Source organism: Lolium rigidum, chromosome 6 (assembly GCF_022539505.1).
Source record: "Lolium rigidum isolate FL_2022 chromosome 6, APGP_CSIRO_Lrig_0.1, whole genome shotgun sequence".
NCBI lineage: Eukaryota > Viridiplantae > Streptophyta > Magnoliopsida > Poales > Poaceae > Lolium > Lolium rigidum.
The window spans coordinates 292,343,963-292,407,487 of NC_061513.1; the positions used below are offsets into that span (position 1 = coordinate 292,343,963).

At 44.1% G+C, this 63,525-nt stretch overlaps 1 long non-coding RNA gene and 2 other non-coding genes across 3 annotated transcripts; all 3 read right to left on the reverse strand.

Moving 5' to 3' along the window:
* Positions 1-841: 841 nt before the first annotated feature.
* Positions 842-1,559, reverse strand: LOC124659213. The gene is made up of 3 exons (XR_006989489.1): positions 1,497-1,559; positions 1,311-1,376; positions 842-1,205 (listed from the first exon to the last, which is right to left on the reverse strand). It is a non-coding gene; the product is annotated as an uncharacterized LOC124659213 (long non-coding RNA).
* A 43,121-nt stretch (positions 1,560-44,680) lies between these two features.
* On the reverse strand, positions 44,681-44,761 carry TRNAL-CAG. Its single transcript has one exon. It is a non-coding gene; the product is annotated as a tRNA-Leu (tRNA).
* A 2,543-nt stretch (positions 44,762-47,304) lies between these two features.
* On the reverse strand, positions 47,305-47,385 carry TRNAL-CAG. Its single transcript has one exon. It is a non-coding gene; the product is annotated as a tRNA-Leu (tRNA).
* Positions 47,386-63,525: the final 16,140 nt, after the last annotated feature.

Here is a 63,525-nt window from a genome sequence, read left to right on the forward strand (position 1 = left end):
CATTTTTTAAGAGATACATGGAGGGGGAGATCGCTCACCAGGCAGTAGCACAGGGTCGGCGATATGGACACCGGCGGCAGCTCCGGTGAAAATCACAACCAGAACAACAACTAGCATAAGGAAAAAGAAATCACAACAAGAACAAATTCTCACACCTATAAGTTTCAACACTATAAAAGAACCCAAATGCAGCAACCAACTCAAGTGTGAGGCAAAGACAGTACCTTTGGATGCCAAATATCGAGGAGCTCAACAGCGGCAGCGAGGGAAATTACTAGTCATATGAAGACCTGCTTCCTAAGCAGAGTTGTACATCTCATCTTAGTGCCTGCTGTATTACTCCATCATCACTTAAGTGAATCAACATTTGCTTTGCAAAAGAAAATAGAAGCATGTCACCAACACATGAATTAGATAGCAGTAACACACACGATAGCACTTGAAACAGGCCTAGGAGACAAGGGTTTATACCTCCCAATTGCAGACATGGTCCACAGATACCGGACCACCTCCGTGGTGCACTTATGTGTGTCGCCAATGATTACCACGACCACCACACCTCCTCCTCCCAGTTCCCCTGTGATGCCGGACCAGAAGCTAGATATCAGCACCGAACCAAAATGAAGCTCACAATTCTGACGGCAAGACACCTGAAATTAACATCAACACTGTTATAGAAAAAGAACAATTGGCAGTATCCATGAAGAACTGCTAGAAAGCAAATGTTAATATAGCTACTGGCTGATGAAGCCACGATTGCTAAACAGAGGTGTGTATCCTAATTATCAGAGGACTGTAACGGAGGCCTATGCTGAGAAACAGAGAAAAAATCGACCTTTTGGATCCTGCAGGACGTGGACACCTCCTGCACCCAGTCTCTCCAGTTCCTGCACGTCAACGGTCTCCTGCAAAGATGCCAGCCATCAGGGACATCAGGGCGCGGAGGAGTCCGTCGAGCAGCTGCTGCTGGAATTGGCGGCCCAGGCAGAGACCACCGAATACCACCGATCCCCTCCACCGAGGAGAGCCCTCCTTGCATCTCGTCGCGGATGACAGACCTCCGTGGCTCGTGTCGCCGCCGGAGCGTCCTGGTGGCCAGTGCTACCTCGCCAGCGTGCAGCACCTCCCAAATCACCCGGCCAAGCTGCGCGATCGAAGCCGTCCGCTGCAGGTTAGCTTGGCAGACCAACCTCCTCCAGTTTTAACTAGAATTCAGGAAAAAAACGGGCAGACAAAAAATTATAGTTTGTGATATGGAAAAGTTGCACTGCATGCTTATGATGACTGAGTGATGCAAATTTGGCAAGTACCTTCAGTTTAGTGTCTTCTGCGGCCAATACTACTGCACATGTTCTGAGAGTCATCATCCTGGTGCTCTACATTTAAAGAAAATGCAACGATATTAGTAGGTAGTAGCAACATAAATACCGCGAGTAAAACTTAAACTACTTTAACAAAAGCGTTAACAAAGACCCCTGAATCAAACATGGTCTCACCGGCCAATGATCTGCATGGTGAGTTTGATGAAGCCAGTATGGTTGTAACCAAAAAAGAACACTCCAGTGACCACTTGAGGCGGACACTATTGTATATAGCACCGCCATAACGCCAGAACATACACGGTTGCTGAGTTCGGATTCAGCCTTGGCCAACAGCTTCTTCAAGTTATCTTGACGAAAAAAGAAAAAGAGACGATTGGAGTAAATTCCACACAACAATGTCAATGTTGTTGAGTAAAAGGAAAAGTTTATCGGAAAGACAAATATCAAACAGAATATATCATTAGTAAAACTAAACAACCCCATTAATCTATTCTGACCAAACACTTAATAAGAATCAGCTTGAAGAAATAATTTACTGCAATGCATAGACAAGAGGGCGATGTTCAGAAAATAATACTGACTATTCACTGGGTGCATCAGAAATTACACAGTAGCATTTTTTGCACCAAGTTGGCTCCTCGATTTACTGAACCTCAAAGCTTGTTCTGATCTAATATGTGGATTAACTAGTCCTGCTAGACGTACTGACAAGGTATTATTGACTAGTCCTTCGAGTTAATTAAACATGCAAGATTAATATTCCAGTTTGCTTTTCAAAAATAAATCCAGTTTGACAAAGTACTCACATAGTCACATTTAGCTAGAGTGTACTACTGCAATTTGAATCAGCACACATGAACCATTAAATTCGGAAATCAAACCAACTGAATTATTGATGTGTCCTTGGTTTGCTTCTCCCAGTTAACTAACCTCAAAGCTTGAACTGATCTAATCTATTGAGTATACTACTGAAAACACAAACAAGTGTTCCTGGATAAACTACTGACAACAAAAATGCTTGCACATGTATCATCATTTCACGTTCAGGAAAACCGCGCCGCCAAGGTTACCCAGCCACTCGAGCACTCAAACTTGAGGCCCTACTAGGTCAGTATGTAGAACACGCGCCTCGTCTTACCATCCTCCAGCACAAAGGCCGGGAGCCGCCCTACCTCCACCACGCCACATAGCAGTGTCGATTCTTGTGGGCTCAGGTCTGAAAGAAAATGCACCGAACTTCACTGTCAACCTCAAACTCAAGTTCAGAGTGACAATAAATATGATGGCAATAAAATGTGATATTAAGAGGCGAATTGAACAGAAACAATTATAGTGCTTGCATAGCACAACGCCCAGGTTGCATCACGTTTTAACAAGGTACTCCAAAAAAGAAGATACTACTAGCATTTTTTTTGCAGCAAGGTTGGTTCCTCGAGTTAATTAACGGCAAGAGCTTGTGCTGGTCTAATCTATGGAGAAACTAGTCCTCCTGGATAAGGTACTGACAGGAAACAAGTGTGCTGTTATCAAAACTGTGTATGTATTTTCGTTGAACTGAACCAGCAGGCATAAATCTAGGTAATTTGCACATCACGTACAGATATTGAGTTCCTGGCGCACACACGGACTGCTATTCCCAAATCCGAACCCAGGTCCAATCAAATCGAGATCAGCAAAATTATTTACTGGTTCGTTTCAGGGATTAGAGAGAGGGAGAAGAGGAGGGGCGCCTCACCGGCCACACGGGGGCGAGGTCGTCGGAGGAGACCGCCAGACGCAGCACGTCGGAGTACTGCCGCGGCGGAACGGCCTGGTGGAGGACGCCGGGAAGGAGGGCTCCCCGTGGCGCGAGCTGCGCGTGGAGGACGCGGCAGCCAAAGCCCTCCATGGACTGCGTCGTCGCCAGCTCGTCCTGGTGGCCGGCTCGCCGGCGTGCAGCGGCTGCCGCCCTCGCCCACGCAAGTGACGCAGGCTGCCGAGATCGAAGGATCCGCGCGCGACGTGCCTCAGGCGTGCGCCGGCGGCCGGGCCTACCGCGCCGCCGTGGTTCGTGGGCGACCGGCGGGGAGATGCAAGGAACTTCTAAAAATTTGACGCAAGTTATTCTCCTGCTATTAAAAGTATCCCAAATTACTTCCCCCGGATTGGTCAAATCCCGTGAATAGGAAAGAAAATTAATTTTCACCAGAAAATTTGGTAAAGAATCAGTATAGAATTAAAACGTTCCTAAAATGCAGATTTTTTTTACTAAGTGATCGAAAAAACAATCGGAGAATTAATTTCGGGCGGAATTATAGGGAATTCACACGGCGGTTATTTTCCTGCTTGTAGGAAAGTAATCAAGGGAAATTAATTACGGGCGCGAGTATTTGGGAAAATTAAACCTATTTCTAATTTCCACCTTTCCAATTTAATTGACTCAAATAGGCACCATGGTTTGCTCATTGTCTTCTCTCCCCCACATTAATTAAATAAGAATAGACGGAATGCCTTATATAAACCTGACAAATAAGAAAATGCTTGGAAGCCCCACTTGATTCCTTGTCTCTCTTTTTTCCTTTCTAGTGAAATCCCTTTCACCTGACAAACGAGAAGGGTTAGCTTGCATAAGAATAACTCAGACAAGATAAACTCTTGGCGGTTTTAGAAAAGACATAGTCGTAGTATACACTACCCACACTACATGAACAGTTGGTGAAGACGACACGGCAGAGACCTGGCCGGCGAAAAATCTTCGTTGGGTGCTTTTTTGCGGGTACACGGCAAAGAGCTTTTGTCGGGTATCAAATGCAGACACAAGGCGAAGAAAAGCACATCTCCGTTTTCATTCCATCTAACGGCGTGTTTTCTTCACCGTGTCTCTTTTTCTTGGTACAGGGCAAAGAGTAGAAACCGGCCACGTCATCTCCCTCTCTTCGCCGAGTACCTCGAAGAGTGACACACGACAAAGACCAAGAAAAGCCACGGCCTCACTATTACTTCGTCGGGTGTTTTTTGGTAGGGTACACGACAAAGACTTGTTTAAGAATTTAAAAAAGTACAAACGCCGTGTGTTTTCTGGTGAGGACACACGTTGAAGAGATATTTTAGTATTAAAAAAAAGATAATGCCGGCGGGACGGTCGGAGCAGCAACCACATTGATATGCCATATCTCCACCACCCGTCGTCGACCATGCTCGTCGAAAAAGGGGCGCCGCTGCTCGAGGTCGCATTCGGCTACGTAGTTCGATGACATCATGGGAGGGCTCCAGCGCTCAACGCTGCAGGCTGCAGGTACGTCAGACAGAGCTCTCCGTCGCGGGATGCAGGGACAACGGCGATGACGGGGCGGAGCAGTACCTCGCGGGCTGCAGGGGACGGCGACCTTCGCGATGCGTCATTTTTATGTGACGCATTTGCGAGAAAAAAATTCAAACTTGGAATACAACAGTTATTCCTGAAAAACATTCACAAAATGAGCTATCACCTATGAAGTTCTATGGCTTTTAGGTCAAACGGGCTAGGTTACAGCCAACGGGAATGCATAGTTTACCGGAACGAGGCCGTGTTTCGCACATGCATATGCCCTGGGATGGAAATCAATGATGTGTGCCCTGGGGGGAGGGGGTTGTCGTAGGCCACGAAAAACCCTTTTCCATTTTCCATGTGCCCAAACGTTTTTTTTTTGTGTGAAGCAGGTGGCACGAACTAGGATTGAGGGAAACCCGTACACAACGACAGAAGAACACATACGCTACGCGTTCCACACACCCGCTCCACGCGCTAGCTCTCTGGGAAGCCGTAGGATCCTCCACCTTCTCCCGCCGATGTCGGTGGAATAGGGTCAGATTTGAACTATGCATCCACTTTTCTCTGCCCCTGATTTCCTAGAAAAAAATATTTTTTAGCTTCACAATGTGTCATTTTATGTGCCCATCGTTTTCGGTTTCACGCGTCTCCCACTAGGAGCACCGCGGCGCTAGACATAGCGAAACGGGAAGTCTGGTGCATCCCATACCGAGCACAACTAATTCAAAAAAAATTCAGAAAAATGTGAGACCTTCCCAAGGCGTCATTTTATGTGATGCAGTTGCGAGGAAAAAATTCAAATTTTGAATACGGCAGTTATTTAAGAAAAACATTCACGAAATGAGCTATCACCTACAGAGTTCTATGGCCTTTAGGTCAAAGAGGCTATGTTATGGCCAAGGGGAATGCATAGTTTACCGGAACTAGGCCATGTCGCGCACATATGTCTGCCCTAGGATGGAATCGACACCGTGTGTGGGGTTTCTCCATCGTGGCCACGGAAAAACCATTCTCCATTTTCTGAGTGCCGAAACTGTTTTTTTGTGAAGCAGGTACAAGGGCGTGAACTAGGGTTGAGGGGAACCCATACACAAAGATAGAAGAACACATACGCAATGCGTTCCACACACCCGTCCCACGTGCTAGCTCTCCGGGAAGCCGTAGGATCCTCCACCATCTCCCGTCGATGTCGTTGGAATCGGGCCATATTTTAACTACACGTCTACTTTTCCCTGCCCCAGATTTTGTAGAAGATTCATCTTTAGCTCTGGAACATGACATTTTATGTGCCCACATTTTTCGGTTTCGTGTGCCTCCCAACAGACGCGCTCAACCCCGCGAAACGGGGCGTCTAGTGCGTCCCATTCCGAGCACAACTAATTGAAAAAAATCAAAAAAAACGTGAGACTTTGGGGGTATCATTTTATGTGAACTAGTTGCGAGGAAAAAATTCAAACTTAGAATACGACAGTTAGTCCAGAAAAACATTCAAGGAATGCGCAATCAGCTACGGAGTTCTTTGACTTGGAAGTCAAATCGGCTAGGTTATGGCCAACGGGCATGCATAGTTTGCCAGAACGAAGCCATATCACGCACATGTGTGTGCCTTGGGAGGGAATCGATGCCGTGTGTGGGGGTTTTGCATAGTGGCCACGGAAAAAGTGTTTTCCATTTTTCGAGTGCCGAAACGGGTTTTTTTGTGAAGAAGGTACAACGGGCGCGATGTACGGTTGAGGGAAACTCGAGCACACCGATAGAAGAACACATACAAAACATGTTCCACACACACCCGCCCCACGCGCTAGCTCTCCTGGAAGTCGTAGGATCCCCCGCCGTCTCCCACCGATGTCGCAGGAATCGTGGCGGATTTGAACTACGCGTACTCTTTTCCCTACTCCAGATTTTCTGGAAAAATCATTTTTAGCTCCGAAACGTGTCATTTTATGTGCCCATGTTTTTCTGTTTTGCACGCCTCCTAACAGGAACACCGCCGTGCTCAATGCGGCGAAATGGGACGTCCGATGCGTCCCATTGCGAGCACAACATTCAAAAAATCATTTAAAATGTGAGACCTTCGCGAGGCATCATTTTATGTGACGCAGTTGCATGTAAAAAAATCAAGCTTGGAATATGGCAGTTATTCCGGAAAACATTCACGAAATGGGCTATCACCTATGGAGTTTTATGGCTTTTAGGTCAAACGGGTTAGGTTATGGCCAACATGCATGTATAGTTTGCCGGAACGAGGCCATGTCGAGCACATGCGTGTGCCCTGGGATGGGAATCGACGCTATGTGTGGGTTTTTTCTATCGTGGCCACGAAAAACCTGTTTTTCCATTTTTCGAGTGCTATGGGATGGGAATCAACATTTTTTTGTGTGTGAAGCATTACAAGAGCGCGAACTAGGGTTGAGGGAAACCCGTGCACAACGATAGGAGAACACATACGCAACGCTCTCCACACACACGTCCGCACTCTAGCTCTTCACGAAGCCCTAGGATCCCCCACCGTCTCTCGCTGATGCCACTGGAATCAGGCTAGATTTGAACTACGTGTCCACTTTTCCATGCCCCTAATTTTCTGGAAAAAATCATTTTTAGCTCTAGAACATGTCATCAATTTCCATTTCGTGCGCCTCCCAATAGGAACACCGCCACGCTCGACGCGGGCGAATATGATGTCTTTGCGTACCACCTTAATGTAATAGAAGGCAAAGAGGGTCTTTGATGTGTACCATTCAGAATACACACGATAAAGAGGTTTTTTGCCGTGTACCTTCCAGAATATACACGACACAGAAAAAACATAGTTGGGCGGAAAATAGCGCGCCTTCCATGAAATTTGTCTTTGCCGTGTACCTCCAAAAAACACCCGGCGAAGACGCTTTTTGCCGGGTATCTAACTGGAGACACCCCGCGAATAAAGGCGTCGTTCTGCTCCTGGCAGCTGTACGCAAGACTTACCCCGTGGCAGTCTTCTTCGTCGACTGTCTAGTTGTGGCACTCGGCAAAGATCCTCTTCGCCTTGTGTTTTTCTTTACCGAGTGTATTTCCCATATTGTGTCGTGTTCTTATTCTTCGCCGGGTGCTAACACTTAATTGGAAAAGTATTCTTCGCCGTGGTTTTGGCACGAGGCGAAGAGCATCTTTGTCGTGTACCCGAGAAAAAAACACTCATCATAGAATAAAGTACATGACAAAGATATGTTTTCCTATAGTGACGTAGATGTGTGGGTGTACATGTACAATAGGTGCAATTGGAGCACCCATGTGTGCTCCATTTAGTTAAGGCATCTCCAACGGGCCGACACATTTCAGACGCCCAAATTATCCGCACGCGTCCGTTTGCGTCAGTTCGTGGACACCGAAATGGTCGCTAGGCTCGAATTGTCCATTTGCGCTTGGGGGCAACCCCAGCGGCCTGACACATTTTGTCCGACGAGGCCGGCATGTGAAGAGGAAGAGGAAGAGATTTATATTCCTCTAGAATGCCGCTTGAGAGTGATATCATAGATTTCTATGGAAGACACGATTGAGATATTCACATTTATAGGTACCATCGATATTTTGAAATTAGTGCAACATGTTCAAACAAATTAAACATACAAACTTCAAAAATAAAACATACAAATTAAACATACATGTAGCTAGGTTTAAACTAGCTACTTCTTCTTTGAAGGCCCCACCTCGTCATCCTCACGGAAGCGCTTCCTGCTCGTCACCTCCTGGGAAGAGGTACTGGTGGTCGACGCGTCCGACGAGCTTGAGTCCCCCTCCGACGAGTGGTCATTGGGGTCTTCGTCGTCGTCCGTGAATGGATGTTGCGGCTGCGCCCTCGCCCGGGCCCTTGCCTCCTTCTTTGCCGCCACCACCTCCTCGGCCGCCTCCTCCGTCTCCAGACGTGTCCACCTTGCATCTTCATCCTCTTCCTTTTCCTCCTCCTTGTCCTGGCCGTCGTGGCCAACGACATCCCCCTTCTCATCATTTCCATCGTTGGCGACGACCTCCCCTCCTCCTTGCCGTTCTCGGCGATGGCCTGCCCCTCCTTCTCCCCTCGCCGCCATCTCGGCAGCTTTCCCTTGCTATCGGTGTCCGATGGCAAAGATAGTTTGCCCATGGCTTCAGATGAATGGCAGGCCGGTTGGAGATCCTTAGCGCAGATGCAGGGGTGTAATTGTGCGGGGACTAATGGCGGAGCATATATATATATACCGAAGATGGCTGTTGTTTCTCTTCCGCGGCGGTTCGGCGCTCCATTCTGGTGGTTCGCGCGTCGATCGACGCGGTTTCCACTCCGGCGGTTGCCCTTCCCGCCAATTGTTGTGCTTAAATTCGCACCGGCTCAAGCCGGGGTCGTTGCCAGGCGGGCCTGTGGGACAAGCGAGCGGACGCTCGGCACGACCGCACAACATCCACGGAGACGCAAACGTGCCGCATATTTGGGCCGCGTTTGCGTCGCCGCGGACGGCCGGGTCACTATGCGTCGCACCACGACGCATTTTTGAACCCGTGGACGCAAACGATCACGCAGCGTCGCCCCGTTGGAGATGCCCTATCCAATTCAGATTAAAGGGGTGGCTAGACAATAATATGGATCAAAGTAGCATTGTGCTCAAACGGATTCATTATTTCTTGCATACATTTACGTATGGAACATCAGATCAAGTGAATACGAGAATCTGCATACTTAGCTAATTAATCATATGGTACAAAAAAAAAGTCACTAAGCTATATGGGAAAATAGGAACGTGCCCGGCCACCTGGTAGCGTGAAACATTTGATCCATCTAGCTGCCGGATAGCAAGAGAGGCCATGGAAATCTCTGCGATGATCTCCCCACGATTAAAGCAACCAGCGAATTAAAGGAAATCAGAACCAATACAAGTCAACAACTACGAGGCGGGAGGAACAGCGGGGATTGCGGAGAGACGACGAGCGCGAGGTGAAGCGGCAGCCGTCGGATCGCTGGATTTGTTGTCGCTGGGTTCCCGGGAGGAGGGAATCGAAGATATTAATTGGCTCTGATTTGGCTTGCCCGCGATGCCTCTCTATAAATCCCCGCATTATTCCTCCAATGTTGCGTCATTCCTTCTCCATAGATCACGGCCTCCACCACAAATACCTTCATCTTCAGCTCATGAATTTGATGTAGAGTTGAGCATAAACGTTTTCCGGCGAGACTGTCCGGCACAGGCCGTAACACAGCCGTGCACGGCATATGGTGAGGGCGGACAAGATCCAGGCAGGCTGCCTAAGACTATGTTTTCTTACTCTAATTCTTCAGTGTAATTCCGCTGGTGCACTTACATTTGTTTTGTTCTAGGTACTTGACTAACGTCTTGTGGAATCATTGTGAAGAGATTGGAGAGCTGGTGGTACGTAGCCGCCGGAAGCAGAGAGGCCTATACATGCCTTTCCTCGATCGATGCCGTAACGTCGGCCACTTGCTAAGCAGCGCGTGTACGTACGACTGTTTCTGTTTCTGTTCTCCGATCTTCTGAATTTTCTCTCTCTTTCTACGTCGTTTCTCTTGTTTTTTTCTTAGTTGGTTTTGTTGGATCTTGAGGTTCAGCTAGAGGTACGTAGGAGATGACAGAGATACTCTAAATGGAGCTTCATGGGAGGCTTGCATCAGTACGAGTGGGAAATAAATTGTATTGTATATAGGAGATGAAAGAGATAACTAACTAGGAACGAGTGGAAAATATATTGTATTGTATTTGTTCCAGATTAAGAAACTGTATATACTAGTAGTAGTATAAATTTTGATCACTATAAAATTGTAAGAACGTATTATTCACTTCCCAATCCCAGTTCATGTGTCTAATGGTGGTAGCTAGCTCTGGCACAAATGTTTCAGCGAAACCATTTTATTGGGCACGCACATCTGGTTTATGCATGATTCAGTCTCCTAAACATACGCATGCTATCTTCACCAATTTTAATGGAGCTAACTGAGGGGCGAGATGAATAGCTAACTGAACTTTTGTATCTGTATATGTTCCAGATTAAACTGTATACTAGTAGTACAAATTTTGATCACCGTAAAATTGTAAGAACTCGTATTCACTTCCCAATCCCAATTCGTGTGTCTAATGGTGCTAGCGCTGGTGTATGATTCAGTTCCCTAAACTGAAGTTTTAGGGGTATGGTACCGGCCACGAGGACGCGCCGGCGGCCGTGACGTGAGCCTGAGCCATGGAGGTCCTTCCTCCTCCGTGGCACGTTGTGAGGTTGGAATTTACTAGTGTAGTGTACTCGGCCATGGAGAACGATGATGTTCTCATGTAGATGCAGTTGACAGCCAGCAGAAGACTACTCTAAACCTGAGCTAGGTGCACGTGAGTTGATCTTAGAGCTAGGCAGGATCACACGCACGGTTGATGTTTTTCATTGGTGGATAATGACAGATTGTGTCGATTTTTTTTCCTTTCTCTGTGAACACTGCTATGTCGTACCTAATTGGCTCTCACATATGCGTATCTCAGTCCAAATTGTTTTTCCACTTAATCATATGCCCTTCAGGCCTACTTGTATAGCTGTAATGAGCATGTTTATGTGATAGCCTATTAAGTGACGATGTGTATGGACTATGGCATAGCCCTGTACTGCCATTGGCTTGCTTCGTACTACTTGTTACTCAAATGTCCTAATAATTAACTGCAAAAAGGTTATACGGTTTTTTCCTGTGTTTTCATAACCTGGTAAGTAAACATGAATATGTGAGCTTAATATGCTGTAACCTTTATTATATTTTAGTGCTGGTATATAGTTCACATCGTCTCCTTGTTCTGAACATGTGGTTTTGTTACCAACTATTGTTTGTCTTGATGGTATTACAGGCAAGTTAGCGACTATGTTGAAGCGGGTGCCTACGTTGAAGCAAGTCATGTGGTGAGCTACAAATTTTATATGTGACTTGCATTCATTGTTTATTGTACTAGCAACTATCAGCTCTTATTCTATGTAGACTAATTGACTGCTATCCTTAAGTTTTTTCCCACACCAATACATATTGTCAGAGTATAACACTAACTTGCAATCTTGCATCACGGTTTCAGCTTTTTTAGAGTGACTTTTGCCGCTGCAACTAAGATTTTTGTTACTAGAGCATGAACATTTTGTCTCTTTCATGGCCATGTAATTTTCATCTTCCTGCAACTACCACTGTTCTTAGAGCTAGTCGATAATCATGATATATAATTTGTTTTTCATTAGCCAAAATTTCCTATTTGTATTATGGTGTAATTTTATAGTCTATATATTTGCATGTACACCAAGGTGGTTTTGGACCGCACCAAGCGGTGGTTCCAGAACATTCTGAAGGAGGCCTTCGCCGGCGACATCGCTATGCAGGTTCTCATGGGACAGATGCGTACAACGTGTGGATATGGCGTACATGAGTGGATATGGCGCCAATAAGAATGAACACAAGGTGAGCCAAGACTTTTGTGGAATATGGGGTGAAAAGGGATGTCTTTTACAATTCCAGAAAACATTGAGGTCAAAGAAACTCAATCCGGATATTAGCTTCTTCAGACAGTTAGTTAGTGAATACTCCCTCCGTCCCAAAATGTAATGCGTCTAAAGACTGGTCAAAAGTAACTTTACTAACTTTGACCAATTATTTAGAAAAATATATTTACATCTACAATATCGAATGGACATATTAAAAAAAAAATTATGGTGAATCTATTCATGTTGATTTAGTACTGGAAAGGTTTATATTTTTGTGTATAGACTTGGTCAAACTTAAAAAACCGTTGACTTTTGACTAATCCTTAGACACCTTACATTTTGGGACGGAGGGAGTACTACATTTTTTGATGTGTTTGATTGTGTTTTTTCTATCGCATCGAAAATTTGAGGATTTTGTGTGAAAAACTAAATGAGAAACTAAATTCCGTTGTTTCTCCCATGTATATGCATGCAGAAGCCTTTGTCTATAATGCATTGTATTATGTACACCGGAGAATTATCCCTGGGTAAAAAGTAACAATGTGTTACAGGAGAACTTAATTGTTTGGTCCTCTTCGATTTATCGTTTGTATTGTCAGTTCACTTGTGTTTCCTCTTGCAACTAGGACTAGCATCATGTCTAAGAAATTTAGTTCAGTTCTCTAGCGTGGACACATTCCACATTTTGTACCTTCTGATGCTTTTGGTCTTGTATAGTTTTTCGAGCAATACAAGGGAGGAAAACACAGAGGCGGGCGGCTGGAGCTCGTCTTTCTTCATTTCAACCTCCGGTTGCCGGTTGAAGAGGTTCACCTCGTCCTGGTACTCGCCATCTCACTGTGCGACCATCACCCCGGTTGCGATCTCCTCCCTGTGGTGGTAGCTTCAGGTCGCTTGTTGCTCTAGGTGAGATTCCTCCATCCATTCTCTTCCTTTATTTTCCTTCTGCATGTCTGCTGCTTGGTGATTGAAAATATCTCATTTATACTCTACACGATATTGATTTGTCTCTGGATTGGCAGTTGGAGGATGCTCCATTCGTCGATTTTATCTGTAGTCTGCACGGCAGGCTGCCCCTAGCTATATATAGTTCTGTCGAAAGAAATGTACTTTACTGGTTAAGCCTTTAATATATTGGAGGGTGCGGACATGCACATACACAATTATCATCCACGATGTTGTTGTACTAACTTTGCTGATAATCTCCCTATCAAGTGCTTAGGGCAGCTTTTCTTTGGGAAGATGAGTTGTGTAATATTGAGCAAGTTAAGATAAATAATATGTGTCCATGTATATCGATGAAGCGCACATTCTTTTTTTTAGTCGGATTACTTAACATGTGCTATTTATACATACGCAAATGATTTAGTCTGATTCATGCCATTTAGAATGATTCACTGCTATAATCAAGTATAAGTTTAAGATATTTTTGAGCTTTGATTTCACATATGAGTTATATCCACGGCACCATTTTGCAAATGCCAGTACATTAATTAGGTACAACGGTTATTCATGGAAATCATTGTTACATTCCTCCTTTGTGCTAGAGCCGGTGCATTGATGTGCGTGCCCTTTTGCCGCCCACCTGAAATGTTCACTGATTTGTAACTTTTATTCTCGGTTCACTGACCTCCTAGGAGGAATGTAACAAAAACCAAACTCTCCTTCTTTTTAATAAATGAAACCCAACGGCTTTTTGCGATTTCTTCAAAAAAAAGAAAAAATCATTGTTGCTATCTTGTGCATATCTGCTTTAATTTTCTAATAATGTTCCAAATTTTCTTGCGCTTCCGCTCCCCCACGATCCCCTTCGGCCTTGGCTGCCGGCCACTCCACCGCCGCCACCCGGCCGCGGATCGCCACCGCCAAAACGCAGGAGGCCGAGGCGTCGCTGCGGGGAGTCCACACGAAGCGGCCGCAGTTGGCTGTACGACATCATAGGCGACGAGCAGCCAAGTCGAAAGGATGCAAATTAGGAGCTCGTCGGCTGCCGTCGCCTTTGGGCTGATGGTCGCCGTCGCCTCGCTGCGTGCCTCTTGGAGATGAGGCCGCGTCGGGCTGGTGTGAATGGCCGGTTGAAGTTCCACGAAGTTCCGGTCATGCCTGCCGTCGCTGCGTTCTGCTTCGACAGTCTGAGATGTCGTTCTTCAATTCTAATTAGAATATAGGATGAGCATGCAGCGATGAGTTCACCGATCTCAGTAAAAAAAAGGTTATTTAATCAATCGATGCACTAAAGATTGAATAGGTCGCATGCAGATGTATATCTGTGTATATCTGGGTAAATATACACATGCATAGGTATGTACAATCTGTTATGGTGCCTGATGTTCTTCTTTTAGGCAGTAGTACTTTGCATGAGTGCCTCATTTTTTACCCCTTTTTTGTACTGAGTTGAAGGGTATTGAAGCTTCCATTTGGGTATTGAGTACAAAAGAGAGATAATCTAATGCATGATAAGTTGGTACAAAAGAGACATACATGCTATCTTTCAGAGTTTCCATTTTGCTATTTTTGTTTGTTGTAGATGTGTAGACTTAGTAGTTATGCTTCTTTTTTTGTTTGACTGTTTGCTGTTTGCTATGCAAAGACAGTACTAAAAACTTGTTCATTTTCTCAAAGCTCATCGGAGGAGGTGGAACACCATTGCAACCTAACGATCATGACGACGGCGACAAGGAGAATGTGTTGTATGGTGATCAGCTGAAAAAGCGAGACTCAAATCGGGAAGATGAAAACATGAAGCAGTTGGAGAACAATGAGAACACTCCTCAAAAGGTACGGAAGCTGATGTTAGTAATGTGGTACCCCAGTGTCTTAAGTAGGATATGTGGAATCTGAAATGCAACCCTGACTAAATGCAGGTCGTTAAAAGGCAGGACAAGGTGAATACACAAGAAGGGGAAAGCTCTAGAGAACAATTCATAGGCATGTCGTAGCCTGGCGGCGGTCTTTATGGGCCCAATATTGGCATGGGCGGACTCTCTTGGGGTTGGTTTGGCCCCACTGAGGTGCTTTAGGGGATTGTTTGGCATGGGCGGACTCTCTTGGGGTTGGTTTGCCCCCACGAGGTGCTTTACGGGTCTCCTGGGCACTGTGGGACCTAACTAGGAATGTTGTGATGGCGGTTGCGTCCGGTAGACTAACGCCTTGGCGGTGGAGGGAGTTCCTTCCCGCGCGACCGTGCTGCCGCTGGCTCCGATTCGAGCTTCTTTTTTGCATGTATTAGCTTACAGTCCTCGTGACGTTATCCGTGGTGAGACGATGATGGAGGCTTTGTGACCGTATTGGCGTATGTTTTGTGGGCGGCGAGTTTGGTGGTGGTGAGGCGTGGTACTTGAAAAATAAGGTGCTTTGAGGCAACCTGCCAGGCATGTTTGGTCAAAGGTAAAACTCTGCGACAAATAAAAAAAAGATTGGCACACGCTCAACTAGCGAAAACGCACGATTTGGCTGGAGCGGTGCACTAATGAATTTGGCTGGAGCGGGCCTGGCACCAAGAAATAAAAAGAAAAGCAAACAAACTCGATCGTTTCCGTGCCATGCTATTGCTAGCTAGCAGCGTGATTTGCTAATCCATCGATGAGGACGTGCGTGAGAGAAAAGATACCCTTTTTTTCTTGGATGGCGTTGGTCGTGTGAGATCCGCGCATGCATGCTTTTAATTAGCGCTAGTTTGGTTTGGATCCGTATGAATTGTTCGCGCGCGCGATCCGATCCACGGAACCGGCGGCCAGCTGGCTCCATCGCGTGCCCATGGAGAGGGGCGTGCTGAAGCGATCGAGGTCCAGAATGCCGAGGCGTGAAAGCGATCGCTCCATCTCCAGCTGGATCCACGGAATGAGGGGCGTGAAAGCGATCGCTCGCTGCTGGGCTCCTCTCCCACTTGCGTGTGGGCCCAATATATATCGTTGACCAGCGTTGGAGGTTCAGCCTCCGCACGGGCCTCCCGGGGTGATGTGCGCTTCCGCTACCTGGCCAGCAGGAGGCCGGTGCGGCTGGAAGGACTTGGTGAGGAACGAGGAGCTGTCGATCAGGTTATGCCCGCGGACGAGGTCGCAGCCTAGCTTTGACGCGCGCGGGCTTTTCGCTGAGGCCATCCAAAGCAAGAATCTAAACAATGTGGTCGTCCACGCCGGCGGAGAGTCATTCACCGTGCGCCGGTGGGTGCTGGAGGCGCTGTCCCCCGTCTTCAAGGCGGAACTCCAGGACGCCACCTCCGGCGAGCTCCACATCGACGACGTGGACGCGGAGGTGTTCCAGGCCATGCGCCAGTTCATGTACAGGGAAGCGCTGCGATCTGATTGCTACGAGCAGGTCGCGGTGGAGGCGACGGTGGCGGAGCGGCTGCTCGTGGCGGCGGACACGTACGGGCTGGACAAGCTCAAGCTCGCGTGCGGGGAGACGCTGTGCGCGCGCGTCGACTTGGGCTCCGTCGGCGCCATGCTCGCGCTCGCTGAGCGGCATGCGTGCCCCGTGCTGAAGGAGGCGTGCATGGCGTTTTTGTCTTCTGCTGGTACTCTCAGATCGTTCGTCGCCACTCATGGTTTTCAGCGGCTGAAGAGAGAATGTCCCTCTGCTGCAGCGGAGATCGTTGAGATCGCCGTCATGCAAATGCCGTAGCTGCATGGATTTTTGGAAGCTAAATTAAGGCACCATATTTGGTAGTATCATAATGGTATTATCATAATCGTATTATTATTAGGTCGTTTTTGAGAACATGCATTTTGGTCATACAATCTTCATAATACAGCTTTGCAAGTCTGGTTCGCTAAGATTTTCTTGCTGTAGATCTTTTTCATTTAGAACAGAGTCAATTAAACTCTTTATCGATTGAGATACAGACGGGTCCTCATAAATAATTCCTCCTTCTAAAATAGGTTGCGTATTAGTTTTGATCAAAACTAAAATTTGTAAACAAAACAAATAACAACATCTATAATATGAAATGCATATAATATACTCCAGCTAAACCCTCTAAAAATCTGCATGTAATATACAAACGGGTCCTCTAAATGCATATAGTAATATACTCCCTATACTAGATATATTTAAATTAGACAAATCTAAGACATCTTTTATTAGACTGAGGGAGTAGTTTATATTTCATGATCGTTGTTATAATAATGATTTGATATTTTAGATGTTATTTTAATATACTTTCTCAAATCTTGTGAGCTTAACCTCAACAAAAAATTATAGGCAATATGTTTTAGAAAGGAGTGAGTATTTTGTAGATTATAATCGAGTGTGGAATTTTGTAGGTAGCTCGTTTCTTTGAAAATTTTAAAAATGGCATTCGAAAGTGTCAACAAATGTGAAGTTGTTTTTCGATGTAGGCAATGCTGAGTTTATCAATGCGTAAAATTTAAACTCGAGCCCATTTATTCGAGGCTGCAAAAAAATGACAAAATCTGTCAGATTTTGAGACTGTGAGAGTTTGCACTTTTCATTATTATAGATATCAGAATTTGTCATTTTTGTACAACCTCAAATATATGGTATTTGGAGTTACAATTTTGTACGTTGGTAGAACACAAGATTGTCTACATCTAGATTCTTTTTCAGATTTTTTTTAAACTTCAAAATATCATCTTTTGATTTTTTTTACAAAATGAGCTAAATGTTGCTCGAGCTACGTTTGTGGTTCCGATTATATTCATATGTTTAAGATTTGGAGCTTCCAAATGGGGCGAGGCGAGGGGGACTTGGGAGGAAGGGATTGTAGTGTCGACCATCCTCTCGGACATATCTGTAGTGGTAGCAGCAACGCTAAGTGAGGTTGTCCATGATGGATGTTTCAAGAAGAAAAGTTGAGGGTTTGTTTGTCAACAATGGGGACAGTTTTGTTTAGAGTATTATGCCAAAAGAACTTGTGTATTATCCAATACACATGTCACTTTCCGAATCACATTACCGTTGCTCTTATTGCCGTCTCCCACCTCGTTGTGTACCAGGCCGCTAGCATTGACCCCGACCAGCGCAATCCTACTTCACGCTTTGGTGTATGACTTAAGCTTTGGTATCAAGGAGGTCAAGGTCTCCAACATCGCCATGCTACACCTGGTGAGATACGCAAACATCCACATCAATAAATGGAAGCCAACTTGGGACTCGTGGGATGTTATGATTCAACCAAAATATAAGGGTAGTTTGCGATTCATAGGTATGGAGCACTTTAACCTTGCAATACTAACTCGACTAGCATAACATATAGTGCAAGATCTAGAGTACTTAAGTGCCAGATCGCTTAAAGAAATTTACTTCCGAGATGCTATTTTTTGGATGCTCAATTGGGGAAATCACCATCTCCAGTACGAAAAGCAATAGATGAAGGTGCTGGTGTCCTCAAAGACGAAGGCCTCATTAGAAGGATTTGGGAAGAAATATTCATGAGATTACACTAGTAGGAAACTGCTTATATAGGGAACACCATATCATATCAGTGACGCGGTAGCTCAGCCACATGCCACTGGTAGTACCAACGGCGTGCCATATTCTGGCATGCCACTAGTATATTATTACTATTGCAAGTGGGACTAGGTTTGCCCGGACCCAAAATACTAGTAGTGTGATTTAACAAGAACATGCCAATGATATTTTTTTTACTAGTAGTGTGCAGTAATTGTCACGCAACTAATAACAAAATACTTGTGCGTGCATAGCACACTTCCAGTATTTTGAAAATACTAGTAACTTGTGGCATATTTGCATTTATTATTCATACGCTCGAAAGTACTATCAAGATATTTGTTGAATAATAGGCTTTACAAATACGAAGCGTAATATTTAATAATATTACAAAACACACAAAATCACACATTATACCTAATACTTTAATTTATCTCGATATCATAAATTAATCCGTGGGGGCACAAATTTTTTTTCCGAGGTTTAAGAGAATCTTGCTTAATCTGAAATAGCATTCCAAATAATGTTAGATTTAAACTTGGCATTGCATGCATGTCTTTATCAATTATTGATATGTGTTAGAAATATATAGAAAATAATGCTACATTTCATACTTAGCCATATTGTAATCATGGATAAATATAAAAACAAATTGCTTAAGTCTATCTTTTGATAAAGTAATTAGAAATAAATATAAAAGTCTAGTATACATTACTCGCCTTGGACCATGGCTGCGAGAGATGAAGTTAAAATCATATCACACCTTTTAAACATAAGACTTGAGGCACTTGAAGAAAATGGCCTCTACCAGGTCGTGCAGTTCTTTCCTCGAGAGCGAGAACGGGATAAGGGTCTGCTCCCATCTTGTTAGGTACATAGTTGTTTACAAAGCTTTAGAGTATACATACGAGAAATGCCGGTTTGTTTCTTGGGTATGCGCACAGACCAGTTCGCAGCCAAGGTGGCGCCGCCGCTTCCGCCTCAGTTTGACGCGCACGGGCTTTTCGCGGAGGCCATCCGGAGCAAAAATTTAAGCAACGTGGTCGTCCACGCCGTCGGGGAGTCGTTCTCCGCGCGCCGCTGGGTGCTCGAGGCGTTGTGCCCCGTCTTCAAGGTGGAACTCCAGAAGGCCACATCCGCAAACTCCACGTCGATGTGGACGCGGAGGTGTTCGAGGCCGGCCATGCGCTAGTTCATGTACAAGGAAGCGCTGCGATCCGATTTCTACGAGCAGGTCGAGGTGGAGGCGACGAGGGCGGAGCAGCTGCTCGTGGCGGTGGACAGTACAGGCTGGAGAAGCTGAAGCTCGCGTGCAGGGAGACAATGCGCGCGTGCGTGGACTTGGGCTCGGTCGGCGCCATGCTCGCGCTGGCGGAGCGGCATGGGTGCGCCATACTGAAGGGGGCATGCATGTAGTTTTTGTTTTGTGCTGGTAATCTGAGATCGTTCGTGACCACTCATGGTTTTCAGTTACTGAAGAGAGAATGCCCATCTGGTGCAGCGGAGATCGTTGAGATCATCGTCAAGCAGATGCCGTAGTTGGATGTACTGGAAGCTAAACTAAGCCACCATATGTGCTCCTTCCATAACGGTTTAGAGGGGGCGATTACACATTTCGAGAAAAAAGTTTAACTGCAAATTTGATCAACAAAATATAAGATCTATACCACAAAAATTATACCATTGGATTCATATTTAAAAAATATCAATGGTATAATTTTTGTGCCATATATCTTATATCTTATTGATCAAATTAGTAGTCAAAGTTTTTTCTCGATATACGTAATTGTTCATAAACCGGTATGGAAAGAGTATCACAATGGTATTATTGGGTCTTTTTGATGTTCCATATTTTGGAAATTTTGGTCGTCATTTTTACCATCATACTAAGTTTTTCATTTTATTTTAAGAGCACAAGCCTTATCTTCGTAGAAGAAGGAAAACATATTACAAGAATAAGCAAGCCGATGCTAACATCACTGATTGGAACTCAATTCCTCCCATACACACACTCACTCCAACGTACTAAAGCCTACTCTCACGCTAAATCCTGACTCCCTCCTCTCTTAGCGATCTCCCATAGATGGAACTCTTCTCTGATTGACCCAATGATCTAAATTGGGTTCATATGTGTCCGAACATCGCCAAACACCCTGGCATTCCTCTGCTTCCAGAGCAACCATGCCGTCAGGATAATCAGAGAATCAAAGCGCATCCTATACAACTTCCTCGCTCTCTTCTGGGCTTCAGTCACACCAACTCTTCAGATTAGAGTTATGTTGCAGCTTAGGTATGTTCATGCTAGGACTACTTAGGACTCTGAACCAAACCTGCCTAGCATAAGTACACTGCCTCGCTCTCCGATCCGATGTCCACGGCCTGTATTTCATCGATAACCAAGAGAAAATCTTGCATTTCAAACGTGCAACACCTTCCATGTACGTAGATATGCTCATGATCCATCTCATGTTGCCATGGCAAAGCATGGCATAGGTACTTTTAGCTGAATAAACGCCAGACTCATAACCCTTCCTATAACCCTTCCTGGAGATGCAGTCCCACAGAGTCGCATCTCTTCCTAGTTCCTACCCTATCAACCTCCTCCCACATCCGGATGCAGTGAACATAGTTGCCGACAGTTAGAGCATCTCCACTCGTCCCCCCGACGAGGCCCCCGAGCGACGTTTTTTCCATCCGGACGGCGAAATTCGGCCCAGTCGCGCCCCCGGTTCCTCGTTTTCGTCCGGATTCGGCCCTTCATCCATCCGGCGAGCCCACGCCATCCCCGGCCCCCCGGGGCGCGCTCGGGGACTCCGGACGAAAGATTTTGGCGCGAAACGTCGTGTGGACCCGTGTAGTCAGCGACTGGAAAACCAAATCATGTCGATTTTCCCTCCAATTTGCTTGCATATCCCCATTCCCTCCAATTTTGCTTGCATATCCCCATTCTCTCCCGCCGAAATCCCCCAATCTCCTCGTCTTCCAGCTCCAGTTCCTGGCGGCGCCTTCTCGTCCACCACCAATCTCCTCCTCGTGTTCTCGTCCACCACAATGCCGCCGAAGGCGCCGGCGAGGAAGATGCGGGCGAAGAAGACGAAGCCGGCGGGCATGTCGAACGCCGAGTGGGCGGCGGACGAGAAACGGCGCGAGGTGGAAACAAGTGCCAGGGCGGAGAGGGTGAAAAGAGCCGCCGCCAAGAGGACGGCGGCGGCCCAGGACGAACAAGCGAGGCTGATCAGCATGGCCTTTAGCGGCGGCAGCGGCAGCATGTTCCCCGGCCAATGGCCGACGCAAGGTACAACCAGTTCCCCGTCGTCCTTCTCCCCTTCGCTGTACTCGCCGTCGCCGACTGCCGTGTTCCAAGAGGGCGCCCACGTCCAACCGCCCAGGTCCACGACGTCGCCGCCCGAGCTTGACGTCGGCGGCGGCGGCCTGTTCGAGGACACCTCGCCGGCCCCTGCGACGAGGGCCGCTACCGTTCGGCGCGATGGCGGCGCCGAACGAAGAGGAGATCCACGAGATGATCACCTCCGGCTCCATGGCCGCCGCTGCGAGCCCGGGGTTCTTCATGACCGCCGCCGCTGCGTGCCCGGGGTTCTTCACGCAAGAGGAGACGAGGGCGACGGCAGCTGTGGCGGCGCGCAACGGGCATCGGGAGGATGTCGCCGAAGGAAGCCAAGCCGTCGAAGAAGAAGACGAGGAGGAAGAAGAAGAGCCAACTCAAGCATCCGCCAACTCCGTCGAAGGGGAAGAAGAAGAGGAAGAAGGACTCGCCGCCTGCCGAACCGCGTATCAAATGGACGCCGAAGGAAGAGGAGTGCCTCACCGAAGCTTGGATGACCGTGTCCACGAACGGCATAATCGGGGCCAACCAGTCGTTCGACACATACTGGCTTCGAGTGAAGCAGGCGTACGAGGAACGCAAACTCGTCGATCCCTACTTCAAGAAGATGAACATGAACGTGTACCGGGGAGAGAAGGCAATGGCCACCCATTGGGGGATCATGCAGACGGCGTGCGAGCAAATGGCACGGCATACAGAGAGGAGGTCATCAAACGGCCGATCAGCCGGCCAGGACTTGGAGCAAAAGGTATGCTCCGCCGACCTCGCATCACCGAGGTACATCGTCGTTACCTGACCCGTATCGCCGTGCTCTTTTTTCCCCAGCTGCGCCGAGCTTTGGACATGTACACGGACGACACCGGCCTGCAGTTCAAGTTCCTCAACGTCTACGCCCGCCTCGAGAATTGCGAGAAGTGGAAGGAAATTCGCACGACCCTCTCGAAGAGCAAGACCGAGCAGTACAACCCCCGACGCTCGGGCGGCTTGTGCGGCGGAAGGGCGCCCGAACTCGGCCGGAAGAAGGCGAAAGAGCTCAAACGGACGGACAATCCCGCCGACAGGATGCGAGCGTCGATCGACAAGTGCTGGTCCGACTTGAGGTCGCACGCCGACGGGAGGAACGACAAGTTCGACGGCAGGTGGCGGGAAATGCTCGCCAACCAAGGCGTCCGGATCGCCTCGCCGAAGACGACGGCGGCGGCGAAGAAGAGGAACACGGACTTGGCGTTCCTCATGGGCGGCGGCGACATGGAACCGATGGACGAGGAGACGAGGAATTGGTACCAGGGGCCACCGCAGCCGACATCCTCCGAGCCACTCCGGCCAGTCCTTCGTCGTCTCCGCCGGCTCCTACCTCGTCTACCTCACCATCTACCTCGTCGACCGCGGCTGCTTCGACGTCCACCGCCGCTGCTTCCTCGTCGCCCGCCGCAGCCGCTCCGGCCGCGTGTGAGGGAACCGGTCCGTCGGACACCGCCGTGCCGGCCGGGACTGCCGACGAGCCTGTGTCCGTGTAATTTCCGATCGCCGATCTGTGGCTGATCCTTTTGCTCCATTTGCCGATCAACTGGCCGTACTTGTAGCGCGGGACGGCGATTTATTTGAATTTAAACTCTATCCGCCGAACTCCGGGTGGACGACTGGAAATACGGTACTCCCCAGGCCAAAAACTTCATCCATCCGGCGCTAAATAACGCCGGATTTCGGCCTGGGGAGCCCCAACGGCTGGGGATGCTCTTAGCTCCATTGAGATGTCACTGATGTCACTGATCCACGCATTGAGATGTCACTGATCCACGCATTATCTGTCAGTGCATCCGCATCCAAACGGGAATTCTTGCGCCATGTCGGATCAAGGGAAGTCACTGCCGGTGCAACCTCCTCTACCCGTTCGGCCGTTGATCCAATGATTGCTCCAGAAGAAAATCCTCCTACCATCTCCAATAGTGAAAAGAGCCAAGCTCTGAAACAGCTCGGATGCCTCAATGTCATGCAGACCTGGCAAACCCTGCCACGGTCTGGAGGAGTCAATACGCCGCAGCCAACACAACCGGTCAGGAAGGGACAAGCCCTGCAGCCGTAGATCCACAATCCAACTAAGGGCATCGTCCGTTTGCATCTCGACCGACAAAAAACGCGCTCCAGCAGCTAGACGCAAAACGTCCCCAGCGTCCGTCCTGACGCAAACGTGGACCAAATATGCGCCAGGAATACGTGCGTCTGTATGCGTCTGTTTGAGCTGCATGGCATGCTCTCTCTCCTCCTTTAATGCAGGGAGGACCCATATGCTGGCCATTTCTATCCACACAAATGGAATCTTTCCCTCTCTCCTCTCTAATCATGTATGGAAGATCCTTGCGATTAAATAAATGTGTCTCTGACGGGGCAGACGCATGCAGATATGTGGACATTTTTTTGTCCGTGCCCAGCGCAAATGGACATAAAAATGCGTCGCGCCGCTGGAGATGCCCTAAGTTCATAAGTTATACAATTTAGATAAAGATGGCTCCTTATAAATAATTCCTCCTTCCCAAAGTAGATTGCATATTATTTATTTTTGATAAGAATCAAAATTTGTAAAGTATGTTAAAGTATCTACTCCCTCAGATCCATAAGAAGTGTAGAGGATTTAGTACTAAATTAGTAAAACTTTTGTACTAAGTTCTCTAGAGGGAGTAAAGAAACAACATCTATAATATGAAAGGCATATAATATAGTTTATATTTCATGATAGTTCTAATGATACTGATTTTATATTTTAGATGTTACTATTTTTTATATACCTGGTTCAAATCGCATTAGCGTTACTGCCCTACATCTTTCTCTCTCCCTCACATCTATCCAATGTCGGTGTTGTCTTACTGTTGTCTCCCACCTTGTTGTCGTTGCCGCCTTCAGTCTCGGAGACCATGACAACCATGCATGGAGAGGCCTTAAGTACCAGGAAGCTAGGGTCAACGCCGACGTGCACAATCCTCTTTCACGAAGTGTGACTGAAGCTTCGGGTTCAAGGAGCTCAAGCTCTCCACCATCGACGTGATCCACCTCGTGAGATACGCAAACATCCACATCAATAAATTGAAGCCAACTTGGGTTGCGTGGGATGTTATGATTCAACCAAAGTACAAGGTTAGTTTGGGATTCATAGGTTTGAAGCATTTTAATATTGCAATACTAGCTCGGAAATACTACTCGACTAGCATAGCAGATAGTGCAAGATATAATAATTAAGTATCGGAGTGCTTAAGGAATTTACTTTCGAGATGCTATTTTTTCTATTCTCAATTGGGGAGCTCACCATCTCAGATATGGAGAGGAATAGATGAATGCGTTGTGTCCTTAAAGAATGCATCATTACAAGGATTGGAGATGGAGATCAACGAAGATTTGAGACCATAGCTGGATCCCACGTGATGAGATCATGGAACCTACCACTAGTCGATTTCTCTTCGGCTCAAGCATCCTGGCGAGGAGCCTTACTTTGCCCCGTGAGAAGATGGTCTTTATATGAATAATATGGATCACGGCTTAACATTTTGGATGCTCAGTTGTGGAGTTCACCATCTTAGATATGGAGAGCAACACACGAAGGCGCTAGTGTCATACACCGAGGTGTCATTAGAATGATTGGGGACGGACGATCCGGGAGAATACACTAGTAGGAAACTGCTTAAGGTAATACCATATCAGTGACGTGTCAGCTCAGCCAGACGCCACTAGTAACGCGAATGGCATGCCATATTCTCGAAGCCCACTAGTAAATGGTTAGTAGTATAAGTGCGACTAGGGTTGCCCGTACCAAAAGACTAATGGCGTGCTTTACGATAACATGCCACCGGTACTTTGTTACTAGTATCATGCAATATTTTTTCATGACATTAATAACAAAATACCGTTAGCGTGCTTTCCAAAAACTAGTAACTTGTGTCATATTTGCATGCGTGTAATCACACCCTAGAAAATACAATCAAGATATTTGTTGAATAATTGGCTTTACAAATACGTGGCCTAATATTTAAGAATATTATAAAACACACAAACTGACATATATACATAATACTATAATTTATGTTGATGTCATAAGTTAATCCAATGGGGCAAGGGATTTGTTCTTTTAATATTCCAGGGTTTAAGAGACTCTTGCTTAATTTCAAATGACATTTCCAAAAAAAAAGTTACATTTAACATTTAAGCATGGCACCGTGTGCATGTATTTATCAATTATAGATATGTACTAGAAATGTATACAAAATAGTGATACATTTCATATTTAGCTATACTGTAACGTGGATAAATATAAAACTAAATTTCTTAGAATATCTTTCGATAAAGTAAATTAGACATAAATATAAAAGTCTAGTATAAATAACTTGCCTCAGACCATCGTTTAAGAAGGCCAGGTTACAATCATATCACTTGAAGCACCTTAAGAAAACACCCTCCACCAAGTCCGGGACGTCTCATTTTCCTCAACAAGGAGAACTAGACCGGGGCAGCTCCCATCCTATTAGGTACATAGTGGATAAGGATGCTTCAGATTATATATACGTGAATTTTTTTTTTCTTGGATTTTGGTTTCGAACATATGGTATGCTGCCCAAAAGGTTGGTTGGGCACCACTATCTACTTTCTCACATAGTTCATGTCAAAAATCAAAGTCAGCGTAAACTAGAAAAGATATAGAAAAAACAGTGATTAAAAACACGGATACCTGAGGTTGTTATCTCTACCTAGCCTTCTCTCTTACGAACCCTAGCGTCTACAACTTCGCCTCATCCATTTATTAGACGCCCCTCATTCAGTCGGCCTTGCCAGCATCGGGAGGGGCGGGAATCTCATCTATGAGTGGATTTTTTCAATAAAAGAAGCTTTTTAATAATAGATTATTTAAGAGTGTGGTTGGTGTCTTCCTTTGGTAATCATGTTGATGGAGATGGCATCATCTTCAGTAAGTGATATTTGCCACTTTGTTCGACGGTGAGATTTTCTTCCCCCAACGTCAATGTTGGTATTGAAAGATTAAATTTCCACAAGTATGGTCCTTTAGATCTTCCATCAACTAGGTTAATTTTAAAAAATTATAATGATTGTCACAGAAGGATGGCCTCTAATATTTGTCTTGGCTAGTTATTACGTCCTTAACAATGGTGATTTTTACTCTCGCCTTCCGAGCAATGGATTGGGCTATTCGATATCTCTTCCCTAAATACTGATTTTGGTACTCTTACTAATGTTGTTGAACTTTTTTAAGGCTGCACAATAGGTTTCCCTAAATGGATTTTTTATACCGAACAAAAGTTTATACATAAAGCAAAGTTGCTTGAGAGAAGCAACTAGCTAAGGCAATAAGCCCAAAGGAAAAGAAGAATCCTATCTAAAATTCTCTACCCAGTCAGATATGCCATGATATGATTTTATTTTGGTTTGAAACTAGAACGGCAGTTTCACCATAGACTCGGAGTTCTCCGAATGGTGGTCTGCAATGACAGTAGCGTTGTCATCAATTTCGGCGACAAGTTGAGCGACTTTTCCTCGCCGCCCTGGGCCGGCGACACCGACGATGTCTGAGAAGATTGAGCCGACGACTTGGAAAATGACACACTAGACTTTATCCCCTTCGACGAAGAGCGTTCCTTGTTCTTCTTCCGCTCCTTCAATGCAGATAACAGAGCTTGCCACTTCATAATGCATTCGTACTAGTTTTCTTTTTCTTTTGGGAGCATGCACCACATGTTCCTTATCTTATAGAAGAAGAAACAAAATATACAAGAACAAGCAATCCGATGCTAACTTCAGCACCTGGAACTCAACTCCACTCACACACACTCACTCCAACTAAAGCCTACTCTCATGCTAAAACCCGACTCCCTCCTCTCTTGGCGATCTCTTCTTTGATTGACCCAACGACCCGAATTGGGTTCATCTGGCCCTGAACATTGCCAAACACCTGGGCATTACTCTGCTTTGTGTCCATGCCGTGAGGATAATCAGAGACATCAGAATTTTTCATTTTTGTACTCTCTCAAATATATGGTATTTGGAGTTGCAATTTTGCACGTTGGTATTAGACAAGATTGTCTCTATCGATTTTGTTACAGGTTATTTTGAAACATCAAAATATCATCTTTGATACTTTTTTTAAAAAATGACCAACATGTAGCTCGAGCTACCTTTGTGGTTCCGATTGTAATCACATGATTAAGATGGGACTTCAAACGGGGAGAGGTGAGGGGGACATGGGAGGAAGGGATGGTAGTGTCAACCATCCTGTCGGACACATCTGTAGTGTGGTAGCCGCAACGCTAGGTTAGGCCGTCCGCGATGGATGTTTCGAGAAGAAAAGTTGAGGGTTTGTTTCTCAACAATGGGGACAGTTTTGTTTAGAGTATTATGCCAAAAAAACTTGTATTTTACAACACATGTCATTTCCCAAATCGCATCAGCGTTGCCACCCTACATATTTCTCTACTACTGCCGTCTCTCACCTCGTTGCAGTCACTACCTCCAGTCTAGGAGACCGCGAGAACCATGCATAGAGGCCTTACATACCGGCCGCTAGCATTGACCCCGACACGCAATCCTCTTTCATGATTTGGAGGATGACTGAAGCTTTGGTCTCAAGGAGTTCAAGGTCTCCAACATCGCCGTGCTACACCTGGTGAGATACGCAAACATCCACATCAATAAATAGAAGGCGACTTGGGACTTGTGGAAAGTTATGATTCAACCAAAGTATAAGGGTAGTTTGGGCTTAATAGGTATGGAACACTTTAACCTTGCAATACTAACTCGACAAGCATAACATATAGTGCAAGATCTAGAGTAATTAAGTGCCAGAGCGCTTAAGGAAATTTACTTCCAAGATGCTATTTTTTCGATGCTCAATTGGAGAGATCACCATCTCCAGTATGTAGAGCAATACATGAAGGTTCCGGTGTCCTCAAAGACGAAGGCCTCAAAGAATTGTTGATGAATATCAGCGAGGATTTAGGCCCAGAACTAGATCCCACGAGACAAGTTCATGAAGCCTACCACTAGTCGGTTTCGCTTCGGCCCAAGTGTCCCGGTGACGGGCCTCACTTTGCTACATCAGAAGTTAGCCTTTATATGAATTTGAATCACAACTTAACATTTTAAACCGAATCCTCATTAGTACATAGGAGAGCAGCTGCGCAAATGTGTTGGCTCTGTTCAAGATGGGGAAAGTATAGATAGAAGATGAGCATGATTACTTTCACACCTGACCACATGCGATTCCCTCAGGTTAAAGCTTCATTCGATTATACTAGTGGCACTAGTAGAAAAATGGCCTTTAGCCCCATTCTGAACATGCTTTAGTTCCGGTTGTGCAATCGGGACTAAAGGGTCGAGACTAAGGACATCTCCAGCGGCACGGCGCATTTCGGACGCCCAAATTGTCCGCGGGCATCCGTTTGCGTCGCCTGGCGGACGTCAAAATGACCGCGAGGGGTGAAATGTCCGTTTGCGTCGGGGGCTACCTCCAGCGGTCCGACGCATTTTGGACATGCAAGTGTTTTTTGGTGCTAATTCTTTTCATTTTTGTTGAATGAGCAAATTTAAACGCGAAAAAGTAGTACTCAATGATGTCATTTTGCTCCAATCGAATAGATTATAGCCTAAACAATTCATCGGATACTTCAATCGAATAGATTCAAACATATTTAACATACAAAGAAGAACAAATTTAAAAACATATAAACTAAAACTAATTTTTGGCCTTCTTGTTAGAAGGCCCTGCCTCGTCGTCCAAACTCCTGCGCCTCTTGCTGGTCACCTCCTCGTCGGAAGAGGAACTGGAGGACGACGCGCCCGTCGAGGAGTTGAAACTAGAAGAAATGGCGTCTTCGTCGTCGTCGTCGTCGTCGGTGAACGGACGACGACGACGACGCGCCGCCCGCGCCCTTGCCCGGGACCTGGACTTCTTTCTTGTTGCCGCCTTGTCGTCCGCCGCCTCCTGCGCCTTCAACCGGGCGAACTTGTTGTCGGATTCCTCCTCCTCCTCCTGCCCCTCCTCCTCCTCCTGCCCCTCCTCGTCCTCGGCATCGCTGCCAGCGCCGCCTCCATCCTCCTCTTGGCCTTCGCTGGCATTTCCGCCTCCGTCCTCCTCCTCCTCACTCGGCGTGTAGGCAGGGTCGCTGGGCGTGGAGCCCGGATCGCTTGACGTCGCAGGGGATTCCCACCAATGCAGAAATCCGGGAAACTTGCCCTCTCTCTCCGAGTCGGACGACAGCGTGTAGTCGCTTATGGCGTGCCGGTGTTGGAGAAGAAGAAGAAGAAGAAGAGGAAGAAGAAGGAGGCGGTTGAACTTGAATTACCGTAGACGCAGGGGTTATAATCTGCGGGGATTAACGGCGGCGCGTATAACGAAAAGGCCGGCGGTTGCTCTTCCGCGGCGGTTCGGCGCTCCATTGCGGCGGTTGATCAGCGCGGTTGCCACACCGGCGGTTGACATTCACGCGTTGTGAATTCGAGGCCGATCGAACCTGGGTCGCTGCCATGAGAGCCCGTGGGGAAACGAGCGGACGCTAGGCGCGACCACGGAGCGTCCGCGGAGACGCAAAGCTGGCGCATATTTGGGCCAGGTTTGCGTCTCCGTGGATGGCCCGGTCACTTTGCGTCACCCCACTGGAGGTGGTGCCAGACGCATTTCCGATCCGCGCGGACGCAAACGGACGCCGTTGGAGATGCCCTAAAGGCCCCCCCTTTAGTCCCGGTTGCTTACGAATCGGGACTAAAGGTCCATCCGCGTGGGTTCCGTGAGTCAGGGCGAAAATGTCTCCCAAGTAAATTTTTCTAATTTTATTTTTTTCGAATTTTTTCCACTCTATTTTTTTCTATTTTTTCAGAATTTCTATTATTTCAGTTATTTGCATAGTTTAGTCTATATCTCTAACTGCACTTATTTCTAGTCAAATTACTTACTCATGGTCAAACTTCCCTCTCGGTCACCCATCCTCCCACTGGTGCCAGACGCATTTCCGGTCCGCGCGGACGCAAACGGTCGCTCAGCGTCCGTTTGCGTCGCTCCGTTGGAGATGCCCTAAAGGCCCCCCTTTAGTCCCGGTTGCTTACGAATCGGGACTAAAGGTCCATCCGCGTTGGTTCTGTGAGTCAGGGCGAAAATGTCTCACAAGTAAATTTTTCTAATTTTTTTTTTCGAATTTTTCCCACTCATTTTTTTTCTATTTTTTCAGAATTACTATTATTTCAGTTATTTGCATAGTTTAGTCTCTATCTCTAACTGCACTTATCTCTAGTCAAATTACTTACTCATGGTCAAACTTCCCTCTCAGTCACCCATCATCCCACTACTCTAGCACTAGCACGCTTAACTTTCGAGTTCCATCCCGTCCCGCATCCAAGTGCTTCGCGCGCATGTATGTGATACTAGTATCATATCAATCATATTAATATGTTGGTCGATGTCACATTTCTTTATTGTTTAAATTTCAAATAATTCTTTTAATAAACAAAAGTAATGATGTAATAATAATATTGAATAAATAAATAAACATTAACTTTTTAATTTGTATTATTTTTAATTTTTTCAATTTTTAAATATTTTTTTGCCAAACCTAAAACCTAAAAAATTTAAAATCTAAAATTTGGGTAAAAGTAATAGTAATCTTTATGCAGGATGCAATTATTAATTTTATTTTGTAAAAAAGTAAAAAATATAAATCCGTACTTTATAGCAAAAACTAAAATCTTCCTGTTTTCGTATTTTCATTTGGAATTTTGAGAATCTAAAATTTGGCTAACCGGGTAAACCCAGGTGAATTCGGATGTAACTTTTTCCCACGATGATTTCGATATATTATACGTTTTTTCCGACATCGTATGCAAAAGTTAATGCGGTTTTACCATTTTTCAATTTTTTTTTGCAAAAAAAGTAAAAATTCGAATTTTTTAATTTTTCCGAATAGTAGGTTGCATAACATACATGAATCTGAAAAAAAATTATTTTTTGAATTTTCTATTTTTTTTTTAATTTTACAAAGCAAAAAAGGCGATCCAGGAGGGGTTGAAGGGTGCGTGGGGAGTAAAAACCACGAAAAACCTTTAGTCCCGGTTGGTAACACCAACCGGGACTAAAGAGGCCTGCGTCGGCCGCAGCCCGCCATAGCCATTTAGTCCCGGTTGGTGGAGCATTAGTCTCGGTTCACCTGCAGAACCGCGACTAAAGACCTCATTAGTCGCGGTTCGAATATTTTGGGGACTAAAGGGGTCGTATGGAAGACTTTTTTTCTACTAGTGTGGTGTGATTTAACTAGAACATGCCAATGATAGGTTGTTACTAGTAGTGTGCAGTATTTGTAACGCAACTAATAACAAGATACCGGTGAGTGTTGTTCAAATATCACGCTCCAAGTATTTTGAAAATACTAGTACCTCTTGGCATATTTGCTTGTATATATTGATACGCTAGAAAGTACTATCAAGATATTTGTTGAATTATAGGATTTACAAATACGAGGCACAATATTTAATAATATTACAAAACACAGAAACTCACACAATATACCTAATATTTTAATTCATATCAATGTCATAAATTAATCTTTGGGGACACAATATTTTATTTTCTGAGGTTTAAGGGAATCTTGCTTAATCTGAAATGACATTCCAAATAATGTTACATTTAAACTTGGCATTGGATGCTTGTCTTTATCAATTATCGATATGTGTTAGAAATGTATACCAACTAATGCTACATTTCACACTTAGCCATATTGTAATCATGGATAAATATAAAAATAAATTGCTTAAGTCTATCTTTTGATAAAGTAATTAGAAATAAATATAAAATTCTTGTATAAATTACTGGCCTCGGACCATGGCTTCCAGAGGTAAAATTAAAATCATATCATACCTTTCAAATATAAGACTTGAGGCACTTGAGGAAAACAACCTCTACCAGGTTGTCCAGTTTTTCCTCGACAACGAGAACATGATAAGTGACCGCTCCCACCTTCTTAAGTATATAGTGTTTTACGAAGCTTTCAGAGTATATATACGAGAAATGCCGGTCTGTTTCTTGGGTTTTGTTTCAAACATATGTTATGTCGCCGTTCTAGAAGGTTGGTTGGTCACAACTATCTACTTACTTGGACAGTAAATATGTAGAAAAACTGTGATTAAAACATTTTGACTAGAAAAAGGTGAGAGAGCGGCCTACGTCCCGTGGCAGAATTTCATGTATTTTCTCATTTCCTGGGTGTTTTCCTTGCGCGACACATGGCAGCACACTCATGAGTCTTTTCCCTTTTTATTTCTACATTTATTTATGAAAAAAATAACTTTGAACCGAGTGTCCAAATTACGATCCTTTTTTACCACTGGTCTAATCATACCGAGACCTTCAAAACTAAATCTCATGCTGATAGGTTTCGAGAAACTTTTTTTTTCTAGTGTGTTGAGCCTTATTATTAAGTAACAGTAAAATGGGTTTAGCTAGGAGCCACCACAGTGTTTTTGAATCCTTGGCTGTCGGATCGCGAGAATGAACGTCCCAGATCGGTTGGTCGGTCCGTTAGCTTCATGTGGTTATTTTTTTACCCGCCATCTGGGCCTCACGACCGGCCAACATCTCTGGGCAGCTACTCCCGACACAGACTTGGGGTTCCTGTCGTTAATCGGACCCAATTGGGCTGAGAAGCTATGTTGAAAAGGCCCATGAGAGGTAGTCCGTTTCTCTTTTATTTTCCCCATCGAGATAAAGTGAGCGTTGCCTCTACGGTTCACCTCCTTGCGGTGGCGGCGGCTCACGATCTGGCCACGACGATCTTCCTTGGTGCACTGGTGGTGTACTGGGGTGTTGTCGTCGATGTGAGAGCCGGCTTTGTAGGCTAGGGTTACGGTTCTGCCTGATCCTCCTTCACCAATGAAGTACCATCTTCCTCCTATCTGCTTGTATCTGATGGAAGGGAAGTAGGAGTGCACGACCCAAAACAGCACCATATCTACCACGGCGACTACGTCGGGTGCTCAACTGTAAGTGCATCTCTACTTGAATCTCTCCATCTCTCCCCCATCTGCATGTTTTTACACGGCTTCTGGTTAGGGCTCTAGCAGTCATGTCTTACCAATTAGGAGACCACGGAGAGCAGTATCTTTGCACGGATGACTGTATATGCCCTATTTTGGGTTGTTTTGGGGATACAAGAAGAAAAAGTCTTCTCACAGCTATTCTATTTTGGGAATAGTAATTGGTCCTTCTTTCTTACGGGTTCAATTATTTGGGTGGTAGTTTGTATGGTTCCAGTTGTTTGTGGAAGACAAATTTTGTTATGGAACAAAATGAACATCGTGTATGCTAGATACCAGGGAATTAAATAGGATCTGCATTGTGATTTTTTCCATTATTTCGATGGTCTAAAAAGAAGAGTCAGGGTATGTAACCGTTAATGTATATGTACTATCAAGCATAACCTATATAGTACAAGAGCAAACAAATGTTGCTACTGGCACGTAAGAAAAGTGTTACACTTTTCTCCTCAACTATGTACCTTCAGAAAATGGAAACAGAAAAATATGACACTGCATGGTGGACGTTGATAATTTATTTGTAGCGTCTAATTAGTGAGGATTTAAATCATACTCTCTGACATTTTTGCAGATATATATTTGACACATATCTTCCTGCAATGTATCATGTTTTAGGTACGTACACGCTTATCATTTTTCTGAATAGTTACAGGATCTGCAAAAGCGCAAGGCAGAGAGCAAAGAGCGGGCACAACATGAACATATATGTGCAAATTTTGCTTCACTTGATGGTGAATCTAACATCAATCTTATTTTTGCGGCTGAATCTGACATTAGATATTAGTTATCTCAGAAAACATTAATTGGTTTTTTTATGAATATTGTAACTGATTAGCTTGTTGTTTCTGTTCGTAGATTTGATACATCCCGTGGTTCAGATGTTTATTCGCTAGAGCTGCTTAACTGGCTGCGTTATCAATTATGGTTTGTTATCTCTCTCAATCTTATCTAAGTAGAATGCTACTTAGTTGCCTGATTAATATATATTCTCTTCAGTTGTATTTGCAGTACTACTTTGGATACTGCAATATTTGATAACACTTCAGACACATGTATAGCCATAATGGAGAGATAACAAATAAGCACACATCTCAACAAAGGATTTTTGGCTTTACTACATGTTCTAACCATGCTATTGTTGATAGAGCTATGGAGGAAACATGTGTCATCAATGCAAAGCAAGTAAGGTTTTTCTCAATAATTAGTCCCCAGTAGGAGTGCAGATCTTATCTTAATTCCACACTCTATGCATTGATATTCATATTATGGATGGCCTGTTTGAGTATGCATGTCTGTGACTTGGTTATGAAATATTGATCTCCAATAGAACATCCCATGTTGTATCTAACTGTGTGTCATCCATATGTCGATAAACTTATTATGAAACATGCTGGGATGCATAATTTTTTGTGTTACCTTGTTACACAACTATTTTAGCTACCATTAGTAGTCAAATGTATAGTAATATATTGATTCCTTGATTGCTTCAATAGTTCAATGATTCAAGCAATTGATACCATGTTATTTTTCACAGCTTAATTTATAAACAGTAGATGGTATTTTTGGTTTTATTAGGTATAGATATCACATTAGTCGGTGTGTTAGTTCTCTCGTAATTCTTGAATTATTGTGTTTTATGGTACTATTTAATGCCACACTTGTCCATATTTAGGTTGCTTGTGTTTTTATGAAGTTGGTGCAAATATGTATTTCCATTCCCAATATCTTTTTGCAGTTATGTTTTCCCATTTTTAGATTTGTGTTATGTTTTTATCTCCATTTTATTCTACTTATATTACCAGTTGAGTGATTTACCTTTTGATATTTTTTCCTACCCATTTTATAACCTACCAATTCCAATATGTTCGTAACTGTCTGTTGTTTCAGGTTGAGATTAAGAGAAGCACTCCAAAAGAATCTACACAGCCCAATGCTAAGGATTTTAGTAGTAAAAAGGTCTTCCCCAACACCATCAGAAAGTATTGTTGTACATTACGGAACCTACTCTATCCTACTTTTTTGCAAGGTAGCTTTCTTATACATTAGTTTTGCTATGACGATGGCCCCTCTATATGACTTGTTACTGATGATTTGAATGGCCTATTTGAGAAATATATGAGCACCAGATTAGGTTCATCATCAAACATAGATCTCCTATGGCTTTGGATTTGTAATTTTTGGGTTTGACATAGTTGTAGATGATTTTTTTATCAGATGAGAATATGTCTGAAAGGTCTGCATTTCACAAAAAAAATGGAACAGATTGCTAGCCCCTTAGATTCTGTTACTCCCCCCTTTTTGTAGTTTGACAACATTTTGTCATTTTTTTATTTCTCTTTTGCTTATCTCGATTCAGCAAAAAGATTTTTTTGTGCATCTATATGTGTTTCATGACAATGAAATCTGTAAAGGTACCATTTTCATTGGTTGAACTTTTGTCTTCATGCAGAAAGGAGCACCAGTTGATATAGAATAGAACCATCTTTGCTTCACATTGTTGGTATTTTCAAAAGGTTAGATCATTTATATTAATTTTTGTGTGTGCCTGTATCGCCACGTACTATATTCAAGTGTTGCAGTTTGAACTCTTATAATTTATTATATATTTCTACCATTCTATTTATTTGAAATAATTCTATTGTTCTTAATCCTGATAGAGAAGTACACATTTTTATTTGTCTTGCATCTTCCCTCAACGAAGTGCAGACATTACTGCTGGCAGGTTGGCCATTTCCCTTAGATGTACTTTTGTTGATCCCTTATAATTTGCTTACACTGTATGTTCTTCACTTGTGTGTTTTTATATGTTAATTTAACATCATTTGGTGCCTATATATGGTTTGGACAATACTATCAATGAGTTCTGTTGCCTCTATGGTTTGCCCACTTTGTTTTGTTTATCTCATGCATTGTCCTTTTCTGTTTTCCATGACTTGTTGCAGGTTGTTGATAATACAGACTCGAGTCCTGACACTCCGGGTTAAACATGCTGGTGATCTGTGGGATGTACAAAGAGTTGATCAGATAAGCACTCTCTTGAAAATCAATCATATTAGAAATTTTGTTGGTGTACTTCTCCTTGCATTTTGTTTCTGGTTTGTTGTGAAACAGTTTCACATGCTGAAGTTTTTTGTGACTTACAGAATATTTGCACACCATGTGTCTGATCTTTCGCCTTGATTAAAATGCATGACACATTATTTTATCACAACACTTTCTTACCAATTTTCACTCAGCTACCCCGTGTAGCCATACATCATTCCTTAACCAATGAATATATTCCATCAATTAAGAAGTATGATGGTACTTGCAAGATCAACAACAACAATCATATTCTCTAAAACTTCAAGGGGCCTTCAGTTTAAATATTCCAAGTACCTATCTGCTTACATAAGCAAATCTCCTGAACATAGTCTATATGGTCATCTTTCTTTTTCATACCAACCAACCCATAGATAATATTTTAAATATGAGTAAGGATTTTTTTTGTAGTAGCTTTTGTGTGATGCTTGTTTATACTATTTACCATTTTTGATATAGTTTTATTTAGAAAACCCAAGAGCCATCATTTTTTGTTCGATCTAGCAGTAGAACCGTGTCATTTATCCCGTTAGTCATTCTGGTGAAGATTTGAATTGTACAAGTTCTCTTTGATTTGCGTGGGAACTTTGATTTCTCTGTGGAAATGATGTACAAGTGAACTACTTGAAGTAGTGCTGCGGAGCTGGAGGAGCAGCAGATAGAAGACATAGTTTACTATGAGCTTGTTGCACCCTTTTGTTTATCTCTTATACTCCAATGCTTTGGAGTAAATGATCGCATGCTTTCAATTTTTAATAAGAGTGTAAAGTGTAATTTAGCTACTTCTGTTGTATGTTCACCGTAATTCTCAAAGGCGACAAAATGTACAATGTAGTGAACTGCGCTTAATATGAGTGCACAAGTAATAATCAAGTTCGTTTAAAAAAGGTAATAATCAAGTTGATGTGTAAAGTAAAATGTGTAATGCTCAAGGTCGGAAAATGAAGTTGTCTATCATATGCTAATTTATAGGTAGATGATACAACTAACAAAATATTGTTAAAATAGACGGGCGCAGCAACGCGCGCTATCATGGTCTAGTATTATGTATAGTGCACATACATGGTCCATTGCCAGTTCACGGCTGGTGCAGTGTCATCTATTATGTGTTCCACAATCTTCTCTTACATGGGACATGTCAATTGTAGTACATCGTTGTGCACTGCCTTCTCTTCCACGTTGCACTTTAGCGTTTCAAGGACTTTGTGTTGTACAATATTATAAAGTGCTGGATATTGATGAGATAAGGGCACATCCCCCATCCAAACATCTTCCTAGAACCTGACAGTTGTGCCATCGCCAATTTTGAAATAACCTCTCTTAAAGAAATCATCCTTAACATGCATAAGACCCTTCCAAAAAGGGAAATCATTAGGTTTGGCTTCTACTTGTGCTAGTGTTTTATATTTTAAGTATTTGTTACACAACAATTGCTGCCAAATCCCCTCCTCCGATAAAAGTTTAAACAACCATTTACTGAGTAAGCATCTATTTTTCAGTTGCAACACCTCAATCCCTAACCCACCTTGATCCTTTGGTCGACACACAATATTCCACTTCGATAATCTATCACATTGCCAGATTTTTTTTTTGATCTATAATAGTCTAACCTCTTGCGCGCTCCAATTGGGATTTCCAAAAAAGAAAGCATGAACATAGGAAGACTCGTTAGAACCGAATTAATCAAAGTGAGCCTATCTCCATAAGACAATATTTTACTCCGTCAACACCCTAATTTAGATGCAAAACGATTCTCAATGGGATTCCACTCCGCATTTCGGAGTGTCCTATGATGTATAGGAATACCCAGATACTTTAAAGGTAAGGATCCAGACTCGCACCCAAAAATGTGTCTATATTGGTCCTCCATGTCCTTGGTCTTACCAAAGGAAAAAAATTCACTCTTATGAAAGTTGATTTTCAAGCCTTACTGTTGCTCAAAAATACTCAGAATGAGTTTCATATTCACTGCCTTTGCAATATCATGTTCCAAAAATAATATCGTGTCATCCGCATATTGAAGTATCGATAATCCCCCATCTATCAAGTGAGGTAACAAGTTACCCACTCTACCCTCCTCTTTAGCCCGAGCAATAAGAATTGCTAGCATATCGGCCAATATTAAAAAGAATCGGAGATAGAGGATCCCCTGGCGGAAAACTTTCTTTGTTTGAAAATTATGACCGGTAACATCATTAACTCTTATACCCACTCTACCTCCTTGCACAAACTGCTTAATTCTATCACTCCAAATGGGATCAAAACCCTTCATACGGAGAACTTGTTGTAGAAAGGACCATTTGACCTTATCATATGCCTTTTCAAAATCTATCTTAAAAATTACCTCATCAAGTTTTCTCCTATGCATCTCATGTATGGTCTCATGAAGGACCACCACGCCTTCTAAAATATGTCTACCCGGGATAAACGCCGTCTGAGTAGGCCTAATTACTTTCTGGGCTACCTCTGAAATACGATTTGTTGTCACTTTTGTGAAAATTTTGAAACTCACGTTGAGTAAACATATCGGCCTATATTGCTGTATTTGCATAACATTCTCCTTTTTAGGTAATAACGTTATCACTCCGAAATTTAATTTGTACAATCGTAGATCACCCTTCTGGAAGCACTCAAACAGTGCAACCAAATCAGATTTGATGACCCCCCAAAAGTATTGATAAAATTCTGCAGGAAATCCATCTGGACCCGATGATTTGTCATGTTCCATTTGAAAAATAGCATCATGAATCTCCTCCATCGAGAAATTCGCTATTAACAAGTCGTTTTCATCCGCGGACAATTGCGGAATATCATTCGTTCTATCTTCATCCAAGGAGACAGAACTAGGTCCTAGGCTACCAAACAACTTTTTGTAATACTCTGAAATGTATACTCTGAGGTTATCATCCCCAAAAATTATACCTTTCTTCTTGCTCTAGTTGAATTTTTTTCTTTTTCCTATGTTTACCATTTGCTATGAGGTGAAAATATTTAGTATTGTTGCCTCCCTCCTGAATATACTTTACTTTGGCTTGTTGCGCCCACTTAATCTCCTCCTCCCTTCGAAGTTTGTTTAATCTTTCATTAGCCATTTTTAATTCGTTACGCTCCTCCGACGATAAAGGAATAGTTTCAGCCTTAATATCCAAAGAATCAATAATATTCAATCATCGCTCCTTTTCTTTTTTATATTTCCCACTCAGATTTTTGGCTCAACTGCGTAGAAAGTGACGCAAATGTCTAATCCTATTCTGCCAGGTTTGAATTGGTGTTTTCCCAACAGGGCCGGCTGCCCATTCAGCTACCACCAACTCATAGAACCCCTCCCGTTCAAGCCAGGATAATTCAAAAGAGAAGCGTGCCTTATTACCAACGTGTGCCCGAATCCCCACATCAATCAAAAGAGGGGCGTGGTCTGATCCAGAACGAGTCAAAGCCCAGACCCATACCATAGGGAATTTTTTTTCCCATTCGACACTTGCCAAAACTCGATATAGTTTTTCATAGGTTGGGATTGCCCTTCTACTAGCCCATGTATATTGCCGTCCAGGCATACCAATCTAGGTCATATTCCCTAATCTATTCCTTAACAAACAAATGCTTCCCTGGATCTTTAAACCCCGCACTATTCCACGTTAATCCCTTTAGATTAATCATTGTAATTTTGTAGATTTAATTCTAATACGGTTGCTCCTCCTAATATTCTTCTTGTCATATGACTTTTTCTTACGTGTTTTGCTATCTTTATTAATAACCGGAGGCAAAGCTACATCATCATCATCACCCATAAAATCATCATCTCCTTCCAAGTCGTTAGACAAATCCGATGCCCGAGAAACTACCAAACAAGAGGTATTCTCATTTTTATCCACCAACTGATCACTACCCTTTAACATACTTAGAGTTCGCTGTAACTCGACATCTTTTATTACCCTAGCCGCTTTAATGCATTCAGAATGAGATTGACCCAACGAAACTGCCAAAGACAATGCACTATCAATAGTTTAATTTTTGGAAAAAGCAATAATGGAGTATGGTTTGGATGCGGACGTACCAATCACCGGCATCTCCGCCGCTTCTCGCCGAGCGTCATCGCTCGTTGCAGTTGCGTCACGTCAGAGTTAGGCTGGGCGCGAAAGTCTTCCACTCGACCTCACGCCTCGCATCTTCTCCTCCTGAATCCCCCAAAATCAATGATTTGCACTTGAGTGTACCTTGAAGGCCTGGGCACCTCTTTATTCATACCAACAGGTGTACCTCCAGCCTTAAAACCTCCCTGTACACCATTGTTTTTTATCTATAAAAAGCGTGTCAAAATTTGCGTAGCAGCGATCGACGTCGCCATTCTGGACGTACGCTGCATGGAACCTGGGCTGCTGTCTGGCCTCGCCGGCGTGCTTGCTGGGCTGAGGGGAAGCACAGCCATGTCCAGCGCGACAGCCGCTGGTGCGTCCCGGGCCATCCCTGCATGCCTAGGGGCTACAGCGCCATGCATGATCGATGTGCACCCCGGAAAATTTCTGCTGCTCAACCCGTCCACCTTCTTTGCCAAAGGTATCTGAACGCATGGCGATAGGACTGTAGCAGATACCGGCATACACTCGCCAACCTTGTCCGCAAGCTCACTGAAAGCATTGAATAGAAGTTTAGGACTCAAGCAAAATTTATTCCTGTTAACACAAACACTAGCATACCTTGCTACTTGTGGAGAAATGCTATTCATTGCATTCATCCCCGCAGCATTAGCACTCGAATTTGGTGGCGAATTGGCTCCACCCTTTTCTCCCTCCTTTTCCTCTACATTTTTAGTCCTCTTTGCATTGCGATCGGACTCGGCCCTCTTATCTTGCCCATTTGCTTGGGGGTCATCATCTCCACTCTCACCAGGAGCCTCTGACATAGTCACATCCGAAGGTACACGAGGTGGTGCTCCCTTCACTTCAAATCTCAGCCTAAAGAATTCATTCTTAATCTTGATATCACATGTATCTGGAATGATGGATATATCCAAGCAAGTGATAAACATACGAAGAACATTATTCGCCCGAGTAAAGACAATATTTAGTTTTTCCAAACACATCACCCAAAGCCCAAAGAGCAAGATAGTCATCTAGAGCCACTGGCGGCAAGCCATGATCCCTCACCCAAACATCTGCAGGTGCCCATACTGGTTGCACCTCCTTCTTCCAGAAGTCAAAAGACAACACTATGCTCGAGTTAGGGACAAAGAAACGCCCAAAATGTTGCACTCGCACTAATTCAACTTTACTTGGAAAATTGACTTTAAACACATGTTCCTCCACTTGTTGCACTTCCCATTGGTAGGTATTATATGGTACAATCCACTGCAAATGAGTGATAAGCTGCGCTAGAGATAGGGCACCACCAGACACCTCCACTCTACCCAAGCGAGTATCCTCCACCCTAGGCCGCACCGAGGTAGACAAAGGAAGCTCCCAAAAAGCCAAATTAGGATGGCCCATACCATACATCGCAAGCCTCGGTCGTGGTGCCTTGTGCAAAGGGCAATCCTTCGTGGCATGATCTGGCCTCTGACAACAATCACAAAGAATTACCTCACAATCATTAACATATCCATTCTTCCTGCACCGAAAACAGCTCGGCCCCTTGTTTTTATTAGCATCAACAAACTCTGCCTCAGTCATCCCCTCAACAGCAGTAACCTGGTCCTTAGACCCCATTCCTGCAATAGCCAACAACACATCCTCCGCCCTCTGAGTCTGCGGCACACCCTGCACCGGATTCGCCTGCATAGGCTGCACCCACGCAAAACCAGTCTGACGAACAACTGGTACAGCCTGCTGCAAAACAACACCTCTATTTGTGCTCTGGCTATCTGTCCCATGTATCTCAGGTCGACTAGCAATCTCTCTAGCAAAGGCCTCCGCAGCTTCTGACACTAACTTCTGTTGGAATTCAGACAACCCGAGAATAGTAGCAGCATACCTACTATTTGCATTCCGTGAATTGAAACTGTTATTAGGACCAAATCTGCGGGGATTGTAATTACCGTTGTATCCAAAACCGCGACGGCCATCATTGTAGTTATTGTAGCCTTGGTGCCGATGATCACCACCATAGTTCTGGCGTCCCGGACCAGCCCGGAAAATCCCATCCCCAAACACATTGCCATGATTGGTTGCACCGTCACCAGCATCACCTCCGTTCCCCGCAGTTTCACTCGGACCTCCTTCGTGATAATTTGCACCCCGGCCTCCTCCAGGTCCCTCATGCCATCCAGACCCTCCACGGCCTCCCGACGGTCGTCCACGATTGGGGTTCCCTCCTCCTCGATTCGACATCGCGGCACCAGAGGAAGCAACGAGACAGCTAGGCGAGACATGCGTGTGGTGGAGGACTGGTGGCGGCAGAACGAGCGATCGATGAGATGAATTGAACCCTAAACGGAATCGCACCCGTCCGAGCAAATTGAGGGATACGACCCGTTTGCAGTTTCCTTGTTATCACGTCCTGGCCCATACGACCATAAGGACAAGACCTCGAATCAATCCGTTGATTAGAAAAGCCCAATTGGCCCACGTTCAATTTTTTTTAATCACATGCAAGCATACGTTGTGTCAAAATTCGATCGGATCTCACCGATGGCAATACACATCGCCGGCGTCCGTGCTTCTGCTTCCTTCGCCTCCTCTGCACCACCACCCACTTGGCCAAATCAAAGGAATCTAGCAGAAACGTGGTCGGCGAGATTACCGGCGAATCAATTCGAACTTTTCTAGATTGATCTTCGACGGGCACAGAAGAGATCTTCAACCCAGACGCAGGAGAACTTCGTGGACTAGAATGCGTACCTGACCAGAATCGGAGCACCGCCTCTCGCTGGCGACTCTTCTTCCTCTCTCGTCGGAGCACCGCAGACGAAGTCGTATCCGCGAGGGTACAAGCCTCCTCCTCCGGCGTCTTGCAATACGCCAGCAGAGACTTGATTGCGCACGCCTCCGGTGATCTATCCTCCCCTCCATCGTCGGAATCCTGGCCGGAATCCTCATCGGAGTCGGCGTCGGGGGCGAGCCACCAGAAACGCCCTCTGGTCGCCCCCAACGGTCCTCCGTAATTTTCGGTCATCCTCCTCGATCATGGTGGCCCATGTGGACTCTGAAGATACCGAATGCGCGCCCTCGGGCACTTTGATGCATTATTTTTATCTGATGGAAAGCTTCAGGCAGTGTGGAACAGAAGGGAGACCATGTGGATCGATGTGTCCGTCGATCTCCACCGAACATTTGGTCAGCCGAGAAAATAAAAGATACGCAGAGCATTTGCACTTTAGATGCGGTAGATGGTATGGTAATTCCTGCTATTTCTTTGTTCTTCTTCCGCTTCGTTAATTCAGATAACACAGCTTGCCCATTCATAATGCATTCGTCCAAGTTCCGCATGATCGTCTTAAGAAATGGCATGTCAGTTTGACAGTTTCGCATCATCCATCGTCATCCAGCACTTCCTGAAACAAGCTTGGAAAGAAACAAAACGAATTAAGCTCGTCCTTCTATCCAAAAAAATAAACAAGACCAAAACCCTCCGCCCCGTTTTCAGAAGAAGGAAAAGAAAGATGAGAAAGACGACCATGCAGGTGGTACAACTTGCAGTTGTGCCTCGGTCCAGTCTATTAAGATCGTGATTAAAATTAAAATTAAAGGGTCAATAAAAACAAAAAAAATTGTATGTCAAGATTGGGATTTGAACCCACGCCCTTTCGGACCAGTACCTGAAACTGGCGCCTTAGACCAACTCGGCCATCTTGACATTGATGCAATTAATCAATTGCCTCTATATATTACCCAAATTCTCATTCCGTAGTAAACAACTCATCCATGTGCTTCGCGGTGTGGGAATGGGAGGTGTACCACGCTCTTTATGATTTAAAACATGGTTTCCTCTTCCCCTGAGACCTCTTCATGGAGGTCACCTATCTCAAATTGTTTCTCCCATGTACTAATCAACTGAGTGGTCATAAGGAAACGAGTTTCTAGAAAGAAGGATTTTTTTTCTAGTACCATCGATTAATTGTCTCAGAACTTCGGTAGGATGTCACAGGAGGTCGTTCTTGTACCATCGAATTAAAACCATACATGCTTTATATCAGCACGCTTAATTGACATTAGTCAATGTCATTTGGACTTGTGCTGCGGAACGCATCTGTAATGGACCATACAATGCCACATCTAAATTTCCGGTATTTCTTTCCAATGTTGATACATGGAATTAATTGAGAACTTCTAATTCTTGTTATGGACCGAGATATGGAGTCACAGTGATCAGTTTAATGAACATTTTTGACTGTATTGACCATTTGATTCCACTTCCGCAAAGTCACACCTGTCAAATTCCTTCTGAAGTAGTTGACGAGCCAAGGACGTCTCCCTCTCCCGCACAGTAACAGAGGGCGATTTCTGAAATCTCCCCGCCGATCCACCTCGCCACCGTAGATTCGTCAGATCCCTCGCCATCCGGCGGCCGCTCCGGCGGCGGGAGAGCGGGGATCCCCGTTTCGCGGTTGTATATAGTGTAGGATCCGTAGGGTTTGCGGCCGGCGGTGCCATGGAGGTGGTGGTGGCGCCGGTGAAGTGTTTGGTGCAGGTTCGCGACTCCTTCGTCTACGGTGCTCGGCGGAGCTCCGTGGTCAAGCGCCTGCTTCCTCGCCGTTCGCGGATCGACGCATCTGCGCGGTGCGGTTCTCCCCGACCGGATCCGTGCGGCGGATGCGGATCTCGAAGATGTTGAAGAAGATGGCATGGTGCTTTGCGGCGGAGCCGTTGGTCCGAGGCGTTACCCTCGGGGGCGGTGAGCGGGGACTTCCCAGTTGCCTTGGGGATGATTTCGTCGATCCTTGGCGTGTGGACGAGCAGAGGTAGCGGCGCGTCTCTCTCTCGTTCTGGTCGCCGGCGAAGCTGGAGCTCAGGAGGACTTCGTTGTAATTTCCTTTGTTTCCTGGGTTTTTCCGTAAGAACAAAGTATCAATGAATCTGTCTTCTTCTCGCAAAAAAAAAAAATTCCTTCTGAAGTCGAGATTAGAGTCTCTCTCGACAGCACTTTTCAGGGTACACTCCTGCTCATGCAGATATTGTTAAAATATTGGGCCCACTTTCGGTGGTCCAAATTAGATTTCAATTTTTCCTATAAATCTCAAAGCTCACATAGTGGCAGCCTTGTGAGTTTGAGTCCAAATGGGTGGGAAGTTTAGTCTCACATGGAAAGTTGGGAGGAAGTTAGACCATCTTATAAGGTAGGTTGTTCCACCACTACTAAGTGAGTGAGAATAGGAGTGCTACACGCGCGCTCCTCCTCCTCCTCGCTCGTCTCGACTCGACACGACACGACGCGCGCCGCATTCGTGGTGAGTGGATTGAGCGTCAAGCCGAGACTTTCCTTACTTTTTGCAGCTCAGGAAAACGAATAGAGTCCTAGACGAACGCGTCACAGTTAGTCGGTTCGGGTGGTCCTCGTAATATTTTATAATGGTAGTCACAAGAAGGGTGGTCCTCGTAATATTTGTCCGGACTAGTTGTTACGTCTTTGACAATGACGATTTGTAATCTCAACTCTTGAGGGACGTTGGTCGGGGTATTCGGTTGCTCTTTCCTGAATACTGGTGTTCGGTTGCTCTCCCATCTTCATATGTGTCGATAGACAGATGAGTACAATTGGCCAACTGTTAATAAACAATACCATATAACGTGATAGACACGATCTGATCTGTTTTTTGTCCACAAGTCTGAGTTGGCAATATAGTCTCGATCGATGGACAATCTGTTTGTCAGGTCATGGTTCCTTCGGTATCAACCTTTGTTGGCCCATGTGGACTCTGAAGATACCGAATGCACGCCCTCGGGCACTTTGCTGCATCATTTTTATCTGATGGAAAGCTTCAGGCAGTGGCAGTGTGGAATAGCAGGGAGACCATTCTTATCTGCGTCCATGTGGATCGATGTGTCCGTCGATCTCCACCGAACATTTGGTGAGCCGAGAAAATAAAAGATACGCAGAGCATTTGCACTTTAGTTGCGGTAGATGGTACGGTAATTCCTGCTATTTCTTTGTTTTTCTTCCGCTTCGTTAATTCAGATAACAGAGCTTCCCCATCTTCTTCATAATACATTCGTCCAAGTTCCGCATCATTGTCATAAGAAATGGCATGTCAGTTTCGCATCATCGATTGTTCAGAAGAAGGAAAAGAAAAATGAGAAAGACCACCACGCAGGTGGTACAACGTGCAGTTGTGCCTCGGTCCAGTTTATCTACTGCAAGATCGTGATTAAAATTAAAGGGTCAAGAAAAACAAAAAAAATTGTCAAGAGTGGGATTTGAACCCACGCCCTTTCGGACCAGTACCTGAAACTGGCGCCTTAGACCAACTCGGCCATCTTGACATCTGTGCATTGACTCATTTTTCACAAATATGTAGCTTAAATCTTCAAGGGAAAACTAGCCACTCATACTAATGGAGTTAAATTTAACCAAGGAAATGAAACATGAGTTATGTATCAACCTATTTGATAAAATTAGTGGCCAAAGATAAATCACTTAAACTAGGAACGTCGTGTAAGTAGATACATGGGGACTAGCTAGGCAGGATCAACCTTTTTTCTATAAGATGCAATACTCTCATTGCCAGGCCTCTCTCCCACTCATTCCCTAGTTGCCACGTAATGGTTTTGACATTATTTAGACATAATTAATATATGATATTAAATATAGAAGCGTCCCATAATTATGGGATTTATCTGGAGACATACAATTAATTTAACTAGAAGTACTATATCTTTTGTTGTTCTTTCCTACATGAATCCGGCGACGTTAACTTTGAGGCTCTTGATGACAATGTGGTGAGATTTAATAAGTTAAACCGTGCAACTAGCTACGCAATTATCGAATCTAAATCTTCCCCTACCATTTTAATCCTAATAAGATAAAAGAAAATCTCGACAGCGACGATAGGAATGTACAATTGTTGCCATTTTTTTCTTAGACCTTGTGTATCGTCTTGGGAAGACAAAGGTGTGTTATATAATTAGCCTTTAGCGATGTCTCTGTTTATGTGCTGGTAAAAGTTCAGCGTTTAAAAGTAAACCAGAAAACATGTAAATAAGATAAATGCTTCGCGGGCAACGGAGAAATTTGCCTTTCATTTCTTATTGAGAAGTCATCTCTTTCTTTTATTCGTTTCTCTCTTCTAGCTCAACAATCGTTTTATGTGGCATTGCTATAATAGTACGATTACTCATGTCCTAATTAACTACACATAGTCTACATCAATTGTTCAGAAGAAACGGGATCAAGAGGAGTGAGGCACCTACGAGATTCTCCACCCACTCCTCATGCTCTAGCAACCTAAAGTCGTACACCTTCTCAATCCTCCTTAGCCCTATCGAGATAATTATGTGGACAACGGCCACAAAATGACATGTGACGACGGTGGCTCTTGTTGACGTCCTTTCATAGTGATTATCCAACAAGGATGATGACCAGACGATGTCTGGTGGTTATCGTCCTTAAGGTGGACGATGGCACGAGGTCTGTTGTGGTTGTCCCGCTCCGGTGGCTCACTAACAACAATAATAACGCGGAAGCCAAGGCATCAACCCTAGGTGATGGTGTAGTGTCATCTTGTACTTTGGCAAAGCAATGTTCATGTATATATTTGTTCTTCTTAGTCATGAGGATGAACAGAGTTGAAGGAGGAAGATGGAGGGGAAAATAGGGTATACGGGTTTCCGGGTTGTACCTATTTTAGCCTCCAGGCTTCTGCAACTAGGGAGGCTATGCGACTAGTCAAGGTGGAACTTGTGGGCTTCATAGTTCTCCATGTAGGCACATAGAGGTGTTCTTCCTCCAGGCGGGGTGAACGCCATGGGCCCAACTCGAATTGTGTGTTTCGTAGTAGTGGTTTTTTTTAGAGATATTGGCTTTGGGGACTAGGGCTCACTAGTTTTGTCGCGTGATTGGAGGCAACGTCAAAAGCGGCTTGCCAGGTTGAAAAATCTTGACACAATCTTTTTGGGCAAGTATAGGTATTGAGGTTACAAATCTCCCTGTCTCTGCGTGTGTGTTTTATCTAATTTTCCACTGTCGAAAATATGTACGTCGTTGATGGCGTGTATTTCACACGTTCGTTGGGCAACCCCAAGAGGAAGGTATGATGCGCACAGCAGCAAGTTTTCCCTCAGAAAGAAACCAAGGTTTATCGAACCAGGAGGAGCCAAGAAGCACGTTGAAGGTTGATGGTGGCGGGATGTAGTGCGGCGCAACACCGGAGATTCGGCGCCAACGTGGAACCTGCACAACACAACCAAAGTACTTTGCCCCAACGAAACGGTGAGGTTGTCAATCTCACCGGCTTGCTTGTAACAAAGGATTAACCGTATTGTGTGGAAGATGATTGTTTGCGAGAGAAAATAGTAAAAACAAGTATTGCAGCAGATTTGTATTTCGGTATTAAAGAATGGACCGGGGTCCACGAGTTCACTAGAGGTGTCTCTCCCATAAGATAAAAGCATGTTGGGTGAACAAATTACGGTCGGGCAATTGACAAATAGAGAGGGCATAACAATGCACATACATGACATGATAAGTATAGTGAGATTTAATTGGGCATTACGACAAAGTACATAGACCGCCATCCAAGCTGCATCTATGCCTAAAAAGTCCACCTTCGGGTTATCATCCGAACCCCCTCCGAGTATTAAGTTGCTAACAACGAGACAATTGCATTAAGTATGGTGCGTAATGTAATCAACAACTACATCCTCGGACATAGCGCCAATGTTTTATCCCTAGTGGCAACAGCACAACACAACCTTAGAACTTTACATCCTTGTCCCGGAGTGTCAATGCGGGCATGAACCCACTATCGAGCATAAGTACTCCCTCTTGGAGTTAAAAGTAAAAACTTGGCCGAGCCTCTACTAGAAACGGAGAGCATGCAAGATCATAAACAACACATGTGTAATAACTTGATAATTAACATGACATGGTATTCTCTATCCATCGGATCCCGACAAACACAACATAGAGTATTACGGATAGATGATCTTGATCATGTTAGGCAGCTCACAAGATCCAACAATGAAGCACAATGAGGAGAAGACAACCATCTAGCTACTGCTATGGACCCGTAGTCCGGGGGTGAACTACTGACTCATCACTCCGGAGGCGACCAGGGCGGTGTAGAGTCCTCCGGGAGATGAATCCCCTCTCCGGCAGGGTGCCGGAGGAGATCTCCAGGATCCCCCGAGATGGGATCGGCGGCGGCGGCGTCTCAGTAAGGTGATACGTCTCCGACGTATCGATAATTTCTTATGTTCCATGCCACATTATTGATGTTATCTACATGTTTTATGCACACTTTATGTCATATTCGTGCATTTTCTGGAACTAACCTATTAACAAGATGCCGAAGTGCCGATTCTTTGTTTTCTAGCTGTTTTTGGTTTCGAAATCCTAGTAACGAAATATTCTCGGAATTGGACGAAACGAAGACCCGGGGGCCTATTTTTCCACGGAGCTTCCGGAAGACCGAAGAACACACGAAGTAGGGCCACGAGGTGGCGACACCACGTGGCGGCGCGGCCCAAGGGGGCCCGCGCCGCCTATGGTGTGGCCCCCTCGTCCGGCCCCCGACTCGCCCTTCCGCCTACTTAAAGCCTCCGTGACGAAACCCCCGGTACCGAGAACCACGATACGGAAAACCTTCCCGAGACGCCGCCGCCGCCGATCCCATCTCGGGGGATCCAGGAGATCGCCTCCGGCACCCTGCCGGAGAGGGGAATCATCTCCCGGAGGACTCTACGCCGCCATGGTCGCCTCCGGTGTGATGTGTGAGTAGTCTACCCATGGACTATGGGTCCATAGCAGTAGCTAGATGGTTGTCTTCTCCCCATTGTGCTATCATTGTCGGATCTTGTGAGCTGCCTATCATGATCAAGATCATCTATCTGTAATTCTATATGTTGCGTTTGTTGGGATCCGATGAATAGAGAATACTTGTTATGTTGATTATCAAAGTTATGCTTATGTGTTGTTTATGATCTTGCATGCTCTCCGTTACTAGTAGATGCTCTGGCCAAGTAGATGCTTGTAACTCCAAGAGGGAGTACTTATGCTCGATAGTGGGTTCATGCCCGCATTGACACCGGGACGGTGACAAAAAGTTCTAAGGTTGTGTTGTGCTTGTTGCCACTAGGGATAAAACATTGATGCTATGTCTAAGGATGTAGTTGTTGATTACATTACGCACCATACTTAATGCAATTGTCCAGTTGCTTGCAACTTAATACTGGAGGGGGTTCGGATGATAACCTGAAGGTGGACTTTTTAGGCATAGATGCGGTTGGATGGCGGTCTATGTACTTTGTCGTAATGCCCAATTAAATCTCACTATACTCATCATGATATGTATGTGCATTGTCATGCTCTCTTTATTTGTCAATTGCCCAAGCTGTAATTTGTTCACCCAACATCTTTGTTCGTCTTATGGGAGAGACACCTCTAGTGAGCTGTGGACCCGGTCCAATTCTCTTTCTTGAAATACAATCTCTCGCAATACTTGTTCTACTTGTTTTCTGCAAACAATCATCTTCCACACAATACGGTTAATCCTTTGTTACAGCAAGCCGGTGAGATTGACAACCTCACTTGTTTCGTTGGGGCAAAGTAGTTTGGTTGTGTTGTGCAGAGTTCCACGTTGGCGCCGGAATCCCTGGTGTTGCGCCGCACTACATCCCGCCGCCATCAACCTTCAACGTGCTTCTTGGCTCCTCCTGGTTCGATAAACCTTGGTTTCTTTACGAGGGAAAACTTGCTGCTGTGCGCATCATACCTTCCTCTTGGGGTTGCCCAACGAACGTGTGAAATACACGCCATCAAGCACATTTTACGGCGCCGTTGCCGGGGAGATCAAGACACGCTGCAAGGGGAGTCTCCACTTCTCAATCTCTTTACTTTGTTTTTGTCTTGCTTAAGTTTTATTTACTACTTTGTTTGCTGCACTAAATCAAAATACAAAAAAAAATTAGTTGCTAGTTTTACTTTATTTGCTATCTTGTTTGCTATATCAAAAACACAAAAAAAAATTAGTTACTTATTTTACTTTACTTAATATCATGCATGTTTTTATTTCATTAGTTAAGCATAATGGAAAACAACAAAAATATGAGAGATCTTTATGAACTTTATCTTGAATTAGGACATGATGTGTTTGAAGAGAGAATTAAAAAACCCATGGAACTTTATATGCATGCTAATGGGAATGTTATTACTATGGATGCTTTGAACACCATTGTTGCTAATGCTATGGAAAATTCTAAGCTTGGGGAAGCTGGCTTTGATGAGCATGATCTTTTTAGTCCCCCAAGCATTGAGGAGAAAATTTTCTTTTATGATTACAATATGCCTCCTATATATGATGATAGCCACTTTGTTGAATTTGCCCCACTACAACTAATAAAATTGATTATGCTTATGTGGAGAGTAATAATTTTATGCATGAGACTCATGATAAGAATGCTTTATGTGATAGTTATATTGTTGAGTTTTCTCATGATACTACTGAAAGTTATTATGAGAGAGGAAAATATGGTTGTAGAAATTTTCATGTTACTAAAATGCCTCTCTATATGCCGAAATTTTTGAAGCTACACTTGTTTTATCTTCCTATGCTTGTCACTTTGCTCTTCATGAACTTGTTTATTTACAAGATTCCTTTGCATAGGAAGCATGTTAGATTTAAATTTGATTTGAATTTGCCTCTTGATGCTCTCTTTTGCTTCAACTATTATTTCTTGCGAGTGCATCATTAAAACTGCTGAGCCCATCTTAATGGCTATAAAGAAAGAACTTCTTGGGAGATAACCCATGTGTTTATTTTACCTACAGTACTTTGTTTTTATTTTGTGTCTTGGAAGTTGTTTACTACTGTAGCAACCTCTCCTTATCTTAGTTTTGTGTTTTCTTGTGCCAAGTTAAGCCGTTGATAGAAAAGTAAGTACTAGATTTGGATTACTGCACAGTTCCAGATTTCTTTGCTGTCACGAATCTGGGCAAAATCCCCCTGTAGGTAACTCAGAAAATTATGCCAATTTACGTGCATGATCCTCAGATACGTACGCAACTTTCATTCAATTTGAGCATTTTCATTTGAGCAAGTCTGGTGCCATTTTAAAATTCGTCAATACGAACTGTTCTGTTTTGACAGATTCTGCCTTTTATTTCGCATTGCCTCTTTCGCTATGTTGGATGAATTTCTTTGATCCATTAATGTCCAGTAGCATTATGCAATGTCCAGAAGTGTTAAGAATGATTGTGTCACCTCTGAATATGTCAATTTATATTGTGCACTAACCCTCTAATGAGTTGTTTCGAGTTTGGTGTGGAGGAAGTTTTCAAGGATCAAGAGAGGAGTATGATGCAACATGATCAAGGAGAGTGAAAGCTCTAAGCTTGGGGATGCACCCGGTGGTTCACCCCTGCATATATCAAGAAGACTCAAGCGTCTAAGCTTGGGGATGCCCAAGGCATCCCCTTCTTCATCGACAACATTATCAGGTTCCTCCCCTGAAACTATATTTTTATTCCATCACATCTTATGTGCTTTTTCTTGGAGCGTCGGTTTGTTTTTGTTTTTTGTTTTGTTTGAATAAAATGGATCCTAGCATTCACTTTGTGGGAGAGATACACGCTCCGCTGTAGCATATGGACAAGTATGTCCTTGGTTTCTACTCATAGTATTCATGGCGAAGTTTCTCCTTCGTTAAATTGTTATATGGTTGGAATTGGAAAATGATACATGTAGTAATTGCTATAAATGTCTTGGGTAATGTGATACTTGGCAATTGTTGTGCTCATGTTTAAGCTCTTGCATCATATGCTTTGCACCCATTAATGAAGAAATACATAGAGCATGCTAAAATTTGGTTTGCATATTTGGTTTCTCTAAGGTCTAGATAATTTCTAGTATTGAGTTTGAACAACAAGGAAGACGGTGTAGAGTCTTATAATGTTTTCAATATGTCTTTTATGTGAGTTTTGCTGCACCGGTTCATCCTTGTGTTTGTTTCAAATAAGCCTTGCTAGCCTAAACCATTGTATCGAGAGGGAATACTTCTCATGCATCCAAAATACTTGAGCCAACCACTATGCCATTTGTGTCCACCATACCTACCTACTACATGGTATTTTCCAGCCATTCCAAAGTAAATTGCTTGAGTGCTACCTTTAAAATTCCATCATTCACCTTTGCAATATATAGCTCATGGGACAAATAGCTTAAAAACTATTGTGGTATTGAATATGTAATTATGCACTTTATCTCTTATTAAGTTGCTTGTTGTGCGATAACCATGTTTCTCGGGAACGCCATCAACTCATTGTTGAATTTCATGTGAGTTGCTATGCATGTTCGTCTTGTACTGAAGTAAGGGCGATCTACACTTGAGTTGAATGGTTTGAGCATGCATATTGTGAGAGAAGAACATTGGGCCGCTAACTAAAGCCATGTTCCATGGTGGAAGTTTCAGTTTTGGACAAATATCCTCAAATCTCTAATGAGAAAAGAATTAATTGTTGTTGAATGCTTAAAGCATTAAAAGAGGAGTCCATTATCTGTTGTCTATGTTGTCCCGGTATGGATGTCTAAGTTGAGAATAATCAAAAGCGAGAAATCCAAATGCGAGCTTTCTCCTTAGACCTTTGTACGGGCGACATAGAGGTACCCTTTGTGATACTTGGTTAAAGCATATGTATTGCGGTGATAATCCAGGTAGTCCAAGCTAATTAGGACAAGGTGCGGGCACTATTGGTACACTATGCATGAGGCTTGCAACTTATAAGATATAATTTACATGATGCATATGCTTTATTACTACCGTTGACAAAATTGTTTCATGTTTTCAAAATCAAAGCTCTAGCACAAATATAGCAATCGATGCTTTTCCTCCGAGAGGACCATTCTTTTACTTTCAATGTTGAGTCGGTTCACCTATTTCTCTCCACCTCAAGAAGCAAACACTTGTGTGAACTGTGCATTGATTCCTACATACTTGCTTATTGCACTCATTATATTACTCTATGTTGACAATATCCATGAGATATACATGTTACAAGTTGAAAGCAACCGCTGAAACTTAATCTTCTTTTGTGTTGCTTCAATACCTTTACTTTGAATTATTGCTTTATGAGTTAACTCTTATGCAAGACTTATTGATGCTTGTCTTGAAGTGCTATTCATGAAAAGTCTTTGCTTTATGATTCACTTGTTTACTCATGGCATATACATTGTTTTGATCGCTGCATTCACTACATATGCTTTACAAATAGTATGATCAAGATTATGATGGCATGTCACTCCAGAAATTATCTGTGTTATCGTTTTACCTGCTCGGGACGAGCAGAACTAAGCTTGGGGATGCTGATACGTCTCCGACGTATCGATAATTTCTTATGTTCCATGCCACATTATTGATGTTATCTACATGTTTTATGCACACTTTATGTCATATTCGTGCATTTTACGGAACTAACCTATTAACAAGATGCCGAAGTGCCGATTCTTTGTTTTACTGCTGTTTTTGGTTTCAGAAATCCTAGTAACGAAATATTCTCGGAATTGGACGAAACGAAGACCCAGGGGCCTATTTTTCCACGGAGCTTCCAGAAGACCGAAGAACACACGAAGTAGGGCCACGAGGTGGTGACACCACGTGGAGGCGCGGCCCAAGGGGGGCCCGCGCCGCCCTATGGTGTGGCCCCCTCGTCTGGCCCCCGACTCTGCCCTTCCGCCTACTTAAAGCCTCCGTGACGAAACCCCCAGTACCGAGAACCACGATACGGAAAACCTTCCAGAGACGCCGCCGCCGCCGATCCCATCTCGGGGGATCCAGGAGATCGCCTCCGGCACACTGCCGGAGAGGGGAATCATCTCCCGGAGGACTCTACGCCGCCATGGTCGCCTCCGGTGTGATGTGTGAGTAGTCTACCCCTGGACTATGGGTCCATAGCAGTAGCTAGATGGTTGTCTTCTCCCCATTGTGCTATCATTGTCGGATCTTGTGAGCTGCCTATCATGATCAAGATCATCTATCTGTAATTCTATATGTTGCGTTTGTTGGGATCCGATGAATAGAGAATACTTGTTATGTTGATTATCAAAGTTATGCTTATGTGTTGTTTATGATCTTGCATGCTCTCCGTTACTAGTAGATGCTCTGGCCAAGTAGATGCTTGTAACTCCAAGAGGGAGTACTTATGCTCGATAGTGGGTTCATGCATGCATTGACACCGGGACGATGACGAGAAAGTTCTAAGGTTGTGTTGTCTTGTTGCCACTAGGGATAAAACATTGATGCTATGTCTAAGGATGTAGTTGTTGATTACATTACGCACCATACTTAATGCAATTGTCGTGTTGCTTTGCAACTTAATGCTGGAGGGGTTCGGATGATAACTCGAAGGTGGACTTTTAGGCATAGATGCGGTTGGATGGCGGTCTATGTACTTTGTCGTAATGCCCAATTAAATCTCACTATACTCATCATGATATGTATGTGCATTGTCATGCTCTCTTTATTTGTCAATTGCCCAAGCTGTAATTTGTTCACCCAACATGCTTGTTCGTCTTATGGGAGAGACACCTCTAGTGAGCTGTGGACCCCGGTCCAATTCTCTTTACTTGAAATACAATCTCTTGCAATACTTGTTCTACTTGTTTTCTGCAAACAATCATCTTCCACACAATACGGTTAATCCTTTGTTACGGCAAGCCGGTGAGATTGACAACCTCACTTGTTTCGTTGGGGCAAAGTAGTTTGGTTGTGTTGTGCGGGTTCCACGTTGGCGCCGGAATCCCTGGTGTTGCGCCGCACTACATCCCGCCGCCATCAACCTTCAACGTGCTTCTTGGCTCCTCCTGGTTCGATAAACCTTAGTTTCTTTCTGAGGGAAAACTTGCTGCTGTGCGCATCATACCTTCCTCTTGGGGTTGCCCAACGAACGTGTGAAATACACGCCATCATAAGGTTTTCCGTATCGTGGTTTTTCGCCTCAGGGGTTTCGCGACGGAGGCTTTAAGTAGGCGGAAGGGCAGAGTCGGGGGCCAGACGAGGGGCCCACACTATAGGTCGGCGCGGCCGGGGCTTGGGCCGCGCCGCCCTATAGTTTGGCCACCTCGTGGCCCCACTTCGTGTGTTCTTCGGTCTTCGGAAGCTCCGTGGAAAAATAGGACCACAGGTCTTCGTTTCGTCCAATTCCGAGAATATTTCGTTACTAGGATTTACGAAACCAAAAACAGCGAAAAACGAGAGCTGGCACTTCGGCATCTTGTTAATAGGTTAGTTCCGGAAAATGCACGAATATGACATAAAGTGTGCATAAAACATGTAGGTATCATCAATAATATGGCATAGAACATAAGAAATTATCGATACGTCGGAGACGTATCAAGCATCCCCAAGCTTAGTTACGCTTCGTCCCGAGCGAGGTAAAACGATAACAAAGATAATTTCTGAAGTGATATGCCATCATAACCTTGATCATACTATTTGTAAACATATGTAGTGGATGCAGCGATCAAAACAATGGTGATGACATGAGTAGACAGGTGAATCATAAAGCAAAGACTTTTCATGAATAGTACTTCAAGACAAGTATTAATAAGTCTTGCATAAGAGTTAACTCATAAAGCAATAAATCAAAGTAAAGGTATTGAAGCAACACAAAGGAAGATTAAGTTTCAGCGGTTGCTTTCAACTTGTAACATGTATATCTCATGGATAATAGTCAACATAGAGTAATATAACAAGTACAATATGCAAGTATGTAGGAATCAATGCACGGTTCACACAAGTGTTTGCTTCTTGAGGTGGAGAGAAATAGGTGAGCTGACTCAACATAAAAGTAAACGAGAATGGTCCTTCAAAGAGGAAAGCATCGATTGCTATATTTGTGCTAGAGCTTTTATTTTGAAAACATGAAACAATTTTGTCAACGGTAGTAATAAAGCATATGAGTTATGTACATTATATCTTACAAGTTGCAAGTCTCATGCATAGTATACTAATAGTGCCCGCACCTTGTCCTAATTAACTTGGACTACGGATCTTTGCAATGCACATGTTTTGACCAAGTGTCACAATGGGGTACCTCCATGCCGCCTGTACAAAGGTCTAAGGAGAAAGCTCGCATTTTGGATTTCTCGCTTTTGATTATTCTCAACTTAGACATCCATACCGGGACAACATGGACAACAGATAATGGACTCCTCTTTAATGCATAAGCATGTGGCAACAATTATTATTCTCATATGAGATTGAGGATATATGTCCAAGCTGAAACTTCCACCATGAATCATGGCTTTAGTTAGCGGCCCAAAGTTCTTCTCTAACAATATGCATGCTCCAACCATGAAGGTGGTAGATCTCTCTTGCTTCAGACAAGATGGACATGCATAGCAACTCACATGATATCCAACAAAGAATAGTTGATGGCGTCCCCAGAAACATGGTTATCGCTCAACAAGCAACTTAATAAGAGATAAAGTGCATAAGTACATATTCAATACTACAATAGTTTTTAAGCTATTTGTCCCATGAGCTATATATTGCAAAGGTGAATGATGGAATTTTAAAGGTAGCACTCAAGCAATTTACTTTGGAATGGCGGATAAATACCATGTAGTAGGTAGGTATGGTGGACACAAATGGCATAGTGGTTGGCTCAAGTATTTTGGATGCATGAGAAGTATTCCCTCTCGATACAAGGTTTAGGCTAGCAAGGTTATTTGAAACAAACACAAGGATGAACGAGTACAGCAAAACTCACATAAAAGACATATGGTAAACATTATAAGACTCCATACCGTCTTCCTTGTTGTTCAAAACTCAATACTAGATGTTATCTAGACTCTAGAGAAACCAAATATGCAAACCAAATTAGCAAGCTCTAAGTATTTCTTCATTAATAGGTGCAAAGTATATGATGCAAGAGCTTAAACATGAGCACAACAATTGCCAAGTATCAAATTATCCAAGACATTATAGCAATTTACTACATGTATCATTTTCCAATTCCAACCATATAACAATTTAACGAAGAAGAACTTCGCCATGAATACTATGAGTAGAGCCTAAGGACATATTTGTCCATATGCAATAGCGGAGCGTGTCTCTCTCCCATAAAGTGAATGCTGGGATCCATTTTATTCAAACAAAACAAAAACAAAAACAAACCGACGCTCCAAGCAAAGTACATAAGATGTGGCCGAATAAAAATATAGTTTCAGGGGAGGAACTTGATAATGTTGTCGATGAAGAAGGGGATGCCTTGGGCATCCCCAAGCTTAGACGTTTGAGTCTTCTTAATATATGCGAGGGTGAACCACGGGGCATCCCCAAGCTTAGAGCTTTCACTCTCCTTGATCATATTGCATCATACTCCTCTCTTGATCCTTGAAAACTTCCTCCACACCAAACTCGAAACAACTCATTAGAGGGTTAGTGCATAATAAAAATTCACATGTTCAGAGGTGACACAATCATTCTTAACACTTCGGACATTGCATAAAGCTACTTGGACATTAGTGGATCAAAGAAATTCATCCAACATAGCAAAAGAGGCAATGCGAAATAAAAGACAGAATCTGTCAAAACAGAACAGTCCGTAAAGATGGATTTTATTAGGCCACCAGACTTGCTCAAACGAAAATGCTCAAATTGAATGAAAGTTGCGTACATATCTGAGGATCATGCTCGTAAATTGGCGTAATTTTCTGAGCTACCTACGGGGAGATAGACCCAGATTCGTGACAGCAAAGAAATGCTGGAACTGCGCAGTAATCCAAATCTAGTACTTACTTTTCTATCAAAGACTTTACTTGGCACAACAAAACATAAAACTAAGATAAGGAGAGGTTGCTACAGTAGTAAACAACTTCCAAGACACAAATATAAAACAAAAATACTGGAGTAAAAACATGGGTTGTCTCCCATAAGCGCTTTTCTTTAACGCCTTTCAGCTAGGCGCAGAAAGTGTATCTCAAGTAACATCGAAGGGTGGTGCGTCAACCTTACCTTGGGCTTTACCCTTACCTTTCTTATTGTTTTTCCTTCCCTTTGGTTTAGGGAATATATGATTTCCCCCTGGCATAGAGGTGAATTTCAGAGTGCCTTTTCCCACATCAATGACTTGCTCCCAATAGTTTCAACGAGGATCTCCCAAATATGATTTTTCCTGTTTGAATAACAAGATAATCAATGGATATTGTTCTTCCAAGAATGGTTGTATGCACACCTGCAGCTACTCCCTTAGGAATTATAATAGAGTTATCAATGAGAGTTATCTCTTCTCCTCCTTCATCGACTCCCCAAAGTTTCAAAGATTTATAAATGCTTTCGGGCATAAGGCAAAATTCATACATAATATCACGGTAGGCATGAAGAGTTCGATCACCGATAACAATTTTAACGACAGGATCCCATAATGAAAGTTCAGAGTTCACTAAAACTTGATCAAGACGGTTACGAATGTATCCATAATTTTCATTTAAGCGAGATGCACTTGTCTCAAGAGTATTTAATCTATTATGAATGCTGATAAGGTCTGAATCAAAATTATTAGCTGAATCATGTGATGCAACCAACTTCTTTATGGCATTAAAAGCTTGATCCCCATTGCAATGGAGGAAATCTCCTCCCACTAAAGTATCCAAAGCATATCTATAGCGAACCATAAGACCAAAATAAAAATTACTAAGGAGCAAACTTAGAGTCATTTGAGGTTCAGTTTCACGATAAGAAGTAAAAATTCTAGACCAAGCATCCTTAAAACTCTCCTCATCCCCTTGTTTAAAAGTGAAAACTAATTCTTCAGGCGAAGAAGTAACAGGTTCAGAGCTAGACATGGTAACAAAAGTAACTAATTTTTTTTTGTATTTTTAATATAGAGTGCAAGACAGTAAATAAAGCAAACTAGATAAAGTAAATGCAAGTAAACTAATTTTTTTGTGTTTTCGATATAGCAAACAAGACAGTAAATAAAGTAAAGCTAGCAACTAATTTTTTTGTGTTTTGATATAAGTGCAGCAAACAAAGTAGTAAATAAAATAAAGCAAGACAAAAACAAAGTAAAGAGATTGAGAAGTGGAGACTCCCCTTGCGGCGTGTCTTGATCTCCCCGGCAATGGCGCCGAGAAAAGAGCTTGATGGCGTGTATTTCACACGTTCGTTGGGCAACCCCAAGAGGAAGGTATGATGCGCACGGCGGCAAGTTTTCCCTCGAGAAAGAAACCAAGGTTTATCGAACCGGGAGGAGCCAAGAAGCACGTTGAAGGTTGATGGCGGCGGGATGTAGTGCGGCGCAACACCGGAGATTCCGGCGCCAACGTGGAACCTGCACAACACAACCAAAGTACTTTGCCCCAACGAAACGGTGAGGTTGTCAATCTCACCGGCTTGCTGTAACAAAGGATTAACCGTATTGTGTGGAAGATGATTGTTTGCGAGAGAAAATAGTAAAAACAAGTATTGCAGCAGATTTGTATTTCAGTATTAAAGAATGGACCGGGGTCCACGGTTCACTAGAGGTGTCTCTCCCATAAGATAAAAGCATGTTGGGTGAACAAATTACGGTCGGGCAATTGACAAATAGAGAGGGCATAACAATGCACATACATGACATGATAAGTATAGTGAGATTTAATTGGGCATTACGACAAAGTACATAGACCGCCATCCAAGCTGCATCTATGCCTAAAAAGTCCACCTTCGGGTTATCATCCGAACCCCCTCCGAGTATTAAGTTGCTAACAACGAGACAATTGCATTAAGTATGGTGCGTAATGTAATCAACAACTACATCCTCGGACATAGCGCCAATGTTTTATCCCTAGTGGCAACAGCACAACACAACCTTAGAACTTTACTCATCACTTGTCCCGAGTGTCAATGCGAGGCATGAACCCACTATCGAGCATAAGTACTCCTTCTTGGAGTTAAAAGTAAAAACTTGGCCGAGCCTCTACTAGAAACGGAGAGCATGCAAGATCATAAACAACACATGTGTAATAACTTGATAATTAACATGACATGGTATTCTCTATCCATCGGATCCCGACAAACACAACATAGAGTATTACGAGATAGATGATCTTGATCATGTTAGGCAGCTCACAAGATCCAACAATGAAGCACAATGAGGAGAAGACAACCATCTAGCTACTGCTATGGACCCGTAGTCCGGGGTGAACTACTCACTCATCACTCCGGAGGCGACCATGGCGGTGTAGAGTCCTCCGGGAGATGAATCCCCTCTCCGGCGGGGTGCCGGAGGAGATCTCCGGGATCCCCCGAGATGGGATCGGCGGCGGCGGCGTCTCGGTAGGGTTTTCCGTATCGTGGTTTTTCGCCTCGGGGGTTTCGCGACGGAGGCTTTAAGTAGGCGGAAGGGCGGAGTCGGGGGCCGGACGAGGGGCCCACACTATAGGTCGGCGCGGCCGGGGCTTGGGCCGCGCCGCCCTATAGTTTGGCCACCTCGTGGCCCCACTTCGTGTGTTCTTCGGTCTTACGGAAGCTCCGTGGAAAAATAGGACCACTGGGTCTTCGTTTCGTCCAATTCCGAGAATATTTCGTTACTAGGATTTACGAAACCAAAAACAGCAGAAAACGAGGACTGGCACTTCGGCATCTTGTTAATAGGTTAGTTCCCAGAAAATGCACGAATATGACATAAAGTGTGCATAAAACATGTAGGTATCATCAATAATATGGCATAGAACATAAGAAATTATCGATACGTCGGAGACGTATCAGTCGTCGATTTTCGTTAGCATATTTTTCTTCCTGTGATAATTTGCCCTTATGACATGGCTGCGATATGGGCATGTGCGGGGCCTGCGGATCTGGGCTATGATGGCGAGCAATCGCGGTGGCGCCTTCGACATCGGTTGAAGGGCACCATGCTGTTGGCGGCGCCGGGCTGGGATCCCCATTGCCCAACCTCGTTTTCGGTGTTGGTGTGTCGTTTGGCGGTGCCTCCAACTCGGCTTATGGACATGGCTCGTCTCTCATCGGCGGTGAGGCCAAGGCGGCTCCTTTCTATGTGTGTCCGATGGAGTTGGGGTGGACGATAGGGCCGGGAGAAATCCTTGCGTGATGCTGATGGCTGATGACCCACAAGTATAGGGGGTGTATCGTAGTATCTTCGATAAGTAAGAATGTCGATCCCAACGAGGAGCAGAAGGTGTTGACAAGCAGTTTCGATGAAGGATTCACTGTAAATGCTCACAGACAAGTATTCGGGGGTTTTGATGTAACAGATGAATAAAGTACAAGTAAGTGAAATGCGAGAGAAATAATTGCAGCGAGTGGCCCAATCCTTTTTAGCACAAAGGACAAGCCGGTTTGTTTACTTATAATGACCAAACGTTCTTGAGGACACACGGGATTTTAGTCTAGTGCTTTCGCTACATACGAGCTGATTAATCTTCATTGTTTTGATAAGTGTTGTGTGGGTGAACCTATGCTAAT